Source organism: Gossypium raimondii, chromosome 4, assembly GCF_025698545.1.
Source record: "Gossypium raimondii isolate GPD5lz chromosome 4, ASM2569854v1, whole genome shotgun sequence".
Classification (NCBI taxonomy): Eukaryota; Viridiplantae; Streptophyta; class Magnoliopsida; order Malvales; family Malvaceae; genus Gossypium; species Gossypium raimondii.
Genome location: NC_068568.1, coordinates 43,476,739 through 43,548,827, shown reverse-complemented (window position 1 = coordinate 43,548,827; position 72,089 = coordinate 43,476,739). Strand labels below are relative to the sequence as shown.

The 72,089-nt window shown below is 30.8% G+C and overlaps 2 protein-coding genes and 1 long non-coding RNA gene across 3 annotated transcripts; 1 reads left to right on the top strand and 2 right to left on the bottom strand.

The window, feature by feature from the left end:
• Nucleotides 1-27,509: 27,509 nt before the first annotated feature.
• LOC105780064 (uncharacterized) lies at nt 27,510-35,730 on the bottom strand. The gene is made up of 2 exons (XM_012604172.2): nt 35,274-35,730; nt 27,510-27,749 (listed from the first exon to the last, which is right to left on the bottom strand). Exons 1-2 carry the CDS (start codon nt 35,434-35,436, stop codon nt 27,607-27,609), a joined length of 306 nt encoding a protein of 101 aa, XP_012459626.1. The 5' UTR covers nt 35,437-35,730; the 3' UTR covers nt 27,510-27,606.
• Nucleotides 35,731-39,998: 4,268 nt separating this feature from the next.
• LOC105780068 (uncharacterized) lies at nt 39,999-40,991 on the top strand. The gene is made up of 3 exons (XR_008195100.1): nt 39,999-40,212; nt 40,373-40,440; nt 40,570-40,991. It is a non-coding gene; the product is annotated as an uncharacterized LOC105780068 (long non-coding RNA).
• Nucleotides 40,992-53,637: 12,646 nt separating this feature from the next.
• On the bottom strand, nt 53,638-54,977 carry LOC105778922 (amino acid transporter AVT1I). Its single transcript, XM_012602684.2, has 2 exons — nt 54,342-54,977; nt 53,638-54,259 (listed from the first exon to the last, which is right to left on the bottom strand). Exons 1-2 carry the CDS (start codon nt 54,834-54,836, stop codon nt 53,744-53,746), a joined length of 1,011 nt encoding a protein of 336 aa, XP_012458138.2. The 5' UTR covers nt 54,837-54,977; the 3' UTR covers nt 53,638-53,743.
• Nucleotides 54,978-72,089: the final 17,112 nt, after the last annotated feature.

Here is a 72,089-nt window from a genome sequence, read left to right as displayed (position 1 = left end):
TTAATGCTCGTGTGAACTTAGTAAAAGATTAGGATACAATTAACATGCCAATAGGGTCATATGCGCACTTTTATGAAGGTTATTACATATTTTAACGAGATCCGACATTTGCTGCAAATCCTCGGGGTATGATATGATACATGTTTAGCTAAGACGAGTAACCTAGTATAATTTCAACTTGGACGAGCATGCTGGTATAATTTCCATCTCAGACGAGCAACTTGGTATCCAAGTCCATTTTACTAGAGTTCCATCGGGCAAAACATTATAATTGAAAATAGAAACTTGAAAATGTGATGAAATGGATTTGATAACCAATTTGATATGTTTTTGAAAGAAATTTTATGTAATCGGTATATCCTTATTGATTAATGATGGAATATGACATAGTGATAGGTTATGTGAGAGTAATATGAATTGGATTGTTTTAAGTTGTTGATAATGTCTAATGATAATGGATATATATGCTTACCTTGTTGATATCTTAAACTGCCATGTCCTAGCCAGCATTATGCCAAACTAAGGTAGCTATTATGCTTATGTAGGAACAAGGTAAGCATTGTATTTTATATTTGAACTTACTAAGCATTTATATGCTTACTGTAGTTGTTTTCCCTATTTGTAGATCATCACATTGTGGAACTTGCCGAGCTGGATCAATGTGAAGCACACACTATCAACAAGACGATAGAGTTATATTCATTTTGAGTCTAAATATTGTTGCATGTATATAGGGGCACCTTAGTGTGCAAATGGTCATTTTTGGGTGGTTAATTGCATGGCTATTGTGATTGTGGTTTATCTTGTGTAATAAGGTTGCTTTGTGACTTAGTTAATGCATGATGTTGGTCATGTCTAATTCTAGCATGTGTGATCATCCTAATTTTGTATGATTTGACATGTTAAAAGTTGCAAAGTGAGGTAGTTTGGTTAGCCAAGTGGATGAATGGTTTAGGAATGGTATGTTTGAATGTTAGGCTTGAAATATAGTTATTTTATGCTTTGTTTTGGTTCATGTCAAGGTTATGTGAGTTCTTGATACTCAAATTACATAGATATAAATGTCATAAGCTTGAATTGGAATAAATTGGTACAAAATGATGGTGTTTCGATTATGGATATATAGAAATGATATTGGTCTTGCATGAAAATGGTTTAGGTTGAATTGTGTTTGTATATTGAATTATCATATGTGTGGGAATGGTCAAGTTGGGGCCTTATAGCCAAACTTGTATGTCTTATGTTAGCTTGGAAACCTATGGAATTTGGAACATAGTATTGTGTTGAGAATGTCGCGACTTCACAGCCTAAATGTCGCAACACCAGGCTATCTCATCGCGATGTCCCCTGTTGATACCGCGACATCGGCTTTATAATATTTTGAAAGCTTTATAAATTTGTCCTTAGGTTGGGAAGATTGCTTACTATCTTCAAGGTTGCAACACCAACCTTTAAAGTCGCAACATTGAACCCCAAGGTTGCTACGTCCATTTGGTATAGTTTGAAAAACTTTACAATTTGGTCCTCGAATAGTGAAGCTTGGTTACTAACTTGGAAGTCAAGAAATTGAACCACTGATTTCGCAACATCTACTTGAAAACTTTTAAAAAGATTACATTTTAGTAATCCGAAAGTCCTGAGTTAACAATAGAGGTTTTGTAAGCTCGTGTAAACCCTGATTTTGAATTTGATATGATATAATGGTTTAATAATTGTATATTTAGAATAAATTGTTGTATTTATGGAATATATGGTTTGTTTAATTGAAGTTGCTCAGGCAATAGATGTGCCATCTCGTAACTCGAATTCGGTGATCGATTCGGGCAAGAGTTGCTACAAATAGTTCCAAGTTTGGATCATTTCGAGTTTGAGGTTTAAGTTCCTTGGGTTAGTAAGGTTTTGGTCATTTCAGATTATAGCCATTTCATGTTTAGCCATTTGAGTTTAATTTAATATATGGATTATGTTAAGTCGAACCATTTTAGATTTGAGTTATTTGTATGTTTGGTTTGACTATTAAAACCAACAAAGTTCAATTTCTTAATTTTAAAATAAAATTAAATCCAAGTTAACTAAGTTATTTAATTGATTTGAATTTATTACAAAATTAATAATTATAAAAATTAATTTTGAAATAAAATACAATAAATTATTATAAATTTAAATTAATTAGCCTATAATATAAAACCATAAAATTAAAAAAATTGAATTGAAAAATAGTTTATTTTATTTATTTATTTTAAATTTTCATTATAAATAATTCATAGTTTTTTTAATCTAAAATTTTGATTTTTATTGTAAAATTTTAATATTTTATTGTTTATAACATAATTTAATTTAAAGTTTCTTAGATAAATAGAAATCAATTAGATTGTTTAGATTTAAAATATATACAAACTAAAAATAATTTTTTTTAAGATTTAAAAAATAGAATCAGTTGAAGTTTTAAAAGTTTTAAGTCAAACGAAATGAAAATCTTAAGTTCTTTAAGATTTTGACATTTATTAGTTGGAATTGTATATTTCATGATAATAGATAATTATAATTAACAAGCAAAAAAAATAAATTAATTAATAATTTAGATTATAAGTACTATTACTATTATTTTTTAAAAAATATACTTAATTTAAGTTCAGGTCACTTTGGGTTATTTGTATTGATCATTTTAAGTTCGTATCAATTTCAAGGTATGGTTAATTTATTATTTTTGGGTTGTTGACTTTTCATGGCCAAAACGAATTGGGTCGAGTTTAAGCTTGGGTTGACTGATTTAAGTTTTGGTGTTCGAACAAAAATTAATAAGTCTAATTATGAGGTTTGATGGTTCGATTGAAATGCAAAAACATATCATTGAGATAAAGAATATTGTAGCACAGCTTAAGACCTTGCGAATGATGACGAATGACTATTTTTTAGTGCAATTCATTTTGGACTCACTGCCTTTAAATTATGAATAATTTCAAATTATCTACAACACTATTAAAGATAAGTGGAAAGTTCTCTGGGTGGAAAGTTAGGAGGAAGCAAGAATAAAGAATCAAGAAAGCCATTCCATCAACCTTGTGGGTCTAGGAGCTGACATAGAACTTAAGGTAAAAACCAACAAGTTTAAAGAAGAAAAACACGTCTAACAACCCGATATTTATTGGTGCTAGAAAAGGCGATCTTGGAACACCATTTTTGTAATATAAATATTTACAAAGTTGGTATAAAAGTTTAATAAATTTTGGTTTGGTATTTTTTGTAAATTGATTATAAATTTAGGTATAGGGACTAAATTGTAAAAGTTCAATTGCTATAAGTTTTTAATTGGCCAAAGATCTAGGGACTTAAATTGCATTTAGCCAAAGGTCCAAGATGAAAATTCAACCAATTCGGAGTGTGTGATAGTGGATGATGATAGATTATTACATTAAAAGGTGATTAATGAATTAATTAAACTAATAAACAAAGTTAATTAGGTTTAATCCTATTATAAATACTTAAGTTAGAGGAATGAAAGAGAAGATGTTCATATTCTCCATTCTTCCACATTTGAACTTGAAGAGAAAAGAAAAGACAAAAACTAAGTTAGGGCTTCAAGCTTTCTGTCACTTTTAGGTAAGTAATTCTAGGTCTTTTTCTTGTAATTTTTATGTTTTTGAGGTCGTGGGAACTTGATTTAGTTGGTCATGTACCAATTTGCAAAACTGTTAAAAATTTTAAAAGGTACCATTGCTGATTTCTTGAAGAATTGGTGTTAAATTGATAAATTTTAAGCTTAAATATGAAAAGGACTAGATTGTAAAGTTAAATTGTTAGTTTTGTTCATAAGGACTAAAATGAATAAAATATGAAATTGATGTGAAATTCTAGTAATAATTGATATTAGAGGGTCTATAATGAATGTAATTGAGGTCAGTTTTAAATCGAGGCTTAAAATTTAAAGTTATGGTTATTTTAGTTTTGGGATTAAATTGAATAAAATGTAAAAATTTAGGGTATCAAAAATGAAACTATATGGGTTCATACATGTCATGGAATAGTGTATAAATGTTTGATATTGATGAATTGAATGAAATATATGTATAGATCAATAATTAGATCAAAGTAGAGATAATCGGGAAAAAGCCAAAATTGTTGATTAGTCCCTGAAAATGCAATTTGTTTGTTGTTTTGACCAGGTAAGTTCATATAGAACTTACTGCTTTATGAAAATGCAAATTGGCTTAAAATGGATTGAATTGAAAATCATAAAAATATTGGCTATTCTAAAAACGTATGAAGTACCAATATGAAAGTTGAATAATTACACGAATCGGAATGAAATATGTAAACTGGTACAGGGTTTGTTAATGATATGTATACGACAACGATTCTCATGTGAACATAGTAAAAGATTAGGATATGTATGACATGCCATTAGGGTTATACACTTAATTGATTAGGGATTTACATGTTGATACGAGATCTAGCATTCTCACAGATTCTCAGGTTATACGTATATTTGGTTTATCCCGGATGAGGAACCTCGATACGACGTCAACTTGTGTGAGCAACTCCACTAAAATGTCAGATTGTGTGAATAAAATATTCCGGTGTATCCGAGTCCATTTTACTATAGTTTCCTCAAGCAAAATTATAATCTAATGGAAGTGGAAACTTGAACTTGTTGGAAATAGATAGAATATGCATTCAATTTGAGATGTGTTATATGAATTTTTGCTTAATGTTCTTGATATGCAAATCGACTAACCTATTTGGTTGTACATGATGATATGTAGTAGTTGCATTAATGTATGTCAAGGAAAGTCATATTAAATGAAAATGTGAATATTAACTTAGCTTAATGAATTGATTAAGGTAAGTAATGTAAATTTCATATGAACTTACTTAGCATTTTACATGCATACTTAGTTGTTTTCCCTTTTCCTTGTGGATCGTTACTCTGCGGAACACGTCAAGCTAAATCATCTCAAAGCTCACACTATCATATCACCGAATTGGTAGCATTTTGGTTATTTTGAATCTAGGATTGTGGCATGTATATAAGTGACTAGGTGTACCTTGGTTTGTGTATTTTTGCAACTTGTGGCAAGTTTGTTTTTAACCATTATATATCTGTTGAATTTATGTTTTGGATTGCATATGGTATTGGACATATATGTTCTGCTATGCTAAATATGTGATGTTCTATAACTATATGAATGACATATGGACTGGTATGAAATGAGTTAGAAATGGTAACTTGTTTGATTGGTGAATGAAATGGAAATGTACTTGAACATAAGTAAGTTGAAGTATGCTTGTGTAATGTAGTTTAATTTTGATAGTTGATGGTTAAACTTAATGTTTATTTGTCATAGATATGTACATGTTCTCATAAATGTTTATAATGAAAGGAAATGACATGTTCCAAGATGGTTTGGCATAAATAATATTGGTAATTGAATCATTTAGTAGATATGCCTTATTGATATTGAAATGCTTAAGATTTGTTGATGTTAAAATAATGATTGCTTTGATGTAAAGTTGGATATGAGTACTGAGCTTTTTTTCTATGACTTTGACATGTTTTGAATCAAATAATGTTAATGCTTGATGCATGTTTTTGGGTGATTGTTTGGAGAAATTGAAATAGGTACCAAAATGATTCATTTTTACCAAAAATAGAGTCCACGTCTCAATGACCAACTTACCTCGTCACAATGTTGACCAATAGTTAGTCACATAGCTACGTCAAGTAGCTTGAGGACACAATGAGACAAACTATTTGGCCAAGTCACAACGTCATTGATAAAGTTCTACAACTTTGCAATTTGGTAATTTTTGTGCTCGGGTTGATAAAAGAGCTTCGATAAGCTCGATTAAGACTCAGATTTGATTGTTTAACATGAATTACATGTGTTTGACATTGGATTGTATGTGTAAATGATTATTTATAGTATATTTGACTGTAGTTGCCCCGACAACGAATGTAGCATTTCATAGCTCGGACCTAGCAATCGGGTCGGATGAGAGGTGTTACAACACGCCTGCTAATGTATCTAATGATAAGAAAAATGATCGGATGGTAGATAAGTGTGACTTCTATAGTAAAGTAGGACAGTATTAGAAAGATGACCAAAAACAAATATCTTGTTTCAAAAAGAAATGTAACTTTTATGCTTATATATATTTCGAATCAAACTTAATTGAAGTTCCTATTAATATATGGTAATTTGATTTTGGTGTTACTACTCATGTATCCAACATGATGTAAGAATTCTTGTTGATTTAAACCACAAACCAAAATGAGGATTTTCTACATATGGGATACCATATGAAGGCTCCAATAAGGCATAAGGATTTTCAATATATGTCCAAGTCCATTTGTAAAACTCTTTGAAAGTTGTGGCATATGTGCATAACATACTATGATAGGCACATCTCAAGAAAATGGTACGAAAAAAAAGGCATAATTGGTCTTTAATGGATATGGTTAAGAGTATGATGAGAAAATCCTCATTACCTATGTTATTATGGATGTATGCACCCAAACCGCTATATACTTATTAAATAATATTCCTAGTAAAATAGTTCTTAAAACTCCTTTTGAGTTGTGGACTGGAAGGAAACCTAACCAAGACTTTAACATGTTTGGGTTTCCAAGCAGCAGTGATAATATATAATCTACATGAAATAAAATTATATTCTCATACAATAAATGGATGCTTTATTGATCATCTAGAGAAATCTAAATGATATAGGTTTTAAGTTCCAAACCGTAGTTTGAGAATCGTAGAAACTAGTAATGCTAAATTCTCTGAAAATGGTGAAGTTAGTGGATGTGCTTCAAAACAAGTTGTGGATATATAATAATTTAGAGTAGAAGTTTCTACACCTACAAATTTTACTTTATGCACAATTATCACAAATATTGTTCCAACAATTAATAAATATCTCATTATTACTACACATCATTTAAATGACGAAACATCCCTAAAAGAAATTAACTCACAAATGTCTGATGAAAATAAACGTTAAATAAGGTGATTAAGAAAATTAATCATTTTTATGATTATATGGTTTATTTACAAGAATCGAATTTTAATATTAGAATCAATAAAGATCCAATTTTGTTTTCACAAGTATAGATAGTGACGAGTTTGATAACTTGTTCAATTCCTTGAAAGATCAAATAAATCTATGAAATAAATCAAAGTCTAATATCATTGAATTGCCAAAATGTTCAAAACATGTTGGATGCAAATCAGTTTTAAATTTAAACGTGACTGAAATGATTAGTATCAAATGATATAAAACTAGACTTAGATATTGATTTTAAGCAAAATTTCTCATTACTATCATGGCTCGTTAAGAATTATTATGACGATGGTGGCTCATTATAATTTGGACTTAAACTAAATGGATGTGAAACAACCTTTCTAGGTGGAGATTTTAAGGAAGAAGTTTATATGTACCAACCTGAAAGTTTTTCAATTGAAGAAAAATGTCACACGATTATAAATTGAAAGTCAATATATGAACTTAAACAAGCTTCATGACAATGGTACATTAAGTTCTGTGATACAATAAAGTTTTTCTTTTATTTTAAAAAAAACAATGTTAATTGATGTATATGCCAAAAGATTAGTGGGAGCAAGCTTAATTTCTTAGCTTTATATGTTAAAGATATTTTGCTTACGAAAAAATGATTTAGATATATTGTCGGAGACAAGTTTTTCTCTCGAATAATTTTGAAATGAAAGATTTGAGAGAGACAACCTATGTTATCTAATTGAAATATTCAAAGATAGATTACAAGGATTATGAAGATTGTCTCGAAAACCTAATATGAAAGAGTTATAAAGAAATTTAACATGTATAATTATTCAACAAGAATTGTTCTTATATAAAAATAGACAAATTTAGTCTTATGCAATATCCAAATAATAATATGGAGCGAAAATTAATGGAATTAATTCCTTATACTTTTGTTGTGAGCAGTTTGAACAAAGAATTACATGTTCATATAAATGAGATCCAATCTATTGAAAGTAAATAGATATTCAAATTAAGATTTTATAGAATGTTTTAACCTTAGAAAATTCACTTTTGGCTATTTATTTCTATATATTGAAGGATTCATATTATGGAAAAGTGCTAAATTGTCTATCATTGTAGCATCTATGATGGAAAAAAGTTTGTGATATGTTTTGATGTCATTATTTATGCATTGTGGTTGCAAAATTTTATTTTAGAACTTAGGGTTGTTAATACCATTTTCAAGCTACTTAAAATTTATTGTGATAATTCTACAGCCTATATTTTCTCTAAGAATGACAAATATTCCAAATGTGCAAAACATATGGAATTCAAATATTTTCTTATTACGGAAGAAGTTCAAAAGTAAAGAGTATTTATAGAGCAAGATTTATAGAGCGATTAGAACGATCTTATGATAACATATCAGTTAACTAAAGACTTACAACCAAAGACATTTAATGAACATATACATAGAATGGGGCTTGGTTGTATTGGTGGATGAAATTTTATGATAATGTGACATTTTGAGCTCAATTACTAAGGTTTTTTTATGTAAAATTAATGTATTCCATGTTTATTAGTAAGATATTGTTGTGATTATATTGTGATATGTATGTTATTTAAAAATCTATTATAAGAAAACATATGACTTAAACTATATACAATTATCATAACACACATTTTAATTCACTATAATATGGTAATAGTGTTGAATATTATATTTTTTATGTGTGCTAAATGTATGTGTCAAATGAGAGAATGTAACATTTTATCCCATATTTAAGTCTAAAATCAAGTGACCCAATTTAAGATAATTAAGTTATTTACTTTAATAGCAAATTAAATCATGTCCATTCATCTAGTTACTTAATGGACGTATCAAATTAAAAGTTAATCATATATAAATTAATCCTTCCTATACCTATTATGTTTACACATATAAAAACTAATAGAAAAGTTACATCCAATTTTGCAAATTAAATCGGTGTTCTTCTTCGTCAAATCAATAGTCAACTCCAATTTTGCATCAAATAATTTAAAGACTTGTGAAAATCATATTATTCTAAAAATACTAAACTCTTCGTTTATGCAATGTTAATAATTTGGTTTGCATAATATCAATATCATAAAATTTTCCATGAAAATTTTAGAAATTTTATATAAAATAGATTTCATGGGTATCTTAGTAGACATGCATTAAAGTAAATTCATATTTTTATTTTTGCTTAAGTCTCAAGGAATAAAACATCTCAATGTAGTGCGGTTTTAAATGAATGTTATTAAAATAAATATTAGTTCTATGTATCTTGTATGATTGACAATCCATAAAAACAATAGCATTTAGTTTTGCATTATCGTACTTATAAAAGTAATGTAGTAATAATTTCTTATAATATTTTCAAATTATTAATGGATTAAATTTATTAAGTTACATTGAAATACTATCATCATGATGGCATTAGTTAAAGAAAACACTTTACTGTTTTTACTTATTTATTACATTTAATTTTTATTATTTATTATGTTTTAAAGTGATAATTAAAATAAAATAAAAATTAATGAGTTATATTTTGATATATAAAATTGGATATATATCATATTATGAGTATTCTATGTATTTTATATGAATGAGTATTAAAAGTTTTTATCCGTTAAAGTTGACTATATATTTTTATTTTGACATCTATGTGATGTATGTAATTTATTAGTCACCAAAGTGGCCAAATTAGAAAGTTTTTGATTTTCCATAATTTGATATGGTAAATTGAGTTCTTTTTACACTTAAAAAGCTTGTAATTAAGTTTTTTTATGTTTTATTTTAAGTTTTGTTGAATTTTTAGTTAGTAAATTAAATTATATATTTGAAGTGTGTCTAGTGACAAATTAGGCAAAATCTTGCATTTTTAGCAATGATTATTTGTAGCTTGTGTAGGAGGTGACTTGGGTGAAAATAGAAAGAAACCTTGAGGCTGCCATGGATGTCGGGACACCAAATCTGTGAAGTCGTGACATTAAAGCTGATCACCCACCTAGGAATGAGCTTCGAGCAACAATAACATTGCAAGTGTATTGTGGCCAAAGTTGCGACATCGAGGATTGGAAGTCATGGCAACATGCTGATAAAGTTGCAACATCGAAGACAATCACCAAGGTTGAAAAATCTCAACCATTTTGGAGCACAATTGCGACACTGAGAGTTGAAGTCGTGACACACTAACTTCCATATAGAATTGGGAGCGAACTGTGTGGAAATTCGCGACACAAGGTCTTTGGTGTCGCAACATTGAAGCTTGACGAGTTAAACTTTGAAGGAGTTTTTTTTGGTCAGAACAGGCTCTAATGATTCTGTGAATCAATGACACATTGGTCTAATTTAGGTTAACTGTAAAAGTACTATAAATACTACTTTAAAACAATGTTCAGGGGACTTTTCTATTAGTTTAGTTTCTTAGGTTTTGGATTAAATATCTTTTTCTACAATTTTATTATCTTATTTTCTTTAGTTATTGTCTTCATTTTTCAATTAAAATATAGATTATTGTTAATTTCCCTTTCGTTTCGTCAAAAGTCTACACGAATTATCAATTAAGGAACTTGTGTATTCTTCACCACGATCAACAGAGCAACGAATTTAATGACAGGAAATTAAGAATTCCTAAACTCTGAATTTTTATTTATTTACTCGTTTAAATTAATTGAAAATTGAGTAGGTCTTGTTGGACTAGGAGGGATAGGTGCTAAAGTTATCAACAAATTGGTTAATTGAAGTGTAAGCAATTAATTTGAGGTTTAGGAATTATATTGAATAATTTGACTAAATTGAATAGAAAATAAAACCTGGAATTGACAACTCTAGGTAAAAATTTGGATAAAGAAGTTCGAGAGGAGGTTTTATCGAGTAGGAAACTCAATTGTCCTTTTTAGTTTAAGTTAGGTCGAAAGATAAGCGAGATTAAATTTCAAATTTGTAAAATTATAGGCTGAAAGATATTGATTGATCCAATTAGGTGATTAGTTGTTGAATTCCTTAATCCAAAAGTAAATTGCAAACACAGAAATTAACCAATTCCAATTTCCTTTTCTCAATTAATGTGATTAAAACTTTTGATATCTTTCCAATTAGGTCCTTAGAGTTAGTTAATACTCAATTGTTATTTTATTAATTTTAGTAATATAATTATTCGATTAGTTATTTAGACTTCACATTTTGCATGCCTTTTTCTGTTAAATTCAAATTTATCACATACCTCTTTTAGGTTCGATCCTTGGAGTACTTCGAAAGATATTCTATTGTATATCTTTACAAATATTACAACTAGGTCTGTTACACTTGTAGTATACTGCAATTTTATATCTGTTTGCAAATTATTCTACCTCGGTGCACACACATCGAGGCGCAATCATTTTCATAGGTGTCAATTAAATTATATATATTTGTCAATATCCATGCAATTAACGAAATGCTTATAATGAACAAAATGAATGAATAGACTTTCACTACTCATAAGAACTTCAGGATTTGCCCAAAGGTGAATTATTTATTTTGTGAATAGTGAAAACTATGGCGAAAAATTAATGTTCTTATTGATATATATTTGAATGTCCAAAGACAATATGTATATTTAATGAAAATTATTTATTTGTCTATTAAAGTAAATGCATTTTGAGCATTTATGTATTATTTTGCGATTCTTTCTCTTCATTTTGAAAATTATTTATTTGTCTATTAATTAATGTTCATTTATGAATAGGAAGAGATGTTGTACCATAAAAATAGGAACAATACATATTAAGCCTTATTATTATTATTATTATTATTATTATTTTGCAAATGATTATAGCCAACAACATTAAAACCACAATTCCACAAAATGAAAGTGTGAAAGAATATCTTTTGTTTGAGGAAGAACTTTTCCATTATATGGATAAGTCACTCACTTCTACTTTAATGACACAACTCGCGAGCATGAAGTATGATGGGTTGAGAGCAATATAAAAACATATCGGGAGCAATATAAAACCTTGGGGATGACAGTTGATGACTCCTCTTTAGTGTAGTTTATATTGAACCCTCTACCTCTGAATTGTGAGTTATTTCAAATTAACTATAATATTATTAAAGATAAGTGAGATGTCAATGAATTAACAATTAAGCTCATTCAGAAGGAAGCAAGATTAAAGAGTCAATGAAGTAATTCCATCATCCTTGTAGGTTAAAGAGATGACAAAGGACATAAGATGAAAACTAATAAGTTTATGGAAAAAAAAACCAAGGTAATCAACACCAACAAGTTTCTGGAAAATAAAAACATGCTAATCAACGAATGACAAATAAGGTTCACTTTTGTAAGAAATTAGGACATTATCAGAAACATTGAAAAAATGAAAGCTTGGTTAGAAAAGAAAGGTAGATTTTATGCATCTGTATGTTTCAAATCAAACTTAATTAAAGTTCCTAGTAATACTTGGTGGTTTGATTCTGGTGCTACTATTAATGTATCCAACATGATGCAATGTTTTCTTTTGATCCAAATCACAAATCGAACTAAATATTTTCTATACATGAAGAATAGTACAAAGGCCTTGATTGAAAGAATAAGGAGTTATCGTTTGGTCTTGATACTAGTTATCACTTAGGCTTATTTGAGACTCTTTATGAACATTTAGTTTCTAGGGACCTTATATCTTTTCAAAAGTGATGTTTATTTGTTTAATGTTAATTTTGGAAATTATTGTTTTACTTTATTTAAGAATAATACTGTTTTAGATTCAAGAAACCTTATTAATAGTATATATAAATAGAAAGTTGATAATGTTTTTAAAGAATCCTTGTTGAATATAGCAATGTTGGAATTAAGGTAGTATGCTAAATGAAAATTCAGCTTACTCGTGTCATAAACATTTAGGTCATGTATCCAAAATTTCTAAAAGAGTAGTAAAGAATGAGATTCTATCGAATCTAGATTTTCTTGATCTAGGTGTATGTATAGATTGGATTAAGGAAAGCAAACCAAACATATTAAGAAAGACAACACAAGAAGTACTCAACTTCTTGAGATAAAATACACAAATATAAAGGTGATTTTTCATGATATTGTTATATGATTTGCTTGATGAAAATCTTAATCAATAAATGCCTTTAAGATATACATTAATGGGGTTGAAAGACAATTAGATAAAAAGTGAAAATAGTAAGATTTGATAGAGGTGATGAATGTTGTGAAATAATTATTGAATCAATACAATGTTCAGGTTCATTCGCAACATTTTTAATGCCCTGAAATATTTAATTTTGTTTCTGTGAATTCTAACATAAATGAGTATCTACTTCAGTGGTTAAGTGTTTTGGATGTGTGTTTGAGGTCTTGGGTTCAATTCTCAGTTTTTGGAAAATTCTGTCATTTTGATCCTAGCCTTATCTTTGGTGAGTTGGGTTATATTTTATTTTTAGTAAACTTATATTAGAATGAGCTTGCTAGTTCAAGTGGTATGGAGTTAGTTTGTTGAAGGTCTCATGTTTGAATTCCTATGTGAGCATGGATGTTTTTTTTTTTTGCCTAAATTGTGTGATAGAGGTTCGATGGAAGTCAAATTGTGAGGTAGTTGAGAGTTAGTGGGTCGGTTAGTAATGAGATAATGTGGGGGTTGAGATATTGTGGGAATTAATTTGAATATTTTTTATTTTATTTCATTTTCTCAATTTATTTTCGTCTCTCCCTCTGACTTTTTTTCTTCTATGCTCCACTACTAATTTCTTTTGTTTTCTTTTTCGATTTCGGTCTTATTTCTTTCCTTTAATTTTCGATCCCTTCACATGCTTTGTAGGTAAGATTTCGCTATGGGTTGAGAGAGTTGTTGTTTAATGTTTTAGTTTCTATGGGTGTTTTAGGCTGATTTGATATACCATTTTGATAGGTGTTACTCAGGAAATTTGAGACCCTTCGGTTGCATAGTGAAATTTTGAGGCTGCCTTTGTCGAGGGCAAGCTTTTGACACATTTTAGTGCAGTTTTCTGTTGTGATTTTGCATTGGTTACGTTGTCCTCAAGGGGGTGTCTCGTTTTGAATTGTGAAACTCATTTGGTTGTGGGTGTTTTGTGACAATGTTAGGTATTGTTCACTCCGGGGGTGCAATTGCTTTGAAAATGAACCAGGAGTGTAACGAAAACACGAGAAATTGAGGTTTGACGAAAGCCAAGAAAGGGGCCTATCGATACCACACGGGCGTGTGCCCAACCATGTGTGACACACGGCCATGTGACAGGCGAGTGTGTGGCCGTGTGGACCACACGGGCAAGGCCAATTTGGGCGTGTGGGCCTAAAGTTTTAAAGTTTTCCCTAGGGTCGTATGAGTTGTTCCAATTGACTATGGGCCTTCCGTAGGGTCGGTAAGGGCTAACCAAACCTTAATGCTTGTAACCTGATATTTTGATAGACTGATTTGAGTTGGGAAAACTGATATGTATGTTTGATTAATTTATGTGAGCATGTATGATATCTGTATACGAGCATGCGAGACATGTTAATTTTGTTAAATCTGTATTCTGTATTTGTGTTTGGGGTGTGACTTGTATATGTGGAGGAAGTGTTCTGTATGGCGACCTTTCGCCTATTTTTTGGCAGCATGGTTGCATACTGTTCTGTTATGTGTCGTATAGACACTATATGGTATGTAGGGATGGGTGGGTGTTTTATACCCCATATGGTGTGATGGGATGGTCAAAGATGGTTTGTAGAGGATGGGGGTAGGATTCTGTATATCTGTTCTGGTTATCTAATTCTGACTAATTCTGTTAAGGACTTATGTCCGTCTCTGTATCTGCTCTATTTATGAAATTTCTGTGAATATTTGAATGTCTATCTCTGTTGGGTTACACACTGAGTTTACAAAAACTCGCGTCTGTTTTTCTGTTCTATTGAGGTAATCCTCAGGCATAGGCAGGTCAGTGCGATGGAGTCTTAACGTTGACCGCTAGTTCATGAACTATTTTTTTAATTAACGATTTTATTTAAAATTTGGGTTTATTTTTTAGAGTTTTGTAAATATGGACTTTCCAGACTGTTTGTTTTTAATTTTGGTTTAGTTGGGTTTTAAAATTTTATATTGCGATGTTCGATAAAAATCACAATTTTACGTAAACAAATATTATTTAAAACACATATTGGGTTTTCAAGTACTACGAAATTTCTTTAAGATTTTCGCTGAAAATCATATTTACTGAATGAGCAAACTAACGATGGTTTCTAGTAATGATTACGTTAATAAACATGTTTTGATTAAACCTGGACTCCTTTTTAGCAAATAACTGTACAAGAATTTTATCGAATAATATCAGTTTCAAAACCCTTCATCGTAACACTCCCAGATTCGGCCATAACGTCAAGGCCGAGTTTGGGGTGTTACAACATTCCTCAGAAGTCGTGGCATATGTGCACAAGATGCTATCCTCAACAAAGTGTTATGGTAGAAAGGCATAATGAAACTTTATTGGACATGGTTAAGAGTATGAGGAGTAACTCTCCATTACCTCTTTCATTATGGATGCATGTACTCAAAACCAGAACATACCTATTAAATAGGGTTCCTAGTAAGGCAATTCCAAAAAAAAAACTCCTCTTGAGTTGTGGAATAGAAGAAGACCTAGGCTAAGGCACTTACATGTTTGAGGTTGTCAAGCGAAAATAAGAAATATAATCCACATAAAAGAAAATTAGATTCTTGTATGATAAATTGATATTTTATGGGTTATTTAGAGGAATCTAAATGATATATTTGTTATGTACAAAATCACAATCCTAGAATTGTAGAAGCTGGTAATGCTACATTCCTTGAGAATGGTGATGCCAAAGGGAGTGCTTCAAAATAAGTTGAGAATATAAAATAAATCATAGTAGAATTTTCTACACATATAAATTTTCTTTTAACCAGAACTACCACAAATGTTGTTCCGACAATCATTGAATACCCTAATAATGTTGCACAATATTTAAATGATGAAAAACCCCAAGAAAAAACTATTTCACAAAGGTCTTAGGAAAATGAACCACAGATAATATCATTAAAAAGATTTTAAGAGAGAGAAAAAATAGTCATTCTTGATGATTATGTGGTTTATTTGTAAGCGTCAGACTTTGATATTGTAATAAAAGATCTTGTTTCGTTTTCACAAGTCATAAATAGTGATGAGTTTAATAAATGGCTAAATGCCATTAAAGATGAGATGAAACCTATGGAACAAAAAAAATTGTAAGACATTGTTGAATTGCTAAAAGGTTCAAAACAAGTTGGATGTAAATGAGTTTTTAAAATCAAATGTGACTTAAATGATAATATCATAATATAAAACTAGACTTGTTGTCAAATGTTAGACTCAGAAGGATGATATTGATTATAGAGAGACTTTCTCATCAATCTTTGGCTTATTATGATTTTGAATTGCACCAAGTGGAGGTTAAAAAAAAACATTTTTAAATGAAAATATTGAGAAAGAAGTTAGTATGAATCAACATGAAGCTTTTTTAGTTGAAGGGAAAATGTCATATGGTGTGTGAGCTTAAGAAGTCAATATATGGGCTTAAATAAGCTTCACAACAATAGTACATCAAGTTTAAAGATACCATAAAGTATCTTTGTAACAGCCCGATTTTTAATGGTGTCAAAAAAGGTAATTTCGAAACCCTATTTTCATAAACTAGGTTCGTAAATATTAAATTAAAATATTTATGGAGTTGGTATAATATTTTATTAAAGTATGGTCCTCCTTTAATTGTGTCTATTAATTGCTTAATTAGGGTATATGAGCTAAATTGTAAAAGTTCAATCGCTATATAATTTTAAATAACTACGGATCAAAATGGTAAATAGACCATTTTATTTCTTCAAACAATGGTGGGCGAGGTTGAAATCCACTAACTTCAGCTAATTAAGCTTAAATTTTAGCTAACTCAAGTTGAATTAATTAATTTTGATTAATTAAGTTCAATTAAAGGTATATAAGTTAAAGTTAAAAGATAAAAGTCATTTCTTTTCTATTCATCTTCTTCTTCAACAAAACATAGAAAATAAAAGGGTTTTAAGCTTCAAATACTTTTGGTCCTCAATTTATATGGTAATTTAAGTCATTTTCTTGTAATTGTTATGTTTTCAAGGTCATGAAAGCTTGATTTAGCTAGCCCATGTATCAATTTGTAAAAGCTGTTAAAGTTTTTGAATGTTTTCATTGTTGATTTCTTGAAGTAATTGGTGTTAAATTGATAGAATTTAAGTTTAAATGTGAAAAGGACTAGATGGTAAGTTTAATTGTTACTTGTACAAAAGGAATAAAGTGTATAAATTGTATAATTAGTGTGAAATTTCTATAATAATAGATAGTAGAGGGTCCTAAAAGGATGTGATTAAGATCGAATTTGAAACTGAAGCTTAAAATTGAAAATTATGACTATTTCAATTTTAGGGATTAAATTGAATAAAATGAAAAACTTTAGGATTTTAAAAAAATGTATTTTTATAGGTTCATGCATATCATAGAATGATATAAAAATGTTTGGTATTGAGAAATTGTCTAAAATAATTGTTTAGATCAAGGACTGAATCAAACTAGGGATAATCGAGGAAAAGCCAAAATTGCTGAATAGCCATTGAAGATTCAAATTGCTTGTTGTTTTAACCAACTAAGTTCAGATGGTATTTCTTTTTATATATTTTTGTGTATTTTGTTTTGAATTGATTCAAAAGGTAAGCTATGGACTAAATTGTAAAGAAATGGTTATACATGTTAAAGATGCCTGGGTGAACTTAGTAAAGGTTAGGATACGATTGGCATGTCAATAGGATTTTATACCCACATGTACATGATATGTGTTTGTTTGGAGGTTGTCACAGGTTAAACTGAGATCCAACATTTGTTATAAATCATCAAGTATTATATGTCTCTATAGAGACCTTGGTGTGGTAGAGGGATGTACTAGCATGTGAATATGCATATGATGCCTACGAGATTTGCACTTCGGTGCCTTGATATGGTGTAGTTTCAGCTCAGACGATCAATGTGGTGTGGTGTAATTATCGAAGTATCCAAGTCCGTTTACAAGAGTTTACAGGGCTAAGTGATAATTGTATAAAAAGGAAGATTATGGAATGAATTGAATAAAATGTTTTGAATCATGTGTGTGAACATACTATTCTTGAATTGGATGAATTATCGAGATTCGTTATCCGAATTGACATGAGATTTGTTGTTACATGATTGAATCATCATATGACTGTGGTTTTAAGTTATTACACACTTGATTGTTGTTGTAATTGCCATGTATTGCCAAGCTATGTTAAGTTATGGTATTTTTTCTTGTATTTAGATGAAATGATAAGGAAAGTTTTGTTTAATGCCTATGAACTAACTAAGCATCGCATATGCTTACCTCACTATTTTTTTCCTTTTTATTGTAGATCGTTACCTTGCAGAATGCGTCAAGCCAAACCAACATCGAATTTCACACTATCTTATCACTAAATTGCTGCCTTTTTGATCATTTTGGGTCAAGGAATTGTGGCAAGTATATAAGTGTTTTTGGTGTACACCTTAATGTACAAGGTGTCTTGATGAATTTGGTAACTTGTGATGATTTGGTATTTTCGTTCATATATAAAAATGAACAGATATGCATTTCTTATTTAATGATGTAATGATCTATGGTTAAGTGAGTTTGACTTATGAAATAACATTGAATGTGGTAGAAATGACAACTTATTGATAAGTGAATAAGATGGAATTGAGCATTATAACTTGAATTATGTTTGTGATATGTAGCCCTGGATAGTTGATAATTATGTATAAAACATATAATTCATAGCTATGTGTATGTATTCATAAGTGCTTGTATTGAAACTATAAAAGCATGATTTCAACATGGTTTGATATAGGTAAGGTTAGTAAGAGAATGACTTGGTTTGGTATGCCTTAATGACTCGAAATGCTTTGGTTTAAATGGTGGATATGTAGTGAATGTCTTGTTAAGAATTTGAAATTGAGTGTTTGAATCTATTTGGTATGATTTAAGTATGTTTGAAATCAATTGAAAATGGTTCTTGATGTATATGTTATATGGTTTGATAGGAAAGTATGAGATAGGTACGAAAAATAAGGGTCATATCGAGACCTCGAATTTTGGACTTCGCAACATTGCCATTACAATAAGTCAAGTTGCAACGAGCTAAGGCTTGACATCTCCACAAGACATACTGTAATGGCCACGTCATGATGAGCACTAGTTGAAGTCGCGACATCAATCCAAATATTTTGATAACTTTTCAATTTGGTTTTATTTCGTGCTCGAGTCAACAAAAGAGCTTTCGTAAGCTCGTTAAGACGTGTTTTTTTATTATTTTTCCCTAAATGGACATATTTAGCATTGAATTATATATACATGTGAATTTTCTATTGTAAATTGACTATAGTTACCCCGACAACAAATGTGGGCATCTTGTAGCTCGGATCCGGTGGTCAGGTTAGGTGAAGGGTGTTATAATTTTGGTTTTTAAGAAAATATTGTTGATCGGTGTATATATTAAAAGATCAGTTGGAGCAAGTTTACTTTTTGAGTTCTATATGTTGACTATATTTTGCTTACTGTGAATGATTTTGGTATATTGTGCGAGATGAAGGTTTTTCTATCGAATAGCTTTAAAATTAAAGATATGGGAGAGGCATCCCTTTTTTTATATAGAAATTGAAATATCCATGATAGATCACAAGAATTGTTAGGATTTTCTAAGAAAAACTATATCAAAAGAGTTCTAAAGAGATATAATATGCATAATTGTTCAACAGAATTGTTCTTATACAAAATAAGAGACAAATTTAGTCACATGCAATGTCCAAAAATGACTTAAAATGGGAAAATAATATAATTAATTCCTTATGATTATATTGTGGGCGGTTTGAATAAAGAATTATATGTTCCTGTATAAAGATTGAATTGGTTAAACGTGATTGGATATTTTGATTTAGATTTTGTTGGATGTCTTGGTAGTAGAAAATTCACTTTTGGTTTTTCATTTTTACTTACTGAAAGAGGTATATCATGAAAAAGTAGTAAACAGACTGTCATTGCATCATCTACGATGGAAGCGAAGTTTGTGGCATGTTTTGAGGCTACTATTCATACATTATGGTTGTGAAATTTTATTTCAGGACATAGGATGGTTGACACCATTGCCAAGATATTGAAAATTTATTGTGACAGTTTTGTAGCAGTAATTTTTTCTCCAATATCGAAAAATATTTTAAAGGTACAAAACATATCAAATTAATATATTTTATTGTTAAGGAGAAAGTTTAGAAATAAAGAGTGTTTATTAAGCACTTTTGGATTTGTCTCATGATTGCAAATCTATTAACTAAAGTCTTACAACCAAAGACATTTAAAGAATATGATCATAGAATGGGTTTTGGTTCTATTGATGGGTCATGTTTTATCGTATTAAGCCAAGTGGAAGAAAGTAAGATTTTTTTATTCCAGTATTGTAAACTAAGTCTAAAATAATGTGATCCAATTTAAAGGGAATAATATTTTTACTTTAATAGAAATTAAACCGTACTCGTTCATTCAATTATTTGATGGACGTACCAAATTAAAGTTGATCATTATAAATTGGTCCTCTCTCTACCTATTAGGGTTACACACAAACACAACTCACATAAAAGTTATAATAATCTCCATCGTTTAAGGTTTGTGCAATTAAGAAAAAAGGTCAAAAGAGAGTAATCAATTTATCGGATGCTCCTCTTCATCAAACCAATGGCCAACTCCAATTTCGCATTAGATTATTCTAAGATCTGTGAAAATTATATTATTCTGAAGATCCTAAAATCATTGTTTATACAATATTAAGAATTTGGTTTGCATAGGATCAAGATCATAAAGATTTTAAATACCATTCAACCAAAACTTAACTTATTATTTATATTATTTTTTTTATAAATATACTTATTACATAATTTTATTTTTTATTCACATTATAAAAGTGTCATAATCTAATATAAATTATTCAAAAATCATATGCAAAAACACTTCATAAGGTGAGGGGAAAAATATTATAACTTGATCAAATGTTCCAAAAGGAAATTACATTTAAATCTGCACAGAAGAACCATAATGTAACAACCAATGTTTTAGTGGTGTCGTAAACAGTGGGTTTGAGACCACAGATTTGACGAGTGAGTAACACCCTATACCCGATCTGATCACCTAACCCGAGCTATAAGGTATTACAATTGTTAAACGTTACTATCATACAAAGATTTGACTTAAATAATAAACAAACATATTCAAAAACGTTAACACAAGTATGATATGATTTACAATCAAAATCAGGCATTAATTAAGCATACGAGACCTTTAAACCAACTCGATAACAACTTAGGACTAAACTAAAAATTTTACAAAAAATCAAGTAAAAAGTGTAAGCAGTGGTCACACGACCGTCTGGCCAGGCTGAGACCGTGTGGTCCCAAAACATGGCCTCCTTTCCTAACTATGTAACAAACTGATGCGTGTAATCATGGGTCACATGGTTGTGTAGCCAGGCCCTGTAACAGACTGATACCGTGTGAACAAATTGTTGGATTTGGTGCCCTAAGTGTATTATTTTCGTTAGTATACACTTGTATTTTTTTCGAATAGATCAGTTAATAAAACAGATTCGTTGCTTACATTAATATTCTTTGTATAATTTTCCTCACATTGTTTTTGCACGCAAAGAAAAATAGAAGCAAATGTTGCTTATTAGCTATCAATGTTTAACAAATATTAAGCGACATTTCGTGTTCGGTTCATAGTACAGAAAGATAGCTTGTATTAGTAAACGAATCTGAACATGTCATTAGTCTAATAAAAATGAGCAAACTGATTGAAAGGCTTATATGTCATCTATTAAGTGTCATTGGGGAGATGTCATGCTTTGGGCAGCGGAGCGGACAACTCCCAGATGATAGAGTCATAGATGTGACTAACTATACTAACAATACATCGGATAGGGCCCAAGCAGAATAGATTCTGAATCTATTTTTGGATTTATTCACTTGTGACGTTCATAGTGCGACATACCTAAATCCTGAGTGCATGGTGAACTATGTATGCGTGACTCATACGCTTTGATGTAAGTAAAAGTCTGAGTTCAAATAGATAAGGAATCGAAAGCTGATGCATTGGGTGTACGACTTCAATAGTATGTAGTGTCATTCACAACCGTAGAATTCATAACCCAAAAAATGGTAAATGATATCCTCTCATTGGCAATGCATGGTTGATGAAAAGTAAATATGGTCACGCGTTGTTCGTCTTTGTGATGGATGACTTGATCAACATTTGATAGTGATTGACTTTTCATGAAGGAAGATGTAATGATTACCATGAGATAAAATATGATCATATTGGGAGAATGGATATTATCTCAAAGAGATCAAGGACAAGGTCATTGAACGAGCACTGAATTGTTGTTTTCGTAATGGTATGTCGTTGGGGAGAGCTCAGTCGCGATACTATAGTGGAATTATTTCATGACTAAATTAGTTGAAAATTAATAGGCGAAAAGCTGAAACTTAATTATAAATCATTTGAGCCTCAGCTTCATATGTCCAATCGGTCCCTCCACTAGCTCGTTGCAACTAGAAATGAATTGTGTGTTTGAATAAAAATGAACAAAATTAATAGAAAAAAGAGAAATGGGAAACATTCAGGAATGATTATGGTTTTCTCCGAAATGGGAAACATTCAGGAATCATTTAGACATGAATGTCGGTTTCTAAAAAGAAAATGAAAATTAAATTGGCAATCCTATATAAGATTACTTTAAAAAATGATGGAAGAATGAGTTTATATTTTTTTGGACTATTTTGAAGCTTTAAAATGAAAATAAATCATTCGGTCATAGTGAACATGTTGAGTTGTGACATATTGAACGAATTTTTTCAAAATTTTATCGGGGGTAAAATTGTCAAAATTTTACTAGAGTAAAATTGGGATGAGAAAATTATTTAATATGTAAATATTAAAATTTATTTTGAAAAATAGAGAAATTGGATCGGGTTTGATCACATTATAGAGAATTGGGTAAAAAAGGCCCAGGAAGTACTCGTAATTAGACCTAATGTGTGATAGGCCTAAAACCCCTCATATAACATGAAGAATGCGACAACCCTAGTAGAAATACAAGGGTGAGTCATTCACTCCTCTCCTACTCTAAGTAGGATGTTGTTTTTCTATTTAAAATAAGCATCTACAACTCTACAAGGGTTCTACCTTCTCTTCTTATAAATAGATGGCATCGATAGAGCTATTAACACAACTTTTGAGAGGTGGTTATTCTGCCAAAAAATAAAGAGAATTTATTCTCAACTTATATATATATTTTTCAGAATAATAATTTTACCAATTTCTATTATAGAAGAGATAATTTTTTGTTTTCACCCCAAGAGGAATACTTTTTCTATTTTCGTATTTTGATTTAATTGGTTCGAGCCCACACTTGAAGTAGTTCGTGGTACAAGAATAGCGGAGAAGATCGTTTGGTTGAAAGACGGAAAGCATTAAGGATACGCTTATCTAAAAACATGATTTTGGTCAAGGTTTATTGTTATAAATATCACAAACAGGTTTGTTTTCAAAAAAAAAAATTTGATGTGCAAAAAAACCATTTTCAAACCGAATTTTTTCCAAAAATTGGTATCCGAGGTAGGTTGTGTTATGTTTATGGTGTAAACCGAGACTGAACCTCTCTCTTCATCTTTTTTGATTAATATTTGATAAGATGTGACATTCTTATAATTATTTGCATGTTTAAGGGAATGTATGTGAATGAATGCAATATTATATATTTTTGTTATATAATAATTATTATTTATTAAGGTTGTCATTCTTAGGAAATAGACCGTGGGCTATTATCTCCACGTAGGATTATTTTTAATTTTTAGAATTCTTAAGAGCCAAAAACGGACATAAGACATAAATGCCAATTTTCCAAAAAGGAAACCATGATGACGAGAAGATGGAGCGATTGCGGTCGAAGACACAAGGGATTCCTTGCGATGAAAAACTATATAATTTTTGTTTTTCATTTATTTTCTAGAAATAGAACCGTGGAAACCTTGACTAACAATTTTATTTTATTACCCATCTCTTTATGTATCTGTTTTATAATTATTTATGACATAATTGTGATATATATGTATGAGATAATCCACAGATAATTTATTAAAAATAAGAAGTATGGCAATGAGAAAATACATGTGTTGTATTGTTACATTTACTTCTTTAGGTTATTTGATAACTGTGAAAAGTATGGTAATGAAAAGGTGTATGTCTAGGATTGGGTCTGACTGGGAAAGGCTTGGTTTTTAGGTGGTCAAATATGACTTACCTCTCTTTCTTGGGATTTTACCTGATGCATAGATCACATTCACTTCTTCGATTTTTTCCCTAAAAGAAAAACTATAGAAAATCAAAATGTTGATTTTTATGAATGAATGAATATGAATAGTATAAAATTGCCAAAGCATGTCATGCATACATGAGATAAGCATGTCATATAGTTTAGGAAAGAATGTCACATGTACTTTTTATGCATATATTGGTCATACATGATTGAAATCGAAAACTAAAAACCTTGTATGTTTTTAAAATATTGAGCGGGAGAAGGTCCCTAAATAAGACCTGTGGCCTCCATCAATGGTCTCTTGTGAGGGCATGGCAAGTGCACTACCCCACAGTAGGATTGCTATGTGGATTTCACTAAGGAGATTTCATGAAATTAAGAAGAATTCTCTTGCGATCAAATGATAATTAGACTAACCCGTGTAGTAAGCATTATCATGCGATAAGTTAATAAATTCTATCTTCAAAAGAAGACAACTAGTCAAAGCATGTTACTCAGTGATATTATCCCACGATAGCTCTTTTGTGGTGCATGATGCGATAGGGGTTGAGTTGATGATTGTACACTCAAGATCTTCAAGTTAAGTAACTCCCCACGAGCTCTACTTAAGTTAAAATGATGGTCAACCGTTACACGATGATTAGTATGTGTGAATGCCTAAATGAATTAGGTTCATGTACTAATTGGATGGAAATACATATTCTTACTAGTTCATCATGATCACCCCATGATGGCTTGATTCAATAGGTGTTGGAATTATCATTGCAATGGCTTACAAATGCTTTTAAGGTTTAAGGTAAGATGCATGCATAATTTTAATGCATATCGTAATGTTGTAAATTTTTTTCAAATATTTGCTTAATACAAGTATATTAATATATGAATGTTTTATTTTCATTTCAAAAATGGCATCAACTCCCTTATTGAACATACTCACTAAAAAAACTGAACAGAAATAACTATAAGGAATGGAAAAGGAACTTGATAATTGCCTTAAGCTGTGAGAAACTTAAAACAATTCTTGATAATAAGTGTCAACTGACCACTCAAGCTGAGGCTAGAAATGCTGAGAACAGTTTGACGAGATAGCTAATTGCTATATGCTGGCAAGCGTGACCAAGTACTTTGTATAAGCAACTGGAGAGTTGTAAAACTACTAAAGTGATTCTAGATAAGCTAAAAGACATGTTCAGAGGACAAGCTACCTTGGCTCGACAGTCTTCCATAACTAGCTTGATGAATGGCCAACAAAAGCCTAGTACCCCGGTCAAAGACCATATGATCAATCTTATGGGATACTTTGCTGAGCCTGTGGACAATGAGGCCAATCTGGACTAGAGCACTCAAATTGAGATGGTGTTTAAAAGCTTGTCAAAGGATTTTCCTAGTTTTCAGGCCGCATATAACCTTGGTAATAAAAACCTGACGCTTACACTCATGAGTGAGTTATAATCCTATGAGTTGATGTTGAATGGCAGTCAACTGATTTGAAGAGCATAAGCGAATATATTCTTCACTTCTTCCTTAAAAGGGAAGGGAAAACACACTAAGAAAGGTATGGCTAAGATTTCTGGGCCACAACAAGTGGAAAGGAAGAGAACCAGAAAGCCTAAACACTTATTTAAGTCTAAATGCTTCTTCTACAGCAAGAAAGGGCACTTCAAAACAAACTGTAAAGAGTGGAAGGAATACCTAGTTACCAAAGGCAAAGGTATGGAACTCTTGATGATAGAATCTTGTTTAGTGAAATATTCAATAGACCACTTGGTTATTGATTCGGGAGCCACTAATCATGTTTGTTTTTCACTATAGGGGATCGAGGAGATGAAAGACCTTAAAGATAAGAGCTTATCATTGTGGACCAGAAACAAGACAAGTGTGACAGTTGAAGCAGTGGGAGATGTACATCTTTATTTTGATAAGTTTAGAAAGATTATTTTAAAAAATGCTTTCTATGTATCAAGTTTCAAAAGAAACTTAATTTTCGTTGCATGTTTATATAAAGACAGCTTGACCGTGACTTTTAACAATGGAATTGCAATATTTAGAAATTGAAATCTTATCTGTAATAGATGGATGTCAAATAATCTCTATTTTATCAAACCAAATATGTACACACTTCTTGAGATTAAAATATCGAATAAAATACTTAAAACTTCTCACCCTAATAAGGCATACCTTTGGCATTTGAGACTTGGTCATATTAATCGAGAAAGAATCATTAGACATGTACGATACAACATCTTAAGTTTGCTTAAATAAGTTGATCTTCCACAATGTGAGTCTTTCTTGGATGGTAAAATGACTAAGAAATCTTTTAATGCAAAAGGAATGAGGGCCGGAAAACCCCTAAAACTTGTGCATATTGACATATGTGACCCCATGAACATTAGTGCAAGAGGTGGTTATGTGTATTATGTAACCTTTACTGATTACTATTCTAGATATGGGTGTGTATACCTAATACACTATAAGAGTGAAATCTTTGATAAATTTAAAGAGTTTCACCGGGAAGTGTAGAAACAACTAGGTTTACCCGTAAAGGCACTTCGGTCTCATCGAGGTGGGGAATATTTATCTGGTGAGTTCTTAGGGTACCTCATAGAGAATGGGATTTTATCCTGGTTAACCATGTCGAGCACTCCATAATAGAATGGTGTGGAAAAGAGAAGGAATTGAATGTTGTTAGACATGGTACGTTCGATGTTAAGTTATTCGAAGCTGTCAATCTCTTTCTAGGATATGCGGTACAAACGGCTTGTTATATTCTAAATGATGTGCCAACTAAGGCAACATCAAAAACTCTATACGAATTGTGGCATGACAAGATATAACACCCTAATCCCCAATGGTCGACTGAGGCATTACTCGGAAAGAAAACTTATACATAGTTTCAAGGTACAATAATTACAATGACGTGTTAACTTTGAAAAGTTTCAAAAACACAAGTATCCAACCTGGTATACGTCATGATGTATATACAATTGAGTTTTAAACTTTCAATTGAAAATCTTTCCTTTGAAAATACAGTATTACTGGCAGTGGTCATAACATATAAAACAGTTTGGCGTATACAAGCAAAAACAGTTCACAAAACATAATTAATAAAATTTATCAAATCTTTCAAGGGTATCATTCAAATAAAATTGTAGTTAAATAAAAGGTACTTTATAACATATTCAAATTCAAATCAGAGTTACACACCATCCCCATAGAACATATGCATGTTACAAAACAAACACAGGGAAAGCTCGTTGTAAAGGTCACTCTTTCTAGTTGAGTCCCTTCAACAACCGACGACGGAGTACCACCTGAAAGAGGGAAAAAAAAGAGGTAAGTTCATAAGAACATAGTGAGCTCCATAAAAGAAAAGACTCAACCCTTTGATGAAATACAAAAACAAGATTAAAAATACAACTGTAAACTCATGCACATAGACTAATACACCAACTCTACATGGCGAGACATTCGGGTGGACACTATCATATCATTGGCGAATATTTAACCATGGCGGATAACATTTTCAGGCAGACTCTAACATCGGGTGCATACCTTCTTCTTTAACATCAAGTGAATAGTTTCGTCCTTACATCAAATAGAACTTTAGCCTTAACAAAGTTGACACTTCCCAACCAAACACAATCTTTTCTAACACATACCTCTGCATTTCAGACATCTCATCGGGCTAAATCATACACACCTTCATTAGGACGAATTCAATATGCCAAATACCAATACTAAACAAATACACTATGTTTTTAACACAATAAACATAGAACAAAACTTACCACTTAACATTCAACTTTTCCTTTCTACCAGTAATTATACGTAACATATAACATATACAGAGTCATATTAACTTACTCTTTTCAATACATAACATATATCACGTACAGAGTTATATTAACTCCCTCTTTTCAAATCCTTCCTGGGTTTAAACCTCGGACCCTCCAATCACATGTCAGAACAAATATCACATTTCTTATCATTTTGGACATATGCATATTCCCGTGAGTTCAGGGCTTTTTGCCATGGTTAACAACTAACAAGTCCTATCGTAGGCAGAACCCATATTACTAGGTTAGTTAGAAACTAACATGCCCTAGCAATCCTAGTAGTCATGCCAACTGGTTAGTAACTAACATACCTTACTAGTGGTCGCCAATCTAGTTAACAACTAGCATGTCCTACCAGTGGCCCAACATACGCGCCAATCTGGTTAGCAACTAACATGCCTTACCAGTGGCCTGTCATATTCTCTCACCTGGTTAGCAACTAGCATGCTTTACCAATGGCTCTTCATATCTAGATATTGAGTTTATACCCTAAGGAAGTTGTATCCATTTCTTGCCACAAACATGCACACATAGAAGATTACATGCAATAGGTTCACATAGTTCTGTACTGATGGGTTCACTTGAACACTAAGCTATGACACCCACAATTAGTGGTATACACAAGATAGAAGGAAACTCAAAGAAGAGCAAAACAAACTAGATACTCACTAATAATCCCTACGAGGTTTGTTATACTATCTATATTGCTACATGCACAACCCTTTCTTACTAATCTCGACCACTTGCTGATTCCTCTTCAATGAATAACTCTTCCTTAAGCAGGATACTAGAGTTTCACAAATATTTATAGCTCACACAACTCTCACACCACTTACACGTGGCTAACATGAAAAGATAGCTTATACACTATTGTTGTAAATATAATCGTTCTAAGTATATCACACAATAAAATAATCATTGAATTTTAGTTAATTTCTAATTGAATCTTAGCAATGACTCAACTAAAATGGAACAGTAAACACACATTTTCAAATAGGAAGCAATCGGGTCAAAAATCGCACAATCCATGATTGGCGTAAACTAACAGAAGGGTCTATCACATATCTTTCCAAGAGAAGACACAGATTGGCTGGTGCCCACTATGACAACACCAAACTATAAAACCAAAAATCTAACACTTTTTCCAAATGACGAACCCTTCAACCAAAATCATTACAAACCTACCAGATTAATTAGATAGTCCATCATTCATGGCGTAACAAACATTACAAATACAACACTGGAGGTTAGAACACAAATTAGTCTTTCTTTAGCTTAAACTTAGCTAACTATACGCCCACATAAACCATTAACTAGGACTACACTAGGCAGAGTGTTAAACAAGAAGCCAAGTCTAGAACATTTAAGGATTTGGGGATGTCTAACCCACAAACTGGATAAAAATGAGAGGAAGTTAAACTTATGGACAAAATTATGCATATTTTATAACCCAGAAGAGCAAACTATTATAGTGTCGACTCATGCTACTTTCTTTGAAGAAAATTAAATGAATGACTTCAAATCTCGAAGTAAAGAGGTACTCGATGAGCTTTCGAGAAATATATGAAACCTTATGAAACCGATTCAAAAACCAACTTCTAATAGTATACCTGCAAACAATCAACAACATAAGGTGCTTCATCGTAGTGGAAAGGTCTCTTATAGGCCCGAGTTCTTCCAATCTTGATGAAGTGTTTTTAACACTAAGTATGCCAAACAAGAAGATGAAGGCCTACTCACATATGATGAAGCGATGCAAAATGTTGATTCCAAACTCTTGGAAATAATTATTAAAGCTGAGATGGACTCTATGTATTCCAACTTAGTGTGGGAACTTGTAAACTTATCAGAAGGGATAACACTTATAGGGTGTAAATAGATCTACAAGAGGAAAATAAATGCGGATAAAAAAGTGGAAACTTATAAGGTCAGACTTGTCACAAAAGGTTATACTGAAAAATAATGCATCGATTACAAAGAAACCTTCTCTTTAGTTGTCATGCTCAAGTCAATTCACATATTATTATACATTGCAGCGGTTCTTGATTACGAAATCTAGAAAATGGATGTCAAGATAATATTTTTGAACGACTATCTTGAATAGAGCATCTACATAATGCAACCCACCAGACATATAGCTAAAGGAAGCGAGCATAAAGTTTACAAACTACTTAGATCCATATATGGACTTAAGCAAACATCCCGCTCATGGAATCAAAGATTTAATCAAACGATCAAAACTTTTTGGTTTGAGTAAAACGTAGATAAACCTTGTGTTTACAAACATTTAGAGAATGGAAATGTGATCTTTCTCGTTCTATATATCGATGACATTCTACTAATTGGAAATGATATAGGGATATTGTCATCGATTAAATTGTGGTTAACCCAACAATTTAGCATGAAGGACTTGGGAAAAGCTAATTTTGTTCTAGGTATTCAAATCCTAAAGGATCGAAAGAACAAAATAATAGCACTGTCTCAGGCTTCATACATAGACAAGATATTGGAGCATTATGCAATGACCGATTCAAAGAAAGGAAATAAACTTTCCATATCGGGATTTCATCTCTCTTTAGAGGAATGTCTTAAGAAAGCAAGTAGAAGGAGAGAACATGAGAAATGTTCCTTATGCCTTGGTAGTAAGAAGTCTCATGTATGCTATGCTATGCTATGCTATGCACACGCCCAAATATTTGTTTTGCAGTAAGATTGGTAAGTCGATATCAAGTGAATCTATGACCAAGACAGTGGCAAGTAGTTAGGTATATACTCAAGTATTTACGGAGAACGAGGGATTATATACTTGTGCATTCTATAAGAGATCTCACTCCTATTGGATATACTGCTTTTGACTTTGAAATGTGTCGAGATTCGAGGAAATTGACATTAGACTGTGTTTTTGTCCTAAACGGTAGGTCTATAGTGTAAGTGTCAAGCAGGGTTACACTGCTAACTTCACTATAGAGGGCCAAGTTATGAGGTATGGAAAAGCTATGGGCGTATAATAGTGTGGATATAGTTAAATCTGAATTAACCAAATAAGGACAAAACATATAAGGGAAATAATAGTGTTTGACGAAATGGTAGACGTAGTCAAAGATCGTATATGAAGAAAAACACTAGGGATCTGTTTAGCCAAGACTGTTATAGCTAGAGAGCTCTTTGAGAAACAAATGAAATGGCACACAAATGTAAAATATGACTCATCTACTTCACTAGGGCAAGTAGGTGACTGTTAGATTTGATGCCTTAAGTTTATTATTTTTGTCAATAAACAGTTGTAATTTTTTTAATAGATTGATTAATAAAGAAAATTCATTGATTACATTAATATACTTTATATAATTTTTCTCACATGGGTTTTGCACACAAAGAAAAATAGAAGTAAATTTTGCTTATTGTTTTTCTAAATGTTTAACTAATACTAAGCAATATTATGTGGTCAAATCGTAGTACAGAAAGATAACTTGTATTAGTAGATGAACTTAAATATGTCCTTAGTCTAATTGGAAATGAGCAAACCAGTTGAAAGACTAATATGTTGTTTTTAAGTCCAATTAGGGAGGTCATGTCTTGGGCATCAGAGCGGCTAACTCCCAGAAGATAGAGACACATATGTGACTAACTATATTGACAATACGTCAGATAGGACCCAAGTAGAATAGATCTTGAATCCATTTATGGATTTATTCACATGTTACATTCATAGTGTGACATACCTAAATCTTAAGTGGATGACAGACTATGTATGTGTGACTCATACAATTTTATGTAAGTAAAAGTCTAAGTTCAAATAGATATGGAATTGAAAGTTGGTGCGTTGGGTGTACGCCTTCTGTAGTATGTAGCGTTATTCACAACAGTGGAATTCATAGTTAAAAACATGGGTAAATGATATCTTCTCATTGGCATGAAATGGGTGATGAAAAGTAAATGTGACCAGGAGTCGTCTGTCTTTGTGATGGATGACTTGATCACTATTTGATAGTAATTGATTTTTCATGTAGGAAGATGTAATGGTTACCATGAGATAAAATAGGATCATATCGGGAGAACAGATATTATCTCAAAGAGATCAAGGTCATTGGACGAAATTGAGTAGTTGTTTCCATAATGGTATGTTATTAGGGAAAGCTCAATCAAGATATTATAGTGAAATGACTTTGTAACTAAATGAGTTTATAATTAATAGGAAAAAAGCTAGAACTTAATTATAAATAATTTGAGGCTCAACTTCATATGTCCAATCGGTCCCTCAACTAGATCATTGCAACCAGAAATGAATTGCTTGTTTGAATAAAAATGAATGGAATGAATAGAAAAAGAGAAATGAGAAACAGTCAGGAATGATTGTGGTTTTCTCTGAAATAGAGAAAAGAAATAATTTGGAAATGAATGTAGGTTTCCAAAAATGGAAATGAAAATGAAAATTTGCAATCCTATATAAGATTACTTAAAAAATTATTGAAGAATAAATTTATGTTTTTGGACTGTTTTGAAGCCCAAAAATGAAAATAAATCATTTGGTCATAGTGAACATGTTGAGTTGTGATATTGAACAAATTTTCTCAAAATTTTATTAGGGATAAAATCGTCAAAATTTTACCGAGAGGTAAAATTGTCAAAATTTTACTGGAGTAAAATTGAGATGAAAAATTATTTAATATTTAAATATTAAAGTTTAGTTTGAGAAATAGAAAAACGAAATCAGGTTAGATCACATTAGAGAGTATTGAGTCAAAAAGGCCCAAGAAGTACCCATAATTGAACTTGATGTGAGAGAGACCCAAAACCCCTCATATAACATAAAGGGGGTAGCAACCCTAGTAGAAATATAAGGGTAAGTCCTTCACCCCTCTACTACTCTAAGTAGGATGTTGTTTTTTATTTAAAATAAACATGTACAACTCTACAGGGGTTCTACCTTCTCTTCCTATAAATAGATGGCACTGGTAGAGCTATTAACACAACTTTTGAGAGATTGTTATTCTACCGAAAAATAAAGAGAATTTATTATCAACTTATAAATATATTTTTCAAAATAAAAATTTTACCCGTTTCTATTATAGAAGAGAGAATTTTTCATTTTCACCCCGAAAGGAAATTTTTTTTCTAGTTCCATGTTTTGATTTAATTGGTTCAAGATCACACTCGAAGCAATTCGTGGTACAAGAATAATGGAGAAGATAATTTGGTTGAAAGCCAGAAAATATCAAAGATCCACTTATCCAAAAACACAAGTACGATTTTAGTCTAATGTTTATTGGTATAAATATCACAAATCGGGTCAGTTTTTACAAAAAAAAAATTATTTTTCGTTGTGTAAGAAAACCGTTTTCAAACCGAATTTTTTCCAACACAAACCTGCACCAAAATCAAACAAACCACATGGTCGTGCCATACAACAATGTGTGGCAAACGGCCGTGTGACCCTTTTTACACTTTGTACCTGATTTTTTGTAAAAGTTTCAGTTTAGTCCCGAGTTATTATCGAGTTAGTTTAAAGGTCTCGTATGCTTAATTAATGTCCGATTTTAATTGTAAATCACATCATACTTGTGTTGATGTTGTTTAATATATATGTTAATTATTTAAGCCAAAATATGATAGTAATGTTTTTATAACTCGAGTCAAGTAATGGAATTATTATACGTAATATACTAGTTAATATGCAAGGAAGGAATACACCTACATTCCTTATCAATAGAAAAGAAGGTCAAATGCTACTTGAGATAAAATAATATCTTCAAATTGTCTTCAATTGCATTTTGCAAAAGAAAAATTGTTTTCATTTTGACAAAAGACAAAACAATACTTAACGTCAATTGGAGGTTTGTGAAAGATATTGACAATTGTAAAGAATATTATCAATCATGAATTTCTCACCTGGCTAACGGGTGTCACTCTTATCTCCCACTAATTTAATCTATTTTATATTTGAGCATTTTCTTAATATTTCTAAAATTAACTTTTAATATTATATAAATAATTGTGGATTTGGTTAATGAATGCCAATACTACTTAAAAATTATAATCACCTTTTTAGTCCTTTAGTTTTAACAAAAATATTTTAACTTTTTATTTAACTTTTTTTGTCTTTTTAGTTCTTAAATTTGTATTTTTATCAAATTACTCTTAAATAGATAGAAAAGTTGACATATGTCAACTTTGATGATGTATCACACATGTGGATTACCACGTTGATGACATATAACATTTATTAATTTTAAAATTTTAAATTAAAAATATTGTGTTATAATTTTTATAATTTTAATATTTAATTTTAAAATAATTTTATAGTTTTTATTTTAAAATTTAAAAAGTTAATTAAATGCTTTATTGAGAATGGAATTGAAAAGGTTTACTTTATTTGAAAATCCGTACTAACTCAATTCCCCAAATCAAATGTTTCATATAAAAAAGTGATTATAATAAACTAATATATTACCAAAAAAAAGGAATTAAGAGAAATAATTGAAAAGCAGCGTTTTGAGATATGATATAGAATGCAAATCCAAATACGTAAAGATATGGGATGTTATTTGGATTAAAGAAGAGAAAGCCAAAAGGAACAAGGCTCTAAATCAAGATCTATCATGAGAAGATACAGTGATGGGAAATTGGAAATCAGTGTACAATGATTGACACAAAACCTAGGTTTCTTTTACTTTCTCTATTATAAAGGAAGATATGGTTCATACGTTTCTCCATATTTAGATAATGACTTCACTTGTTTGATTGCTGCTCAACAAATTCTGGGTACCAAAATATTTTTCTATTAATTTCTTTTATCTTCAGCAATACAAAAATCTTGGGTTTTCTATAATTTCCCACGTTTTTTTTCTTGAACCAAATTAAGCAATTAGCTAGCTTTCCTAACAGTGAAAACAATTCCATCACTTTCTCTGGCATTGCTTTTAAACAACTTCATGCCTACCCTGTGTATGTGAAAATGCCAAAAAAAAATTAAGGAAAATTGGGTGAGGAAAAACGTACCTGATAAAGCATTGAGTCCTTTAAAACAAGTGTTGAAAAAAGAGGTGACCTCTTTGGTATGAGCAACAATGTGATCTCCTAAATCCAGTGATTGGGTTTGGCTTTGATCATCAAGGAAGGGTGCATTAAGATCAGATCCACCATTTTGGTGATCAGTCGCCATTGCAAGAGTTGTAAAATTTTAATTAAAAAGATATGAAAGGAAAAGAAGAAGAAAATGTAATTATATATGGAAGAAGATGGTTTCCAAGTGCCGGCACTGCGACTGATCGAGTAAACTAAACAAGTTTCCAAAAGAGCCACGAAAATATAGAATCTGAACAGGACTTTTATTAGTAAATACAGCTCGTCTTACACTTGTTTAGCTCATAATTTGTTTAGGGATGTCATACATGTATTGTGTGTGGGAGTATATATGTTGTGAACGTTTAATTAATATATAGCACTTGAAGATCGTGTTATACTATCCGATCCATTGGGGAATTTACGAAAAGCTTATTATTTTTAGGATAAATTACATCATTAATCACTAAATTATGGGTTTTTTTTTTATTGTTTAACTAAGAAAAGTTACAATTTGGTCACCAAATTGTTAAGATCGATGCTATATGACTTTTATTGTTCACACTATATGCACTAATCAAAAGCTCTCTTTTTCCTTCTCTTATATAGTTCATTTTTTCGATGAAACATTTTCGGACGTCACAAATCTACAAACCAAAATTCAAACAACTTTGTTCTCTGATCTCCAACATTGAATGTATGTTCTTCTACTCATCGATAGGTACTGATCCACCATACTGATCGTCGATTTGTCACTTGGAGCTCACGGCAAAACTTTTAAGAAAAAAAAAACTTAACAATCTAGTGACTAAAGTAAAAATTTTTGAATAGTTCAGTGACTTAAATGAAAATTTTCGAATAACTTAGTAACCAAATTGTAAATATTTTTAGTTAAGTGACCAAAACGAAAATTTACCCATAATTAATGACTAATGGTATAGTTTACCTTATATTTAATAAATAATAAATACTATTTTAAGGATAATTTTGTTTTCATATAAAATCACTCATTATGAGATTTTAACATCAAGCATTTTAATTGTTAATAAATTTAAAACTTATCATTTCAATTAAAATCATTTTATTATTTTATAAAAATAAATTTAATATATGAAATTTTCACCTCATAAATGTCTATGATCTAATTTCTGTAATTCGAATTATTTCATCTTAACTAAATTAGATTTTTTAATATTTTATAATAAATCCGCATCACATATGTTGTGAACGTTTACATTACTTATAGCACTTAAAGATCGTGTTATACAGTAGTCGATCCGGGGATTTACCAAAAGCTTGTTATTTTAAGGATAAATTATATCATTAGTCACTAAATTATGAATAAGTTTTCGTTTTGATAATTTATTGAAGAACAGTTAAAATTTGGTCACTGAACTGTTAAGATCGATGCTATATGACTTTTATTTTTGCACTATATGCACCAATCAAAAGCTCTCTTTTCATTTCTCTTCTAAAGTTCATATTTTCCATAAAACATTTTTAGACATCACGAATTTATGAACTAAAATTCAAACAACTTTTTTCTCTAATCTCCAACATTGACTTTATATTCTTCTACTCATCGATGAGTACTGATCTACTATACTCATCATCAAATTATCACTTAGAACTCATTGGCAAAACTTTAAAAAAAAAAAACTTAACAATCCAATGACTAAAATAAAAACTTTTTCAATAGTTCAAGGACTTGAATGAAAATTTTAAATAATTTAGTGATCAAATTGTAAACGTTTTTAGTTAAGTGAACAAAACAAAAACTTACCCATAGTTAATAACTAATGATGTAGTTTACTTTATTTTTAATAAGCAATGAGTTAAGGGTAATTTTATTTTCCATATAAGATCTAAAATAATTTTAAAATAACTTTTAAATTTACTATTTCAACTAAAATCATTTTATTACTTTATAAAAATAAAAATAAATTTGATATATAAAATTTTCATCTCATAAATGTGCTATGATCTAATTTCTGTAATTCGAATTATTTGATGTTATCTAAATTAGATTTTTAATATTTAATAATAAATCCACATCACATATTAGATAACAAAAGTAGAAGAAGAAATGGAACCCACTTCAAATAATAAAAAATACCAGACCCTAATTGTGGACTATAAGATTAGGCATTCACTTCCTAGCTTTATTTTATTTAATATATAAAAGATCGGTTGCTTCCTTTAAAAATAAATTCTCAAATCTTGTGTGCGAATAATATATTTATTTTCTGTTTCCTTCATGTTTATTAGGTCCAGTTGGATGCGTTTTTAATTTATTATCCTGAAATGTTCTTTGTTAGAGCGTTTTTACTCTCTTATTGTCAACCTGCCCTAAAAAGTTTTCCTCATTCGAGAATCCTTCAGATATCCTAAGATTTTTGAGTAATATTTTTAATGCACGAAAGTAGCTTTTGCATATTTACTCGTTTTCATTGTCAACCCTTTTTCCACAATGTCTACCTCAAACACGAACACAATTAAGAATTCAATCGATTAATCAATTAATTGTACAATTCAATCAAATACTGATTTATTTGGTCACATTTTTATTTTTATTTTTATTATAATATTGACTTCAAATAGTTAATATTGTTGATTACTTTGATAAAAATTTTATGTGAAATTTTAAACAAAATATTATTCTAACAAAACAAAAACTTTTGCATGATATGTTGGAATAATTATTTTTTTTTGAAAATCCACATTAGCTGCCAAAATTATGTAATAAATTTACGTCTATTGAAATGCTTTTTGTTACATGATCACTACATGAATATTTAACAGAAAAAAATTAAAATATCACTCTAGTAAATTTAATAAAAAATTTATTGGTGTTAAGAATTGGAATTGAATTGGTAAATTCAAAAACTTGAGGGTTTTAACCCTCAAACACGAACATCATTAAAATGACCTAAATCCTAAACCTTTATCCCATAAACTTTAAAAACATGCCTTTTTAAAAAACCCTAAAACAAATATCTTAAAAAACCTAAAAACCCTAAATTGGTTCAAAAGAGAGAATGGGAAAATACGTTTAGCTGGAAACGTTTTGTTGATAGAGCAAGAAAGCGCGTACAATTGGAAGTCTTTTCCTACAACATACGTTGAAAACACGTCTAGCTCAACACGTTTTTCTGCAAAATCGGCTAAAAAGCATCCATGTCAGCATTATTAAAAAGAAGTGACCTAATCCCATAAATATTAAATGAATATCGGCATTTTAAAGGTTATGAATGAAAATAAACATAGATAAAATGGCCATTAGTGAATTTTCCTCTAAAATATAATACAATATGAAATTTTGAATAGAATAATTATTTTTGTCTTAAACTTATATTCGGCCTCAATATATTTATTGAAATCTCTCAACTATTGGGTGAAGTTTTAAATATGTATGAATAACCCCATTCTTAAAGGATATAAAGTAGCTGTGATAGGTTTATACTTAACAGATCTTTTAAGGAGACGACCCCTTGATGTCTTTTAAAGAGACGACTTCTTGATGCCTTCAAAATTAAATATAGAAAACGATTATATTTACATTTTATGGATGTAAAATCGTTGTGGTAGGTTTACACTTAACACATCTTTTAAGGAGACATCCCCTTGATGCCTTCAAAATTAAATATAAAACTTTTTTAGGAATTTGACCCTATAAATTTAAAAAATGATGAAAATGACCTAACTTCAAGATTAAGTATAAGAATGATCTGATTTCTACAATAGAGTTGGGTGCTACCACTTTCCCAAGCGGCACCACCTTAATAATCCCTCTCCAAAAACAAATTTTTTTTTTGTCGTCTAACAAATTGGCGGCACCGGACTGAAGCATGCGGGGGCAAAACGGCCAAGGACCTGATGGTGTAATTACTCTTTTTAGATTGATTGAAAAAAGAGTGAGGCATGAGAGTGTGGAGGCACCTAATTAAATTTTTAGTCTATTTGCATGTTAGGTTTGCCGTCTTTTAAAATTAAATTTAAATTTAAATAGCCCTTAAAAATAAAGAATAACAAAAATAAGCACTTCTCATTTTTTAAAACAATAAACTTAAAATTATATAAAATTCTTATTTAAATTACCGATATGTCCTTCAAAAATTTCCTTAAGTTTATTTAAATTTAAACATTTTCAATTCATTCCCTAGCATATTTGAATTGAGATAAACTTGAGGAAATTTTTGAGAGACATATCGGATAATTTAAATAATAATTTTATTTATTTTTTAATTTTAATGTTTTTAAAAATATAGAAAAATGAAAAGAGTTTAATTTTGTTATTCTCATATCTTTTAAGGCTATTTAAATTTAATTTTAAAAGGGGACAGACTTAACATGCAAATAGACCAAAAGTTTAATTAGATGTGGCCATTGTAACGTCCCAAAAATCTTAGTCTCTGTTTTGTTAATTTTTCCATAAATTAAGTGTTTGTTTTAGTGTTGGAGATCTTAATTTCGAGCTCTTGTGTGTGCAAACAAGAGTTAATTTTTGCTAGTGTTTTGCTTGGGCCGCATAACAGGTTGTTGGAGTTAAGTTGGGTGAGTTTAAAATCTTGGAAGTTGTTGGATAGGTGTGGGTTAGTGGATAGGAAATGACTTATTAAGTTTTTTTTATTTAGTTATTTATTATTTATTATTTTTTTAAAAGAAAAAGAAGATAATAGATGATAATTAAAGGGAAATATTCTCCCTAGTTTCACGCCACTTTGGTTTTTGGCCATTCTGTTCACAAAATTTCTCTTTTCTTTGTTTTTTTCTTTTCATTCTATTCACGTGGGTTTGGAAAAGAGGGGTAGCAAATCGTTCTTTTGGGTTCTTGATTTTTAATGCCAAAGCCTTATTATTTCGCCATTCAAGATCGGTATGGTGTTAATCGAGTAGGTCCCAACGTGTCTCGTGTTAATCGTTCTTTTGGGTTCTTGACCCTTTCTTTCTCATTGTAGATTTATCTGTCGTTTGTTGTGATTGTGTTCAGGATAGTTGGTGGGACGTACCAATATTAAATGATTGTTTTGTTGTAGGTGACGAACGTGAGAATCGGAAATCCCCTCGTGCGATTTTGTTGTTTTAGGGGATGCTGTGAATGTGGGTAAGTATTCGAGCATTTATATGTTCAATTTTAGTCAGAATTGCTCGTGTTGTGTTTTAGCCAAGTGAGTGGCTCGGTAAAAATTGTAGAATTGGGGACTGATTTTAGACAATTTATTGATGATTTTAGGTACTATTTTCTTTGTGAGTGCGGTGGTATCGAAATCGAATCAGGTGTGTAACGAGAAACCCGAAAAATAGCGAATGGTGAAAGCCGAAATTGGGCACTGTCGATGCCACACGGCCGTGTGCGACACACGACCCTGTGACTGATCATGTGCTAAACCGTGTGTGACATACGGTCTGGGCTATTTTGGGCTGTGTGGGTCCTAAATTTAAGATTTTTTCCTAGTGCCGCACACGTTATTCTGATCAACCGCGGGGTCAGTATGTGGTTAAATATACTATAGAACAGGAAATTTGGCCATCTGCTCGTATGAATTCTGATATCTACATGTGTATCTGAGCTGTCATATGATAATTCAAACTGAGAGTAATGTTAAATACGTACATGATTTGTATAGTAACACCCCAAACCTGGCCCAAACATTATGGCCGTATCTAGCGATGTCACATGATAGGGTGTTTGAAAACCGTGTCGTCACGTTAAAACCATTTCCATTGAATTCCTTATCTTAATATCTCATTAGTTCCAAATTTGTGTTGCTCATTTATTCAATAGTTTCAAAACATTATTCGTTTGCGGAATCTTTTAAAACAGATTAAACAATCGTGCGTTTAGGAAAAACATTTGTTTCTTTTGAAAACCGAGGTTTCCTACTACTAGCAGTTGTAATCCATAAGGTAAAGATAATTAAAACCCAAAATCAAAGTCCGAAAGTCCAATTACAACCCAAAAACTTAGCAAGTAAGAATAGAATAGAAATAAAACCAATTATCGTAAATATGGGTTAAAAATCATTAAAGTCCAAAACCGTGGTCACCGCCGAGTCCTCCACTGCACCAATCCGTCTAGATTTGGGGATTATCTGTGCACATTTAAACAAAATGGGTGAGTTTACGAAAACTCAGTTTGTAATCCCACAGAAACAAACAATAGCAAATCACAGTGCCAAGTTAAAGTAGTCCTGGGCCTAAGCCCTTTTTCAGTATCAATAATAGTTTGGGGCCTTAGCCCATCTCAGTATAGTATCAAATATGCAGTAGGGCCTTAGCCCATCACAGTATTAATAGCAGTCACACAGTATTCAATAATAAAGTCCTACCCAACTAGCCTCTACACACTATCTCCGTCCAACCCTACACTCCATGTGGGGATCAAATCAACCCACCCATCCTTACACTCCAGGAAGTACTGAATGCGGCACAAAACAGTAATTTGTAGCTGAGCTGCCAGTATGTTAGGCTTAAGATCCTTTCAGTACATTTCCTCCAAATATAATTAACCCAACCCCATGCAATGCAACATACAAGTCATGACATGTTATCTCAAGACATCAATACATATAACCAGTTCAGTATACAAGCATACTATCATCAAGCCCAACAGATATATAAATCAAACAGTCAGTTCGTACAATTAAGGGTTTAAGTGATGCTTACCGACCCTACAGTAGGTTCACAGTTGACTTGGGAGACTCGTGCAACCTTAGCAATCAATTCAGTGATAATGGGCTCACACGCCAATGTGGTCTGCCCGGGTGGACCACTCGGCCCAAATTGGCATTGGCCGCGTGGTCCATTTTTAATGTAACCCATGCTAGCTAAATATTCATATATGTTTTCACTATTTACTTATATGTTTCTTCAAAGCTGTCTACTTGAGTCACTGTTACTAAATTATTTATATCTTGAGCTACAAAATTCCAAATTAAGGTTCGTTTGATGTCTTTGAAACTAGACTCAGATACCTTTTTACCATAAAATTTTTAGAATTTTTGGTTCAGCCAATTAGTACAGTAAAATCTTCAATCTTACCCCTGTTCTGTTGTCTGACAGCTTCGACCTTTCTTTGCTAAAAATTAATCATCTCTTAGTAAAAAATTTGGATGTTGTTACCATTAATTTCTATTGAAAATAGACTCATTAATAATTTAAACATGTAAATTTTTAAACCCTAATTATTTTTCTCCAATTTTTGATGATTTTCCAAAGTCAGAACAGGGGAACCCAGATTCATTCTAACCTTGTTTCACAAAACTTATTATATCTCACGATTTACAATTCAATTACTTACACCATTTCTTTTATGAGAAACTAGACTAAATAAGCTTCAATTACATATTTTTCATCCTCTAATTCGATTTCAACAATTTATGGTGATTTTTCAAAGTTAGCCTACTGTTGCTATCCAAACAGCAAACAATTTCGACTTTTCACCGAATCTCGTTTTCTGCGCTTCAGGTACACATCTGGTTTTGTTTGATGCTAAAACAGTCCCCGAGCACTCCAAATCCTATAATTTAACAAATAACACTAATTTAATCTTACATAACTTGATCTCAAATTGAACTCGTATCGAGGTTTTAACCCATAAGCAACTAAACCTTAACTTCAACTGATGAACAGTAATTCTCACACAAACTAAGACTCCGATTGGTGATTATGAGCCCTTGAATCCTCCCCTAATTGGCATAAACAAAACACTTTAGAAGAAAGTTAACAAATGGAGACAAATCACTTATCTAAAACTTACTGAATGATCGCAGACAAACGTGGAACGACACGAGGCAAAGTGGGAAAAGAAAAATCAAGAAGATGAAGGGTGAAAGAGAAAAACGGCAAGAGGGTGGAGGGATTTTCGGGAAAGTAAAAAAAATAAAAAAGGATAATCAGAATATTTGATAACCACCTCAATCCTTTATTTCTCTCCATCAAACTCTCCACTAAATCCACTACTCAGATTTTTAGTCCATCTCAAACTCTCCTGGACGCACGAGCAAAAATAATGCCCACATCAAGATTCGAACACAGGACCTTCTTCACACCAACAATCCACTTATACATCAGACTAGCAGGCCCATTATGTTAATTATTTGTCAACTTTTACTTAAAAACCTACTGACCAAATATAGGGCTTAGTCATAAAAATACCAAAATTTGCCCAAGTTCTGGCCTGAACTTGGGACCTCCCAAACACACCCAAAACACATAATTATTAAAGCAGACAGATATTTTGTGTCACACATTCACAATACCCAAAATTAAAATTTTGGGGCGTTACATGTATCTGAAACGTTATGCATGATTTCTGTTCTGATTATATCTGGTTCTAAGGTAGGATATATTATGTGGAGGAAGTGTTTCTGTGAGAGGCGATATCTCTCCTATTATACTGGCAGCATAGCTGCAAATAATCTGAAAAGTGTGATACCGGCACTAAGTGGTGTGTAGGGCTAGATGGGCATCTAATACCCTATATAGTGTGTAGGGATGGTCAAAGATGGTGTGTAGCGGATGGGGCTAGAATTGTAAATTTTGCATATGATTCTGATTTTGTATGAGATATACATTTGTATTTGCTCTGCTATGTTATAAATTTGAAATTAAATTTGTAATTATGTTTTCTTAAAAGTTACACACTGAGTTATGAAAACTCACTTCCTGTTTGTTTGTCACTTTCAGGTAACCTTCAGACTTAAGCGAGTCGATGCGACAGGAGCTCGGTGATAATCATATTTTCATAAATTTAACTAATTTTAATTTGGGTTGAGAGTTTTTTAAATTTTGGACTGTTTGGTCATTTTTTATGGTTTTGGATTTTGGACTTTAATTTCGTTTTTCTCAAATTGCCATTTAAACGTTTAATCGACAAGGTTCATTTTCCTACAAAACAATGGGTTTCAAATCAACGAACTATGTTTTCCAAAATTCAACATTTTATGAATTCCAATTGGAAGGTTATACATTTTTTGAAAAATGTAAACAAACAACGTTTTCACTAAAACAATTAAGTAAGATATGTTTTCAAATAAATTGGGTTTTTGAGTATTAAGAGTTTATGTCGTTTTCTTTCTAACCATAGAAATTCTGAATTTTTAGACGATCTACAGTGAGACCTCCAGTTTGGCCATAACGTGTAGGCCGGGTTTGGGGTGTTACAACCATACTTTCATGTGACACTTTTTATTAGCCAATCTAAAAAGGGTAATTACGTCATCAGGTCTCTGAACGTTTTGCCCCTACACGCTTCCGTCCAGTGCCTCCAATTTAATAGGTTGCCCCAAAAAAAAAGGTTTTTTTTTAAAAGAATTTTTAGGGTAGTGCCGCCTAGGAAAGTGACGGCACACAACTTTACTGTAGAAATGAGATAATTCCCATAATTAATCTTGAAATTGGGTAATTTTCATAATTTTTTAAACTTATAGGGTCAGATTCCTAAAAAAGCCTAAATATAGAAAGAATTGTATTTACATTTTATGGATGTAAAGTAGTTGTGATAGGTTTACACTTAACACGTCTTTTAAGGAGACAATCCCTTAATGGGATATATTATACAAAATAAATAAGAAGTTCATAGGTAAAAGGGAAGCCCCTGTACTTAGAGACGGATTGCATTTAGGTCTTTCTACTAAAAATGCGCAATTTAGCCATTATACATTTCAAAATGTGCAAATGAGTCCTTCTGTTAAATTGTATCTGTTAAACGATGACGTGGGACGTTAAATCCATGCTTACAATTATTTTTTATGGACAAACTATAAAAATTGTCACCCAACTATGCTTTTCATTCTATTTTGATCGCCTAACTATTAATTTTTTTGATTTAGTCACTAAACTTTTCGAAATAAAATATTTTTATCACTTTGAGATGATGTGGGCTTTTTTTATTGGTCTAGTAACAAAATTATCCCTCTAATGTTTACAAAAATTTTCATTTTAATTCTAATTCTAAAAATAATAAATTTGGCCTCAACATTTAAAAATCATCAATTGAATCCCAACTCAAAAATTACAAAAATATTTTTTAAAAAGAATTCATTTTCAGCATTTTATAACCCATGAGCTAATCTATGTGAGATATTAAAATAAGAAAAATAGTAACCTCTTTCAAGTCACTTGCAAAAAACTCTAAAAATGTGAGATAAAAAATAATATCCAAATGAAAATAAATGCATTATTTTTCTTTTTAAATCAAGGGGTTTCCAATCTAGTGTTGTTGGGTAATAATTGTAGAGGAAGAAACTCTAGAAGGGTATGATCTTAAAGGTATTATGTTTTTGAAATATGTCTTAGGGGCTTCCTGTCATGTATTTCGAGACGAATAAAGATATAATATTTTGATTGATATGATAAAAATATCGAATTGGTTCAAAAATTTATATGTACAATAAGTACAATTGTAACACCCCAAACCCGGCCTAGAAGTTATGACCGAATACTGAGAGATTACATCAACTTGTTCAAAGCTTTGGTTTAGATCAAACTCAGTGCCTGTCTCAAAAACATAAAATTTGACAAAAACTCTCATAGATGATTAGAGAAACAAAACCAAGGTTCGAAAACCTTAATTTAAAACTTGGGTTTCACATTCAAAATCGCACATTTTGAAAGTATTAACATCGGCAGACCATTTCCAGAATTAAAACAATCATTTGCTAAAAACCATATATTTTATTTTTAGAAAATATGTTAATGAGTAATTAATCTTGCAGCGAAAACTTATCAAAGTTTCAGTTCTTTGAAAACTGTGGTCTCAATAAGTGAAAACGTACAATTCACCATTTGGGTGTATTCTGAATCATTCGTTATAAATTTTCATAAAATACATTTCAAATTTGCAACGGAAAATCCTTAGCTTGTTTTAGTTTTGAAAGCCAAAACCTAACTTGTTAGCTCGTGTGATTTGCAATTTTATGCTATAAATTATTAAATGTCAACGAATAAAACAAAAACCAAAACCAAGCCCCAAAAAGAATATAGTCCAAAAATAATTAAACATAAACCCACAAATATTTTAACTGGTAACCAATCCGAGCTCCCACACACTATCCGGTCTTAAGTCAGAAGTTAACCTGAAACGTATTAAACAAACGAGTGAGCTAGAAGCTCAGTGTGTAACTTAACCCACATACAATATTTGCTTACTATAACATGCATATTTGCAAATATCATAACCGAGTTTTACTTATAGCGTTCACGTATGCAAATAACATATCAAAATTTCAAATATCCAAAGATATAATAGATCATAATGTTATAATTTCAAAAATATATACATATGAAATTAAAATGTCGTATCAGATCAGAACAAATCCTACCCTATCCACTACACACCATCTTCATCCAATCAATCACATCAATTAGGACTACCAGAGTCCATCCATCCAATCACACTAATATGTGGCGGTGTGTCACTCATAAATATGCAGCTGAGCTGGCAAACGGATATTTGCGGTATGTAGAGTCACGTTAACATACATATATTTCGCATAGGTTGTATATATGCATACAAAAACAGATATTATATGGAGCATAACTTATACATAACGTATATAGATCATAGCATATTCATGTTGCATAGTCGAATCAAATAGCTTATCAGAATAGATAACATAATACGTATAACACACATGATTTACAAAATAATCATGCCTAACTCACGTACCAACTTATAGCAAACCATGTCGTATTATTATACTAATCAAAACTTATTTAACATGCCTCTTACATTTACCCATGTTTGTTTACTGAAACTTACGCTTTTCTGGGCCTACATAATTCCCATGGACCCAATTTTTGAGTCCCTTAATCGACCCCTGATTAGGCCTCAGAATTGGCCCAAAAGGCCCACACAATCGTGTGGCCCACACGGCCCAAAAAGCTAGCTCGTGTGGCCTACACGATTTACATAATTTCACATGACCATGTGCCCCACACGACCTACCAACATGGTCTACCACACGGCTGTGTGGCACTGGGAAATTTCGAAAACAACGGCTGTTTCACGATTTTATCAAGTTTCTACTAAGTTTTTGGGTCAATTTTACACACCTGATATTATTTCTAATAACCCACACAAATATCACATTACGAAACTCCACAGGAACAACAACCAAAATGACGATTAATCCACTAGAGTATTTAGATTCACTCCTCTTTACCTAATTGGAAAACCATGAGAGCACTTAACACGATGTGGAACGAAAGCTAATACAAAACCCAATCTTGCACAACAAACGAACTAAAGCTAATCATAACATAAGAACTATCAACAAAACTTATGCTTATTAATGGTTTATGATCGGAAACAGAGAGTCCAACGAAATCCCACAATGATTTAATGGCATCGAGCGAGAATCAACTAAAAGAAGAACAAAAGAATACCAAAGAGAAAAGAAAGAACAAAAGAAAAGAAGAAACAAAATAAGAGCAAAACAAACGTGAATGAAGTGAGGAAAATGGACTGTTTATTATTATTTATTAGTGAGTGAAAGTAGGAATTTTTAATAAAATTAAAATAAAATAAAGCCGGAGAAAAAAAATTCCAATTTGCACAACACAAGATTTGAACACAAAATCAAGGAGTAAACAAATGCTTAACCATTAAATCACTAGATTCATCGTTGTTATCAAATGAGTGAAAATAATTTATAAATCAGATGTTAAGAGATAGGGGTTTAGTTAAAAATAGAAAAAATTTGAAGGGAAAAGATTCGAATCCAAAACCTTAGATTCACAAATACAACACCTATCCATTGAACTAGATTAACAAACTTAACATAATTTCACAATCTTAACTCCAAAAAAATTCGAACGTGACCACACTAAGTTTCATTAACTCAATTTCTTCTAACTCGATTTTCGGGATGTAACAACAATTATATTGATAAATTTAATGATTGAATCGTTAAATTATTAATTGTATAAAAATATATGAAATGGATATTTTTCCTTTGCAATTAATATTTGTATTTGATTGCTAGACAAATGTATATTTGTATTTGATTATTGTTCATATATAGATGTAGATATAAATCTAATTTTTAAATATATATATATATGTTCTTTTTATAAATTGTAATATTCTTCAATTAAAATTTCATATTTGATTGAGTATGAAAATTAGATTTTGTTTTCAAGAAAAGGAAAAAGAAAGCCATAACTTTTTGTTGGGTGTTAAATTTAAATTTTAGCTTTATAAATTTCTTTTTTTAAAATTTAGCGGTAATAAGGTAAAACTATGAAAATATGTCTTAAATTTGATATAAGTACCTTTTTTTTCGAAATTTAAGGAAATAAGTTGTTTTTAGAAGAAGAAAGTAAAAACGCGCCTTGTAGAATGTGTTTTCAGCCAACGTCTACTCCTCCAATAGCCTGAAAACCTAATAGTAAAATCTCCCAACAACCATATTGTTTTTCCCATATAAACCTTTTTCATTTTCATTCTTTTGCATTCAAACCCTTTTCTCTCAATCATATTCTCTCAATTCTCTCAAATATTTCAATCTAGTTTGTTCTCTCAATTTCTTTCAATCCTATTTTATTCGATTTTATTTGATTTTTCTTATTTTAAAAATGGCAATTCTACTTATTCGTTTGGATGGCAAGCACATCTCCGGTATCCAATTGCAAATGGCAAGAAAATATTATTAAAATTTTCTAATTTTAATTAAGTTAGTTATTATGTTGTTAACATTATTAATTTTATACTTTTATAATGTTTATATAATTAGGCTGAAGATCGGATTTTGGAGACGTACATACACAATTTAAGTGCGAGTGCACCGATTGTTATTCAACAACAGTTGTAAAAGGAGAGATTCTTGCACGTGTCTCATATGTTCAAGGGAACTAAATTGCACTTATCATCACTTTGGTAAAAATATGGAGACCAGAAACATACACATTCCATCTTTCGTGCGATAAGTGTAAAATTACACTCGAGGACGTTGCTTTACAACTTGGTTTACCGGTGATGAGCCAGTCTTTACGGGAGACGTGGTCGTTGATGATTGGAGTGCAACTTGTGAGCAACTATTTGACAAGGTACCATACAAGTTTATGGGTAGTCGAATAGAGATGAAATGGTTAGAAAATAACTTCAATCATATCGACAACTCCACGAGTGTTGTAGAAAGAGAATAATTCACGTGAGCATTCATCCTGTAGATAATCGAGGGTCTTTTCATGCCAGATAAATCTCAAAAGAAGTAGGGTGACTTAGTTGGGGATCAGCAGTGTTGGAGATATTGTACCGAGAGATGTGTAAGGCGACGAAACCAAAAAAAAAAAATTGGCGATTCTATGCTCCTCCTTCAATTATGGGCATGGAACCGACTACCATTTTTACGGTCCAAAGTAGACACCCCTCATCAATTCTCACTCGTAATAAGGTAAAATTCATTTGATAATATCATTATTATAATATTTCTCCATTATTATAATTTTGAAGAAACATATTATTTGAATTAGTGAAACAACTCCGTGAATCACGTGGGTATTGTTGGAAAAAAATTTAGATTTGAAAATTGTTTTCCTGCACAGCAAAAAATTAAAATTTTAAAAACTGACCCAATTTGTGATATTTATAGCAATAAACCTTGAATCGAAATCATAATTGTGTTTTCGGATAAGTGGATCAGTGACGTTTTTCGACTTTCAACCAAATGATCTTCTTCACTATTTCATACAAGAAACTACTTCGAGTGTGGGCTCAAACCAATCAAATCAAAACTCATAACTAGAAAAAATTTTCTTTACTTTTCGGGAGAAAAAAATTCTATCTTCAAAATAGAAACCGGCAGAATTGTTATTCTGGAAAAACATATATAATAGTTGAGAACATATTCTCTCTATTTTCAAAAAAAATAACAATATCTCTAGTTGTGTAAATAGCTCTATCGGTGTCATCTATTTATATGAAGAGAAGGTAGAACCCTTATTGAATTGTAGAGGTTTATTTCAAATAGAAAAATAATATTCTAGTCGAATTAGGAGCCTCTCATATGTATTATGATGGGGAATTGAGCCTCTCATTGTATTAGGTCCACTTATATTTGTTTTTGGAGATTTAATCCAACACTTTATAATTTAATTCAACCTAATACCATGTTTTTTTTATTTTCCAAAATAAACATTAATTTTCAAATTAAATAATTTTTCATCCCAATTTTACCACCGGTAAAATTATGATGATTTTACCTCTGGTAAAATTTACAAGAAAATATATTCGATATTTCACAACTCAACTTGTTCACTATGACTGAATGATTTATTTTTATTTTTGGGCTTTAAAACTACTCAAAAACATAACCTCATTCTTTCGATCATGTTTTAGTAATCCATGTACATTTGCAAATGAATCATTTCTTATTTTCATTTTCATTTCCATTTCAATTATGAGAAAACCACATTCGTTTCCAAATGATCACATTTCTCCATTTTGGAGAAAACCATAATCATTTCTAAATGTTTTCCATGTCTCTATTTCTATTCATTCTGTTCATTTCGATTCAAACACGCAATTCATTTTTGGTTTCAACGAGCTAGTGGAGAGACCGATTGGACATATGTAATTAGGGCTCAAATGATTTATAATTAAGTTTTGACTTTTCGCCTATTAATTATAAACTCATTTAGTTACAAAGTCATTTCATAATATCGTGACTAAGCTCTCCCCAATGACATACCATTACGGAAGCAACTACTTAGTACTTGTCTAATGACGTTGTTATTAGTGTGTTACCCTCATAGGATATCCTTGATCTTTTGGGATAATATTCGTTCTCCCAATATGATCCTATTTTATATCATGGTAACCATTATTTCTTTCTTCATGAAAAGTCAATCACTATAGAGTAGTGATCAAGTCATCCATCACAAAGATGGACGACCTGTGACCACGTTTACTTTTCATCAACCATGTCATGCCAATGAGAGCATTTCATTTACCCATGTTTTCGTCTATGAATTTCACTGTTGTGAATGATGCTACATACTGCAGAAGTCTTACACCCAATGCACCGACTTTCTGTTGGAAAATACCCCGGTTTGAAAATGATTTTCTTACACAGAGGAAAATTAAAAATTTGAAAACGAACCTGGTTTGTGATATTTATAGCAATAAACCTTAACCGAATTCATACCTGTGTTTTTGGATAAGTGGATCCTTAATGTTTTTCAGCTTTCAACCAAAAAATCTTCTCCGCTATTCTTGTACCACGAACTGCTTCAAGTGTGGGCTCAAACCAATTGAATGAAAACACAGAACTAGAAAGTTTTTTTTTGAGTGAAAACAAAAATTCTCTCTTCATGTTATATGAAGGGTTTGGGCCTGTCTCACATCGAGTCTAATTATAAATACTTCCTGGGCCTTTTTAACCGAGTACTCTATAATATGATCTAACCCGATTCAGCTTTTCTATTTTCAAAATAAACTTTAATATTTACATATTAAATAATTTTCTCATCCCAATTTTACTTCAGTAAAATTTTGATAATTTTACCCCCTAATAATATTTTGAAGATTTTACCCCTGGTAAAATTTTGAGAAAATTCATTTAATATGTCACAACTCAATATGTTCACTATGACCGAATGGTTTATTTTCATTTTCGGGCTTCAAAACCGTGTGGTTGGACTTTCTTCTTATTGTTCTGGATACAGATTTGGCAAAACTTTTGTCGAATTCGGACCACCTTCCTCGACATCGACAAAGTTGGCATATAACTTTAGTAAAAAGTTCCCACTAGAGCAATATGAATCAAGCATAGCCTCTACCTTGATGTCCCCTTTAAGCTCAAATATATCGTATCTAGTGCGGTCTAGTGATGTTAGATATCTATATTTCAAGCTCAAAATATTTCTCCGTCTTGAACTTCCCACTTTCTTCCTAATTTTTTACCGAAGCTTGTGCAATTTTATGTCTCGGTTGAAAGTCAAATCTGAAGATTGAAATGACACAAAAACAGGTCCAATCTCGATGTCACAAATTTGACCATCGCAGTAAATAACTGCTCTAATTTGTCTACTCATCTTCAACCAAATAGCATATTTCTCATGTTTAAAACAATAAAAAAAGACTAAATTACCAATAAATGCCAAAAAATTTTCAAATTTACCAGATTAGGCCATTTTTTGAGAAGAATTACGGGAATAAGCCGCTTTTATGAAAATCCTTCCAGTTGGAAGCGTTTTCAGGTGAAATTCAGAAAAAACACGTCTAGTTGTAAGCATTTTCAGGTGATTTGCAAAAAAACCCTTCCAGTTGGAAGCACTTTCTGCCACATCAGTACTAAAAGTGACAACACCAATATTTTTTTATTTTCTGGTGACACCTATTAATGTGGAAATAAAACTTACAAAACAATTTTTTATATAGACCCCAAGTCTCATTTCCCTTGTGTTCTTAAGCAAAATTATCAATAAAGGCTACACTTAATTTTTAAAAACAATGGAAATGAGACTTGGGATCTATATAAAGACCTGTTTTATAAGTTTTATTTTCACATTAATAGGTAGCACTAGAAAATAAAAAAAAATTTATTGGTGCTGCCACTTTTAGTGCTAATTTGGCAAAAAAACACTTCAGATGGAAGTGCATTTTCTAAATTTCACCTAAAAACGCTTCCAGTTGGAAGCGTTTTCGTAACATCGATTTATTCACGTAATTCTTCCAAAAAATGGTCTAATTTGGTAAATTTGAAAAAATACGGTATTTATTTGTAATTTAGTCAAAAATAATATAGAAAAATTAGTACGCATTACTCAAATTAAAACAACAAATCGTACTTAAACGAATTACCTTAAGTCAATTTTTGAAATTCAAATTTTTAACAAAAACAATTTTCTCTCTATGTAATTCTCCTTGTTAAAACAACCTACTCGAAATTTTAGAATGGAACCTCTACAAAATGTATTCATTTTATAGAAAATAAGACCTTCAAAATGTTGAAAAAGATTGGAGAAGGCAAGTCTAGAAAACGCTTCTAATTAGAAGCATTTTCTCGAAAAGTTAAAATAATTTTAAAATACACGTCTTATTGGAAGCGTTTTTGATTAGAAGCGTTGTTCAATAAAAATATTGGTTTTATCATGTACACTCCGAGATTCCCAAATTCTGAAATAGTTAAGGTTGAAAAACACGAGGGAAAAAACGCACCCCGAGATTTAATTCATTGGCATTTATAAATCGCCTATGATATCTAGAACAGATGTGCAAGTGCCGATGAATTGACATTTATTTATTATTATCATTATTTTTTGGTTAGGAGGCTGCAATTAGAGAAAATGAAACTGAGTTGCATATGTCAATATTTAAAATTTAAACCTTCTAAATGCAAATGCATAGAAGTAAATGCATAAATTAATCAAACTAAACTTCGGGTTTAAGTCATTGACATTTATAAATTGCCTATAATATCTAGAACAGATGCGTAAGTGCCAAAAATAACCAGACAAACACCCACTATAATTATAAGGCATATACCAACCAATTGGCCATTGAATCTTCGATAAATACCTGAAATCTTCAAGTAGCATAAGCATGGAAGTATTACAGAAGCAGTGATACTTAAAAGTGCTCCCACCAGGGACATCAGTGAACCAAAGAACGGAATCGCCAGTGCCACGAAAACGGTGCTGATCAACAAGTTGGTGCCAATGAAGATGGTGAGGAATCCCGGGTTGTAACAGCATGGAAACCGGGTTTTAATGGCATTAACGATTGGAGTAACCATCAATGCGTATTTCGTTATGGGGTTCACCAGGGTCGTGTAGATGGCCACTTTTGAACTGATCTTGCTTGCTGGAAGACTCAATGTTACCAGTGATTGAATTTGTGGACCGAACATTAAGTACCCGAAGATTGCCGTTGATGCATACGTGATGGTACACAAGATAAAGCATACAACCAGTACCTGAAAAAAAGATTACCCCATTACATGTTTTTCGATAAAAAATAACATCCAATTGAAATTACTATCTAGAAGAAATACTGACATTGGAGAACTGATGTTTTTTCTTCATAGAAGTGTAGAGTGTAGGGAAAACTGGATGTGCACAATAGCAGAAAGCATATAAGCTGATAGCAGTCAACATTCCATCCCAATTGACCAATGTTCCCTTTTGTTGAAACCCAATCCCTTCAAACGCACCAGTCCATATAATGGAACCAAGTGTGATTCCAGAAGCTAATACCCCACTGGCTGACACATATGAAAGAAGGCTCAAGTTATCTAACCAAACTGTAGGCAATACTATGAGGCTTACTAGTATGATAAAGCCTCGTTTCCCACCAATTGTTAGTCCTTGACCAACTTCAAATTCCATATTTGGGAACAACTTTTGAAGATTATCTCCTTCTAAAATCAAGAATCCTGTAGCAACTAAGTAAAGCTCGATGTACATGAAAATGGAGACTATCAATTTTCCTTTCTTCCCGAAGGCATGCTTGCCGATGTCGGGATAAGTTCGGATATTCGAATTCGAATCCATGCATCTTTGGATTAATAAGCCAGAGAAGAATGCAGCAGTGGCAATGGCGAAAAGAAGAATCAAGCTTAACCATCCTCCTGATGCTAGTGCATATGGGGTTGATAATATCCCAACTCCTAAAAAATTAGTTATAAGGAAAAAAGAAATAATAACAAAGAACTGTGAAAGCACCAAAGTTTTGTTTTCTGCAAATACTTGTTTGTTTCACAAAAAATTATTCATAAAATTAAATAAAATATTTTGTAAATATTCAAATAGGAATAAAGTATTACAGCTACAAAATCACAGAAAACAAAAACTTCGAACATTGTGCTCTGTAAGTAACTCTTTTGTCAGACATATTGTGGTATGGGTGGATTCCCATTCTCAATTTGTTTTATCTGGAAAACCTTCTCATTGAATTCCAATGTACTACTTTCAATTTAAAAGAAAAGTTTCCTGTTAGGTATCTAAATTTGTATTTTAATTTTTCTTTTACTTATTAATCTTAATAGTTAACAGATTGAAATATTCATCTAATAATGATATTTAATTAGGATAATAATATTTTATTTTACTTGAATTTAACATTTTTTATGGGACACTTGTTTTTTTTTTAGTATGGTATTGTATTGGAAAAGGAATATACATTTTGATATAAAATGTCACGTTATTAATTTTCTAGTGTTTAATTTAATGTTTAGGTGGATTTCAAGAAAATTAATTAATTATATTATTATGTTTAAATTTTATGATTTTATTAATAGAATAAATTTAATTTTAATTGTGATTTTATTTAATTTTGTTTTAATTTGTTTAATACATTGTGGTTCTTTTATTGGATATCAAAATATATAATTTTTGTTAAATATAAATATCACATTAGATAAAAAATATAAATATCACATTACAAAAACATCAAACTTGAATACCAAGTGTTAAGCTATTAAAATTTAATTTAACTTAAATATTAAAAAATGTATGTATATATGTATATATATTAGCCATCCTTATCTCGTAGGTGGACCAAATAATTTTGGATGGAGTACAATTACATTTGTTCAAGGATAGGATCAAGTCAAGCAGCTGTCTACAATTTATAAATATTTTCCTCTAATTTTAAGAGTCAATTCAGTAATTTATTTCTCAATTTAATAAAATATATTGATTTTTAGATAATTATTCTATATCTGTCAGTGAATTAAAAAATAAAATGATGTAAGATGATATCATTAAAAATACAAGTGATGTAAGATAATATCATGGAGAAACAATTGTATTACGTTATCCGTATTTCTTTTCAATAAAAGAATGAAAAATCAGAATTTTTCTTCTAATTTTAGCATTTTAATTGGATTTAAATTTTGTCGGGAGGAAAAAGTTGAAAATTAGGAGGAAATGATGTGGATTCACAGTTTCATACAATCCATATTCTAATTTGGGTTGATCAACCCTAATTTGAGAAAAAAAAATTTTGATTTGTCATATCCGCTTGTAAAATATTTTTATTTTATTAACTGTAATTTAAAATAATTATACTTTTATATATATTATAATTTTATTTTTTTTAAAATAGTATTGATTGTTAAGTATATAATTTGGGTTGATCAACCTTAATTTGAGAAGAAAAAAACTGTCTACCGAGTCAACAAATATTATACAATTTGGCATACTTGTATTCCATTAATAAACTAGGGAGAAGTTATAGGATGAGTTTTCTAAAATAAGCTTTTCATCATCTTCAACCATACAAAAATTATTTAATTATATAAATTATTACAAATTTCATAATATTTATAATAATTGTATAAAATATTACAATTTTCGTAATTCTTTTATGTAATTATAAAAATATTACTGAATTATATAAATTATTATAAATTTGATTATATCAACTTCTATGAAAAGTATGTCTTGTAGCACGTCTGTTTCGTTTTCTCGCTGTCTGTTTGGGTAGCATGTTGGTGTGGTGATTCTAGTTTGTAAGGGTTTCTTAGGGTTTTGAGGAGGCGTGGAGGGTTTTGCTATGTATCTGGTTTTAAATTCGAGTTTAAATTCTATTAGGTTTGGGTTTTAGGTTTAATTTTTATTATATATGAGCCTAATATTGTATTTATCAGTTTTTATCAGTTTTTATTATTTTTTATTCTAAATTTTTTTTATAATTATTAAGTATTTTAAGTTATTTAGGAGTTTTATATCAAGAAGAAAGTTTAATTTAAAACTACTTCTTATTTTGGTTAATTAGAGTTCGATATACTTAAGAGTTTTATTTAAATTTATTTAGCTAGTCTATATAAAGGTCTTTGCATTGTACACAGAAAATCAATTCATTGATTATTCATTTTGTGTTTATAAAATTCTCTTTGAGTTTTCTATTCAAGAATTTTCTGGAGTTTTCTTTTGGAGGAGTTTTAACAAACTTTTCAGATTGTGGGGATCATCTTCAAACTTTTCTGTCAAGTTTTCTTTCTTGGAGGGAAAATTAGAGCCGCTTGAAGGGGGTTGTGGATTCTTCTTGTTTCCAAGGCTCCTTAGGACTTCTACACGTCACATTTCATCTTTTCCATCTACCTTCTTTATTTTCTTCTTTATTATTCTAATATTTAATTTTATTGTTCTATTTTATTCATCTTAGCTATTTATTGTAATTGCTTTCTTTATTTTTTATCTGACTTGGATTCATTATGTTTAAGATTTTGTCAAAATTCAAGTTTCCTTCCGAACGTCTAGAATCCTAAGTCAACGCGACTTGGACAAACTTACGATCCTGTTTTTGCTTTCATCCATATCACCAAGTAGGCCATGTGGACCCATTTTGAGTAAATTAGGTTAGGGTCATGCTTTGAAAAGCATTTCAAGGTTAGCTAATTTTGTAGGGTCTATTAAGTGATATGCATGATTCTAATAAATGAAATTTGTGGTTTTGTTACTGTACGTGTAATTTTTAAAAGCATGCTAGTTGTATAAATTTTGTATTTGAATTGAAATTATGAGTATATAATTAACATGTTTCCAATATGTAAGCATGTCTGATCTGTGTGCATCTGAATATTTGGCTAAATTGTTGTTGCATGTGCATTGGGGTGGGTTATGATATGTGACGTAGAAAGTTTTGGCAAACATGATCTGCATATTTTTGTATCTGGCAGTTAAACAATGCATATTTCTCATTCTAGCGATTTTCCGTACTAAATCTGGCAGTTTGACTGCATGTTTCTGTACAGTGACATACAATCACTAATTGTTATATGGGTTGGATGGGTATTAATTACCCTATTAGGTGTGTTGTGCGGGACAGAGATATTGTTTAGTGGATAGGGGTATAATCTTTTTCTGCTATATGTAAAGTGTTGCATCGCATAAAATGTCATGCCATCTGTATCTGATCTGTTGCTATGTTGCATCAGATGATATGCCTTGCTATTTATGTCTGTTCGGTTACTGATTTTTGTATGACTATCCATTTTCTGTTTAGTATTTGAGTTGAGTTACACACTGAGCTTTGTTAGCTCACCCAATAACTTATCTCCTCGAGTAATCGGCAAACTTTAAGATCGAGCGGTGTGCGAGAGCTCAAATTGGATTTTGGCTAAATAAAAAGATGGTTTATAAATATTAAACTTAATTCTAGACTTTTTGGACTGTATAAATGTTTTGGACTTTATTTTTCATTTTTGGATTTTTTTTACTGGATTTTGTTTTCGATAATTTACAAATTATACGTTTTCTCATTTTGAAATCACGGTTTACAAATTAACAACTCTAAAATTTTCGTTGCAAAACTAAGTAACCAAATAAGTGTTTTTTTATGTTAAATAAATAAGTCCAGCGCATATTTTTCTGGAAAACTATAAGAGATTTGCCAAAGTTAATAGTTTCGAAACACACAATTTTCTAGTTTAAAATTTGGAGTTTTAAAATGTGTTTGCTTAATTCCTCAAGATTCTAGCATAACATCTAGGCTAGGTGTGGGGTGTTACACTATTATTATTCTTTAAAAAATATAATTTATTTAAGTTCGGGTCACTTTGGGTTATTTGTTTAGGTCATTTTGAGTTCGGACCAATTTTAAGGTCAGGTTAGTTTATGTCTGGGTTGTAATGCCCCAAAATTTCTAATTTCGTTATTATGAAAATATGGCACAAATATCTGCCAGTTTTAGTGGTTATGTGTTCTCAGAGTGTTTGGGAGGTCCCAAATTCAAGCATTCGCTTGGGCAAATTTAGGTATTTTGAATGAACTAGGTCTTACTCTTGTTCAGTAGGCTTTTATTTGATTGTTGGGTAAATTACATCAAAATGGGTCTGCTGGTTTGATGGTTAAATGGTGTGTTATTATGGTGGAGGTCTTGTGTTCGAATCCTTATGCAGGCAAGGGTATTATTTTTTTTGCTCAGATTTCGGGATAGAGTTGTGTAATAGGGGGATTCTAAGTAGTGGATGTGTAGTGGGAATTAGGGGAGAAGATTAAAGGATTTTGGGGGTTATTGGGATTTTCTTTTATTTTTTCCCATAACTGAATTTTGACACTCTTTTCCAAAAAAAAAAATTGCCATCTATTCTTCTCTCTCTCCTCTTGCTGAAATTCTCTAAGCTTTTCCATCTTTCTTTCTTTTTCTTCTTGATTTTTCCCTAATCCATTTATTTTCCTTCGTTTTTGCACGCGGTTAGTGCTCGCTTAGTTTTGGTAAGTGTTTCTCTTCGTTTCTGTCATGAATCTCTTAACGACTGAAGTGGTAATGTTTTTTCTCTGCGATTTGGGCGTAAGAGAGGCTCGGACTGGTGAATTCGGTGTTCTCATCTTAACAGTAGTTAAACGGAGGGTTACCGTTGGTGGTAAGTTGAGTTTCTGTTCGTTCTTGGTTGTGAATTCACTTGTAAATCTGTTAAATTAATGTTGAGTATCTTGGTTATAGGCTTTGGAGTGTTTGGGGACTATTTTAGCATCAAACAAAACCAGGTGTGTACTTGAAACGCAAAAAAAATAGGGATTCGGTGAAAAGCCAAAACTGCTTATTGTTTAGATAGCAGCAATAGCTAACTTTGAAAAATCTCCATAAATTATGGAAATCGAATTAGAGGATAAATAAAATATAGAATTAAAGCTTATTAAGCCTAGTTTCTCATAAAAGAAAAGGTGTAAGTAATGGAATTGTAAATCATGAGATATAATAAGTTTTGTGAGACAAGATCAGAATGAATTTGGGTTCCCCTGTTCTGACTTTGGAAAAAATCATCAAAAATAGGAGAACAATAATTAGGGGTTAAAATTTACATGTTTCAATTATTAATGAGTCCATTTTAAATAGAAAAAAATGGAAACATAATCAAATTTTGTACTAAGAGATAATGAATTTTTAGCAAAGAAGGGATGAAGCTGCCAGACAGCAGAACAGGGGTAAGTTTGAAAATTTTACTGTACTTATTGGCTGAACCAAAAATTCTAAAAATTTTATGGTAGAAAGTTATTTTAGTCTAGTTTCAAAGACATCAAGCAGATCTTAATTCGGAATTCTGTAGCTAAAGATATAAATAATTTAGTAACAGTGACTCAAGTAGACAACTTTGAAGGAACATATAAGTAAATAGTGAAGATATATATGAATAATTAACTAGCACGGGTTACATTAAAATTGGATCACGTGGCCAAGGCCAATTTGGGTCGATTGGGCCACATGGGCGTGTGAGCCTATTTTTCTGAAAAGTTATGTAAGGTTGCACGAGTCTCCCAAGTCGACTGTGGACCTACTGTAAGGTCGGTAAGCTTTACTTAGACCCCTATATGTGTGAACTGTCTGTTTGATTTCTATACCGAGCATGACTTATGATACCTGAATGTAATTGCATAATGGAATGACATATTTTGTTTGTTGCAATGCATCGGAGTGGGTTGATGATATTTGGAGGAAGTGTCTGAAAGGCTATTAAATTAAGCCTGTTATCTGGCAACTCAGCTGCAACCTTCTGATTATGTGCCGCATTTTGGTACAGCATGGTGCGTAGGGATGGGTGGGTTGATTTAATCCCCACATGGTGTGTAAGGTTGGACGGAGATGGTGTGTAAAGGCTAGTGGGTAGGATTCTGATTTACTGTATTTGCATTCTGTATATGATATGGGCCAAGGCCCTAATGTATTTTTAAGACTGTATCTGAATGGGCTAAGGCCCAAACTGATTCTGTGATGGGCACAGGCCCCAGACTGTATCTAACTGAATTCTGTTGATTATCTATATGCATGTTTTTTGTGAGGATTACACACTGAGTTTGCGAAAACTCACCATTTCTTTGTTTAATCTGTACAGGTAATCCCCAAACTTGACAGGTCGGTGCAGCGGAGGACTCAACAGTGGCCACACGTAAATTTTAGACTGTTTTCCGTTAATGCCTAGAATTTATTACTTATTTAGGGTTTTTGATGTATCTTCTGGACTATGGACTGGTTGGCTTTAAATTTGGGACTTTATACTATTTTTTATGGATTTTTTTAAAACTACAACTCCACAAAACACGATTTTTTTCTAAAACCTAAGGTTTTTTGTAAATAGAAATGAATTTCCCTAAATTAATTGGTTACAAAAGCTTCCACTAAGAGACAAGTTTTAAAGCTAATCAACTAGTTTTTTTTCGAATTAAATAAAAGCTAACTTACTATAACAGTTTTTAAACTCGACAATCTTGTCTTCAAATCCCTTTCCATGTGACATTGCCAGATTTAGCCATAATGTCTAGGCCAGGTTTGGGGTGCTACATGGGTTCTTGACTTTCCATGGCCAAATCAAATTGGGTCGAGTTTGAGTTTGGCTTGATCGATTTGAATTTTATGGTTTGAGCTAAAATTAGTATGTCTAATTATGAATTTTGATGGTTCGAGTGAAATGCAAAAACATATCATTGAAATGACAAATATTGTAGTATGATTAAAGACCTTGCGAATGACTATTTTTTAGTGCAATTCATTTTGAACTCATTGCCTTCAAATTATGGGTCATTTCAAATTATCTACAACACTATTAAAGATAAGTGGAATGATAATGAATTGGCTAGTTAGCTTGCTTAGGAGGACGTAAGATTAAAGAATAAAAAAATAGTCATTTCATCAACCTTGTGGGTCTAGGAGCTGGCATAGAACTTAAGGTGAAAACCAACAAGTTTAAAGTAAATTAAAATACACTTGTCAATTTATCTAATGATGAGAAAAATGACTGAATGGTAGATAAGTGTCACTTCTATAATAAAGTAGGACTCTATTAAAAAGATTATGTAACGACTCAATTTTCAATGGTATTGAAAAATGTAGTTTCAGGACCCCATTTTCGTAAACTGGGTCTATAAATATTAAATAGAGATATTTACGGAGCTATTGTATTGATGAATTAAGTTTTGAACAAATAATTTAGTCGAATTAGTGATTAATTAAGGTTTAAGGACTAAATTGTAAAAATTCAATTGTTATAGATTTTTAATTAAAAATGACTTGAGGACTTAAATAACAATTAATAAAAGGTCTAAAATGATAATTAAACCATATATTTTGTATAGATAGTGGATGGTAATGATGTTAGTGAATTAATTAAGTTGATATAGATTAGTAAAAATAAAATAAAATTAATTAAAACTTAATTAAAGTATAAAAGAAAAAATTTTGGTGGAAAGAAAGAGAAATTCTTTTCATCTTCCACACTAAAACCATCCTCCATAGTAGAACAAAGAAAACTTCAATTTTTCATTCTAATATTCGGCTAAACAATAAGGTTAGTAATTCAAGTCCTTTCCTTGTAATTTTTATATTTTTGAAATTGTGGGAGCTTGATTTACCTAGCCCATGTACCAATTTGTAAAACTGTTAAATTTTTTAAAACTCTTTATTGTTGATTTCTTAAACATTTAAGTGTCAAATTGATAGGAATTACGCTTAGTTTAACAAAAAAGACTAAATTGTGAAACTTAATTGATAGTTCGTATGTTAATGACCAAATTGAATAAAATGCAAACAATCATGAAATATTGGTTTGAATAGAAATTAGGAGATCTCTAATGAATAAATGTGAAATCGAATTTTAATCCGAAGGTCTAGATTGAAAGTTATGCTTGTTTTGGTTTTAGGGACTAAATTGAAGATATTGCAAAATATGTGTGATTTTGTAATTTATTATGATTTGAGCTGTAAATTGATATTATACATTGTTGAATTATTATTTGTATCTAAACACGACACAGGAACGTCGAGAAAGAAAGGAAAGACTAGAATAAACTACAAGTAGTTCAAATTTTCGGTTTGTATTTCTCTTTCTTCTTTTCTCTTCTTCCCTAGCCATCCCACTCCCTCTATTCTTTCTCTCATATTTTTCTTCTTCCTCCTCCTTGTGTCGCCTTCTCCTTCTCCTTGTTTGGTGTCATTTTGCTTCTTTTTATCCTTTTCTCCTCTCCATTTGTTGCCCATCATTGTTTTTGGTTTTACAACCAAATTATTACTATTTCTAGCCTCCAAAATCATTCATTTTGTTTCCAAATATTCCCTTTTTTTGCCACCCTAATCAGCTCTCTTTTGCTGTCGCCTGTGGTGGTGTGTCACCCTTTGATCACCACTTTTGGGACTGCCATTTTTCCTTCTTTTACTGAACTATTTGATACATTATTCCCATAACTTATTCCTTGTTTAGAACTGCCTCAAATTTTGTTAATTGAGTATGCATTCATTCTTTTTTAGGTTATTGATTTAGATCTAGGAAACGAAAAATGTAATGCGGATTATTCTGTTTAAAATTTGTTGTTTTAGCCGATAGTTCTAAGGCCTTAGATTGATTTTTACCTACTGATTTTTAATAATATTTTGGTCTTAGGTACTGATTTTAATGCCCCGATTCAACAGTGAAGTCAAATCTTATCCGCACTCTTGTTTAAGGTCAAAACAGTGTAAATTCACTTATAGTTTCAAATCTGAATTTTTTTTATATGTCATTGCTTTGGCCGAACCCTTAAGGGTGTTTCAAGGCTGTTCCTAAACGTATTATTAACGTTTTAAATGTTGTTTTTGGATCAGTGCTCATTTAAGGCATTAGTGCGGAAGCGTGGATTTTTACGACTTAGTGCTGCAAATTGCGTATTAAGGTGTGGGTCCTAACTTTACATAATTGGTTGCATCTTGATCATTTAGAATATAATTTGATAAAAAAAAATTTTGCCGGTCGGGCATGGCCGAATGGCCTAATAAGAGAAATAAAAGGTGTCGAGAAGGTACGTATCCTAAAATATTGACTGAGTGTTTAGGTTCCTTATCGGGATTGTTTGAATGCGAAATTGCTATTTATGATTGTCTGCTTGAATGCCATAGTTATGGATTATTGAATGTTGGTTGTGACATGTTTTGAAATTATAATATATCGTGAATATTGGTTAACGGTTGCACGCATAATGTTCGACATGCTATGACATTGTTCAATTGAATACTCGTATGACTTGATTATATTGTACGTCACATACCAGTGAGATTATTAAATGGGTTGATTGACTATATGAAAATTTGAAATTGAATATGTACTGAAAGTATGTGCTAATGTTACTGTTAAATGAAAAATATGCAAGGCATACACTGACACTAATTATTTATATGCATGTTAAGCATTCCATTGTACCGAGATTGACTTTGGTAGCATGAATTGCTCACTGATTGTATGTCATTTTGCATCTGCATGGGGTGGGTATTTGTGGTTGACAAAGGAGTTTTGTGGAAATCTAGCGGCATTTAAATTTCGCAATATTGTTGTCAGTGCATTGCACCGAAGATTTGAGAAGATTGGGCGATTTATCGCATTTTTACTGGCAGCTTGTATGCATTTTTATCGGCATTTTTATTTGCATTTGTAACACCCCAAACCTGGTCTAAACATTATGACCGAATCTAGCGATGTCACATTGTAACACCCCTTACCTGTATTCGACACCGGAATAGGGTATGAGGCATTACTAGTAGACATACATTTGCATACATATTAAACCGAGTTACAAAATTGCATATGAATTAAAACTTTTAAATTATTAACGTGCTTTTATAATTCTTTACAACATATCCTCGAAATATTATATTCATAACAAATAGGGCCTACGAGACCCGATTTTACTCATGTAATTCAAAACTTTATTTCCATTTCATTCAATTCACAATTTCTCATGTTCACAATTCAAATCAATTTCTCAATCCAATATATATATTTCAATCATCTAAGAATATAATTCAAGTTACACAAACTTACCAAGCTAAATTGTAGAAATACCAAAATTCGTGGACATTTTGATAATTTTCTATTTTTCTCAAATTTTCACCCAATCTTGATATAAATTAATATTTCATTCAATTTATTAATTTAAATAATAAAACTATTCATTTCATGCAATTTGGTCACTTTTGACATCTTTACCAATTTACCCTTAAAATATTACTTTTATTCAATTTAGTCCTTGAATCTAAAACATGCAAATTGGACATTTTTGACAAGAACTCATGCTAGTTGAATAATCATTTGTTTTCCTCCTCTCCATTCCACATCCTTAATGTATAATATGCTTATATATAACATTATATATAATTCTACCATTTATTTATATATCAATTCAAAGTTGTCCACTTGAGTCATAGTCACTAAATTATTTATATCTTGAGTTACGGAACTCCAAATTAAGTCAGATAAATTCCTATGAAACTAGACTCACATATCTTCTTACCATAATATTTTCAAAATTTTTGGTTTAGCCAATAAGTACAGTTTATTCTTTAAAGATTCCACTGTTTCACTGTTTGACAGTTCGACCCCTCTTCACCAAAAATTAATTATCTCTTTATATAGAATTTTTATGATGTTTATGTTTGTTTCTATTGAAAATAAACTCATTCAGGATTTTAAACATATAAATTTAAGCCTCTAATTTTTTTATTCAATTTTTTATGATTTTCCAAAGTCAGAACAGGGGAACTCGAATTCATTCTGACTTCGTCTCACAAAATTTAGGATATCTCATGATTTACAATTCCATTACTTACATCGTTTCTTCTATGAGAAACTAGACTTAATAAGATTTAATTCCATATTTTATTCATACTCTAATTCAATTTCCACAATTTATGGTGATTTTTCAAAGTTAACCTACTGTTGCTGTCCAAAACTGTTTTAGTGCAAAATGTTGATTACTAGGTGTATAACTCCCTTATTCCCTTTCTCTATAATATTTCTCATCACTTTCACTTATTTCTCTTCACTAATATATCAAGAACTTAAGACCTTATATAAGAAAACTCTACTATAACATTAATTCCATGCTTTTTCAATAATATCAAACTTAAAAATATATTGAAATCTTGATGTTCTTACCTTGTGCTATTGATTTCAATCTTTAACTTGATTTTCTCTCTCCTCCAGCTTCTATTTCTTGAATCTAAATTGATATTCTAGCTCCCTATTGCCTCCTTATCAATTTTCTCTCTTGGTGGCTATGAAAATTTATTTGATTTCTAAGCGAAAATGGTGAATTTTTTGTGGGAGGACCAAAATTGTAAAGAAAGGAAAACTTCTTTCTTTTCCTCTCTTCTCACATTGGTTGTATGGAAAAGATGATGATTTTTTCATCATCTTTCCTCCCTTTTATATTAATCATTTAATAATAAAATAATACTAAAAATATAAATAAAATATTAATTAAATAACATTTATCTAATTAATTAATTAAAAATATCACAAACATCATCATTACCTTCTAGAATTCTCTCTCTCTATTTGACCATTTGCCCTTTATAATCTTTTGAAATTCCATCCTTGAGTCATCACTTAATTTGGTAAAATTGCAATTTAGTCCGTCAAAATTCTTCACCTTTTCAATTTGGTCCCAATTCATCCATTTTCCTTAGTTTCTAGATTATTCCACTCTTAAAATATTTACACTATTGGTCCTTCAACTTTTTCATATTTACACTTTAACCCCTCAAATTTTGAGTATTTACTCTTGGGCAACAAAACTTTTCTCACTTTTGCAATTTAATCCTTTCTTAAATTAATATGTCATAATATACTTCCCAATGTTGACATAACTCAATATTACCCTTTTTATCACTTTATTTCCTTATTTTACTATATCAAGGATATTATCTTACTTTCTTACTGTAGTAATTTTCGGGGTATTACAGCATTACTGTACCAGTGGTTTATCCACATCGAGCTTCAACTTTTATTATTTTGGAGTTCGGCCGACGGGTTCTGCGGAACCCGTGGTGTGTAGCAGATTGCTAAAGAGGAACCTTTGAATTGCATTATTTCCATCATTTCATGTTCATACAACAATCCTTTAATCGCTATATTTTGCTCTGAATTTGTATTGATGGCACTGATTGACAAATTGCTTTGTTTATTCTGGTCACTGAGTTGATGTTTCTATGTCTCATTGTATTTGATATTATGTCTGTTTAAACAACTATTCGACTCACACTGAGCTTTCATAAGCTCACCCCCCATAGTGTTTAACTTTTCAAGTAAACCTTGAAACTAGGACTGGACCCGACATACGAAGCATCACCTTGGACATTAGACTATTTTTAAATAAGTATTATTAATAAGTCTATTGGTTTTGGTTTGTAATTTTAAATTATTTCTGGTCTGTGGCTTGGTAACATTTCATTTGAGGATTTTTGCATGCATGGATTACTTAAGCATAATAATCGAGAAATGCATGATATCTGGCTTAAGTAAAATTTGAAATTGTTTTCCAATTTTTCTTGCATTGCAAATAAATCATTTTTGAAAACCAAATCGATAAAAAAACTAGATTTCCAAAATGACATGAATAATGGGTTTTCCATCGCATTAGTTAACATCGAATTTTTACAAAGCAAAGCGACAAATAAATGATTTTTCTAGAACAACACTGCCAATAATAAAATGAATTTTTACAATGTACTTCGTGACGAGGAACCCCCTCACGTCGATGTTAACCTAAAGTTTTGAAATTCTTACAATTTGGTCATTATTCAACCTCAGGTTAGTATTTGAGCTTTTGTAAGCTCATATAAGACCTAGTAATGATTCTATATAGTGTTTAATGCATGCTTTGGTTGAATTTAATCATCTAATGATATAAACTGAATGTAAATGATCGCAGTTACTCCAACAACAAATGCGGTATCCTGTAACTCAAACCCGACGATCGGGTTAGGTATAAGGAGTTACAAATTTCCAGAAACACAACTCTTGATTCAAAAAGAAATGTAACTTTTTATGCTTATATATATTTCAAATCAAACTTAATTGAAGTTCCTATTAATACATGGTAATTTGATTTTGGTGTTATTATTCATGTATCCAACATGATGTAGGAACTCCTTTTAATCTAAACAACAAACCAAAATGAAGATTTTCAATATATGGGGAACTGTATGAAGGCATAATGATTTTCAATATATGCCTAAGTCCATTTGCAAAACTCTTTGAAAGTTGTTGCATATGTGCATAGCATACGATGTTAGAAAAAAAAAAGCGTAATTGGAATTTAATGGATATGATTAAGAGTATGATGAGCAAATCCTCATTACCTATGTTATTAAGGATGTATATGTAATAACCTATTTTTCAATGGTCTCGAAAATGAAAGTTTTGGAATCCCATTTCCGTTGTTCGAGTCCGTAAATATTAATATTTACGAGGTTAGTATAAAATTATATTAAAGTTTGATCCTTTAATTTTGTCGAATTGATAGTTAATTGTGGTGCAAGGATTAAAATTTAAAAGTCTACCACTATAGATTTTAAATTGGCCAAAGGCTTAAGGACGTATAAAGCTATTAAACCAAGGTCTAAAATGATAAATAAGCCATTTTAGAATTACAATGGACGGTTTGGTAGGATATTTGTTAAAATAATGTTAAAATTATAATTATATTAATATATGTATATTAAATAAGTAATAAAATAAATATGAAAACATGGAAGGAAAGAGATAAAATTTCTCCTTTCTTCTTCATGCATCGAAACCTCCATTGTTAAGGAGAAAAGAATCAGTCTTAGGGTTCCAAGCTTTAGTCCCTCAATTGGTGAGTTCAATTTAGTCAATTTTTTGTATTTTTTTTTATGTTTTTGAGGTTGTGGGAGCTTGATTTAGCCAGTTCATGTACCAATTTGCAAAATTGTTAAAATTTCTAAAACTTTCCGTTGATGAATGCTTGAAGAAATTGGTACTAAATTGTTAGATTTTAACCTTAAAAGTGAAAAATGACTAGTTTGTAAATTTTAATTGCTAGTTTTTGAACATAGGGGCTAAAGTGTATAAATTTTGAAATTGATGTGAATTTTTTGTAATTTTAGATAACAGAGGGTTATAGAAGGATGTAATTGATATCGGTTTCGAAATCGAAGCTCAAATTTGAAAGTTATGGGAATTTCGATTTTAGGAATTAAATTTAACAAAATGCAAAACTTTAGGGGCATTTGAATAATGGAATTCAATTATTCCATGCATATAATTGAATAATATGAAATGTTTGAAATTGATAAATTGAATTGAATTGTTGTATAGATTGAGAATTGAACTAAATAGAGGATAACTAGGAAAAGATAAAACTATTGATTAGTCCTTGCAAATTCAAATAAATTAGTGGTTTTGTCAAATAAATTCATATGGTATAATTTTATTTAAATTATTATTATTTTATTAAAATAAAATAATTCATATAAGAGATAAACACCAAAAGGCACCACAGTTCATAATATTCATCACCTAAAAGGTAAAACAAAATTTTCGTAACTTAATTAGATCATGGCTTATTCTACAATGGGTGAAAAAAATTATAAAAAAATTGATATAAAAATTAAATATAACTTAGGTTGAAATGATAAAATTGAGAGGTGAACATCATGATACTTAAGTTTAAATATCATGATTCTCATTATGTATATTGTTTTTTAGATTTATCAAAATATAAAAGATATAAATACTCTCAAAATATTATTTATTACTTTATATAATAAATAAGCTTTTGGTAATTTCATAACTAATTTAAAATCCGATTGATAGATGATATCAATGTAATCAAACCTATTATTACCATCGTATTAGAAGTTACAGAATTATTTAATTATCATTAGAATTGCTAGGTGTGTGAAAAATTTCAACTATATGAAAGATATTAATTTTATGATTATTTTTTATACAAATTTTTATGATTTTTTAAAGCAGATTTTTAATGAGTAACTTCTTTTTAAAGTTAAGTTTAGGTTTAAATTTAAAATTAACCAAAAACTTAATTATCTTTATAAATATCTATTTTTATTTTAATTTTTATACTATTTTTCTAACTAAATTAGTCATAGACCAAATTCCATCAAAGAATTTATAATAACTAATAACTGAAATATATATAATTATCAAAAAAGTAATTGAAACATGCATTCATGGCTGTGAAAAGTATAGATAAAAGTATCATGAAGCTTTTGTATTATGAGTAAGATCGTATTTTGCCCCTATACTTAAAATATATGTAAATTAATCCATATACATAAGATCAAAGAGAAAATAGGTTATTCATTAAAAATTCATCAATTTCTATTGTTAAAAATCGATTATATACGTTAGTATGAGGTATAAATAATATGTCACGTTTAAGCTGTTTGGTTATTTCACCAATCATGTCGGTTTTAACAAGATAAATAGATGAAATTTTTAACAAAAATAATTAAATTACTTTTTAACTAATCTATAAATACTATTTTGCTCATTTCTTAAGTAGAGAGGGTTGAAATATAATCTGACTCCTAATGATACTTTTGTCGAAGTATATAACTAAGTAATGGACATTTCAGTGGTAGTCATTGGCTAACATTTTTAATACTTAATTTGTTGAGAATAGAATTTGAAAAAGTTTACTTTATTTGAAAATCCGTACTAACTCAATTCCCAAAATCAAAGGTTTCATATAAGAAAAAGTGATTGTAATAAACTAATATATTACCAAACAAGAATTAACTAATCTAAATTCTAAGTGACCTAATTCTGTTTGAAAAGCAGCGTTTTGGGATATTATATAAAATGCAAATCCAAATACGTAAAGATATGGGATGTTATTTGGATCAAAGAAGCGAAAGCCAAACGGAGCAAGGCTCTAAATCAAGATCTATCATCAAAAGACAAACAGTGATGGGAAATTGGAAATCAGTGTACAATGATTGGCACAAAACCTAGGTTTCTTTTACTTTCTCTATTATAAAGGAAGATATGGTTCATACGTTTCCCTACATTTAGATAATGTCACCTCTTGTTTGATTCCTGCTCAACAAATTCTGGGTACCGAAATATTTTTATATTAAATACCTTGTATCTTCAGCAATACAAAAATCTTGGGTTTGCCATAATTTCCCATGTTTTTTTCTTGAACCAAATTAAGCAATTAGCTAGCTTTCCCTAACAGTGAAAACAATCCCATCACTTTCTATGGCATTGCTTTTAAATAACTTCATGCCTACCCTCTGTATGTGAAAATGCCAAATAAAAAAGAAGGATAATTTGTTGAGGAAGAGCGTACCTGATAAAGCATTGAGTCCATTAAAACAAGTGTTGAAAAAAGAGGTGGCCTTTTTGGTATTAGCAACAGCGTGGTCTCCTAAATCCAGTGATTGGGTTTGGCTTTGATCGTCAAGGATGGGTGCATTAAGATCAGATCCACCATTTTGGTGATCAGTCGCCATTGCAAGAGTTGTAAAATTTTAATTAAAAAGATATGAAGGGAAAAGAAAAAGAAGAAATTAATTATATATGGAAGAACATGGTTTCCAAGTTCCGGCACTACGACTGATCGATCCAACTAAACAAGTTTTCAAAAGAGCCAAACAAAATATAGAATCTGAAAAGGACTTTTATTAGTAAATTCATCTCGTACACTTGTTTAGCTCATAATTTGTTTAGGGATGTTATACATGTGTTGTGTGTGGGGGTATATATATGTCGTGAACGTTTAATTAATATATAGCATTTGAAGATCGTGTTACACTATCCGATCCAGTGGGGAATTTACCAAAAGCTTATTATTTTTAAAGATAAATTACATTATTAGTCACTAAATTATGGGTAAAATTTTGTTTTGATTGTTTAATTAATAAAAGTTACAATTTTGTTATCAAACTGTTAAAATCATGCTATATGACTTTTATTGTTCACACTATTTGCACCAATCAGAAGCTCTCTTTTTCCGTCTTTTCTATAGTTCATTTTTTTTATGAAATATCTTTAGACGTTACAAATCTAC

What these genes read in the sequence shown, in the direction of transcription:
- LOC105780064 (XM_012604172.2), bottom strand. Translation starts at nt 35,436, where the DNA reads ATGGCGACTGATCACCAAAATGGTGGATCTGATCTTAATGCACCCTTC. An exon ending in AGGACTCAATGCTTTATCAG is followed by an intron (nt 27,750 to 35,273) that starts GTACGTTTTTCC and finishes TCCCTCTTTCAG; the next exon opens with GTGGTACTCCGTCGTCGGTT.
- LOC105778922 (XM_012602684.2), bottom strand. Translation starts at nt 54,836, where the DNA reads ATGGATTCGAATTCGAATATCCGAACTTATCCCGACATCGGCAAGCAT. An exon ending in AAAAACATCAGTTCTCCAAT is followed by an intron (nt 54,260 to 54,341) that starts GTCAGTATTTCT and finishes TCTTTTTTTCAG; the next exon opens with GTACTGGTTGTATGCTTTAT.